At 43.6% G+C, this 72,089-nt stretch overlaps 1 protein-coding gene across 3 annotated transcripts; it reads left to right on the top strand.

Moving 5' to 3' along the window:
* The first annotated feature begins 21,730 nt into the window (after nucleotides 1-21,730).
* Nucleotides 21,731-36,727, top strand: KLF10 (KLF transcription factor 10). Of its 3 annotated transcripts, none has more exons than XM_078686912.1 (4): nucleotides 21,731-21,895; nucleotides 27,290-27,529; nucleotides 27,969-28,866; nucleotides 35,277-36,727. In XM_078686912.1, exons 1-4 carry the CDS (start codon nucleotides 21,860-21,862, stop codon nucleotides 35,531-35,533), a joined length of 1,431 nt encoding a protein of 476 aa, XP_078543038.1. In that variant the 5' UTR covers nucleotides 21,731-21,859; the 3' UTR covers nucleotides 35,534-36,727. The 3 variants fall into 3 exon arrangements, with proteins under 3 accessions (XP_078543038.1, XP_078543040.1, XP_078543041.1); XM_078686914.1 differs by lacking the exon at nucleotides 21,731-21,895 and adding an exon at nucleotides 23,473-23,514; XM_078686915.1 differs by lacking the exon at nucleotides 21,731-21,895 and adding an exon at nucleotides 23,550-24,231.
* The last annotated feature ends 35,362 nt before the right edge of the window (nucleotides 36,728-72,089 follow it).

A 72,089-nucleotide genomic window follows, 5' to 3' on the forward strand; every position in this document is an offset into this window, starting at 1 on the left:
TTTCCCCTTGTAAGTTGTATGTTATTGTACTCATGGACTATTTTTCAAAATGGGTAGAGTATAGGTGGATTTCTCAGCCCACCATCGAGGTAATAACAGGTGTTCTTAAAGAATGTTTTTCTAAAGAAGGGTTACCTGATTGCATTGTTTCTGAAAATGGTGCGCAGTTCACTTTGTATGACATTGAATGTTTTCTTCATGCTAGAGGTATTAAACACATCAAATTGTGTTGTAATCTCCAATTATGAATGGTCTTGTGGAGAGATTTATTAGAGGCATAGTGGAGTCCATTCAAGCTGCACAGGCCAAGCGGGTGGAAGTAGAAAATGTTGTTACTGAGAAGAACTGGGCGTATCATACAGTTCCCCATTCTAAGGCTGATTTTTCTTCTTTTCTATTGTTAAAGGTTAGAATGCCACAGTTGAGTTTTACTCCTTCTTGGATTAAAGAGAAGTTACAGGTGGTAGATCTTGAGGATGTGTATGTTAAGGCTCGTAATCATGTGTTTACCATCGAGTTTCTAAGAGTGGTCACCAATCTTCCAAAATGGATACATCTGTTTCCAAGGGGAAACATCGTTTACAACGCGGTGTTACACCGCACTACCTTTACAACGATCCCATTACAACGCAAGTCATTACTACGACTTGCGCTGGATGGCGCTGTTGCATAAGGAATATTGTAATTTTATATTCCAACACCTTTCCCTACTGTTACGTGGGCTGGTGTTGGAATATAACATTATAATAATCCTCAATCCGCACACAGCAACGCAAGTCGTTGTAACGACTTGCGTTGTAATGGCAGCATTGTAAAGTACAGCGATCTAAAAGATCGCGTTGTACTGACGTACATCGTTTCCAAGTTGGCCCAACCTGAAACTACTGCTCTTCAGGACAGTAGTGGTGTAAATGTATCTGTAGGTAATTTTTTTTAAATCAAACTGACTTTTTGTGTTAAGAAGGAGAATCAAGATTGGCACCAAGTGAGATCTTTCGTTATCTGCAAATATGGCATGCTTTGATGACGGCGTTCCCCAGTGTGTGTAGTTACCGGAGTCGTCCCCTCTGGAGGATCGTCTGTTGGATGGACAGTTGCACACCAAGGCGATCTCTCCACCTATAAGAAACTTAGTAATAATGTGCCTGATTCCTTCAGGAAGCTTAAAGAGAAATGGGAAGGGGACCTAGGGACGATTGAGGAAGAGGATTGGAGGCAGGCGCTAATGTCATCTAGAGAGGCTACCATCACACTTAGATTCCGACTTATTCAACTTCGTATTTTACACCGCACATATTTGACTGGGGTCACTCTTGTGAGGATTGGGTCCAGGCCAGATGATCTCTGTCTGAAGGGCTGCCGGCAGTCGGCTACCTTTTACCATATGATATGGAAATGCCCGCTGGTGCAGAGCCGATGGAACAGAATCACGACACATATGCATTAGCCGCTGGGAAAACCACTTAATTTGACGCCACGATTGGGCCTGCTCAATATATGGGAGGCAACTGATCATACAGAGCAGCAGTTTGTAACGTTAGGTTTCACACTATTTAAGAGGGAAATTGCTAGGGGATAGGGCGGAGCGCGGCATCCTGTAGTGGGTGACTGGCAAAGGGAGTTAGATAGATGCATGATAGCTGAGAAAGAGGTGTTTGTTGATAGGGGGTCCCCGAAGAAGTGGGACAGGAAATGGTCCAAATGGAACTTGTATAGGAGGAGATTTGCATATCGCCTGTAGTGGAATTGGAATTGCGAAGGCACAGGGATGGGGAGCACAATGTGTAAGATGTATGTTTAATTTAAATTGGTCCTTAATATGATGCTAAATGTAACTTGATTGTGAATTGTAAAAAAAAAAAGGGGGGGGAATCAAGTAATTTCAACACAAAAATAGGAGTGCTAGAAAACTAGCAGACAGTCTGATTTGTGACACACACTTGTCAATCCAGGTTTTCTGCTAAGGTCTTTAAAATTGTTGTAAAAGGGAACACTTCTGCCAAACTTAAGAACAATTCTTAGTGGAGTCTTAATAGACTTGCTAAAGTTCATAAGGATGTGTTGCATAAAATGTATGTTCAGGATTCTTATCCTGGTTTTGGCTCACATTTCTCTCTTCAGATGATTTGGCAAAATCACATTCATCCTCAAGTGGGGGCTCCTCTAAACAAAATATCGCCTCTGGAACTCAAGTAATGTCTGATGCCATTGATTCTTTTGCGGATGATTTTGTAACACTAGGTTTCGATGAGTCTGGTGAGGAAGCCAGAGTAGACATTCATGAGTCCATTGCTTATATCCTTACAAACCGAAAGCAATATGGTTTAAAAAGACCACATTTGTAAATACAGAGCAGCGGTATGCATTTTATTTTCCAGTCCGCCCATCAAGCAGGTATTGCAGTACATCCAGAAATGGTGCACTTCCCCACGGGGAAAACAATGCTGTTCTGAGAAAGACAAAAAAACTAAAGTAGCGCTTCACTGGCAAACTCTGTGAAGTGGCACTAATATGTGCACTCTGTTTTGCTGTAGTTATTTTTTTACATTTTGAACCTTTTATTTCTCTCCATGCCAAGGCTGCACTTTGGAAGTGAAAAATGTCACAACAAAGATGACCTTTCCAGCAAAAAAGTTTTAGTTTTTTGGATTCACTTCACAGGGGAACAAATAAAGAAAAAGCAAAGAAAAAGGGAGTAATGGCTACAAGGCCCAGGGAAGGGGGTCCCCACATCCTGACCTTGCAGCTTGCTCTAGTGCTTTGAGGCCCAGGGAAAGGGGGCCCCCTCCCCATGGCCTTCGAAGCAGTAACGCATTTCTTAAAACACTGCCCTAGCACCAGGTGATATGGCTGCTCCCTCCTCCCCTCACCCACCACTTCTTACCTGTATCTGGCTGGTCCTGTAAACAAAGGGACCTTCTGTCACCTAGCAACAAAATGCGGGAATGGCCTGTACTTAACAGAGGTGCTGCCCTGACACTGTGAGCCATAATTGCTGGCCTGGCTGCTGTGCCTTCCCCACTCCATTTGTCTCCCCCCCCACACACCCCTGCACCCCCAGGAATGCCAGCACACGGTCGACTCCAGACATCTCACATGTGTATTGTAATTGTGTGGGGAGGGGCCCTGTTGGAGCAGGTGGGCAATCTGTGAAAGTGTTTTATTTCACAGTGAATCTGGGGGGCCCCCTGCTTCACCTGAGCGCTAGGCCCTGGGCAGCTGCCCATGCCTAGCGCCGGCCCTGGTGAGATAGGTATTCTTGGTGGCAAGGTTAGGCTGATGGTGTCATGTTCAAACCACTGAGGGTGTTGTCAGAGTGACATGAACCAGCCCTTAACATACTGGCTTTTGCTGTTTTCCCATTTTTAGGTCTGACATTACATGCAAAAGTCTGTATGACCTATTGTTACCAATTCCTCATACATAGAGTGGGTTTTGGCTCCACCCAGGAGCACTCGCTCTTACTTTATGTTATTGGTTGTTTGATTTTTTTTGTTAAGCGGGAAGATTAAGTGATTTGCCCAGAACCACAGGATGTTGAGCCGAGGTCGGCACTTTTTCACTCACTCATGTAAACTTTATTCGACAGTTAAGTCATAAAAGCACAAACATTAAAAAACAATCATCATAATTCAATATACAACTCAATCTAAAAACATCCATATTTGATCATTTTATATAAATAATTAAGATATAGTTAAATTCCTTTAATAACTATCGAATGCGTTGTTAAACATTAAAAGTGGGGTTACTTTCATTTTAAAGATCATTACTACCACATTTCAATAATTCATTATATAGGTTAGATTGCATTTCTAGATCTAAGTATCTAACATTACCAAAGAGAGCTCCTTCAACCTTTTTGGCACAGCAAACGTGGGCCTACTATCACAGATAAGCATGTGGTGCTAAAGGATAATTCAAAGGGCTAACTACTAGCTATCCAAAAGCAGCATCTTTGATCGAATAGACCATGCCCAATTCAAAAACTTCGCCATGGATATGGCTATAGGTGGAGTGGGATCAGAACATAAAATTTGCACGGCCTCAACATGTCTTCTAATATCAATTGAGTTACAGATGGGCTTTATCCACTTGCGACGTGGTGCGGCATATAATGGACAGAAGAACAGTTTGTGACTTACTGATTCCTGCTGATCCAAACACCTAAGGCATTTATCATTGGTAGCTCCAGCCCATTTACCAGTAAATAACCTTGATGGCAGGGTACCCACCCTGAGTTGAAAATACAGTTTTCGATCGTAAGGCTTCTCAATAAAATCCCAATACTTCTCTAGGACAGGTCAGGACTTAAAATATAAAAAGCGTCCAGTGAGATGGGTGGAGAGTCCTTTAGAACATGCTGATGAAAGGACCATTTCCCAATATCTTTCCTTCAAGATCTTTTTGAAGGAAAGTCAGCATTAGAAGGATCATCCCATAATTCAATCATACCCAATCTCACTAACAAAGATCTAATCTCCTTCAGCCATTTGATTTTATGGAAGGGGTCTACTTTAATAATATCCATAAGGCCCTGAGCATAGTGTGATAGTTCATCTGTACACCATATTCTTCGCCAGAATAATAAAGGACGAAGCTTGGCCAAATCGTTCACTGATTTTCTGCCTAGATCCAGAAAAAGTGGTCTCAGGGGGGTACTTTGTTGGACACCTGTAACTTTGCGTAGAAATACGTTCTGCGCCAAGGTTAGGTGCTTAAGGTTTTCAAACCCCCACAGTTCGGCACCATATAGGGCCGAGCTCAGTACCTTCATGCTATAAATATCTAGTACAGGACTAATCGGTTTAGTTAGAGAGGATTTAAATTTGTATACAAGAATCCCCGATTGCTGTTGGTGTTTTAAGGCAGCCAGATCAAGTTGGCTTTTCCAGCGCATATCCTTCTGCAAGGTGACACCTAAGTAGGTAAAAGCATTGACCTGTTCCAAAGGAAGTTCATTCATGTACACGCTACCTCTAAAAGTTTTATGTCCATTAGACCACGAAGGAGGCAGAATTCTTCGAACCGTTGTAAAGCCCTCTGGAGGCCGCTCGGTGTTTTGGAGATAATCAAGGTATCGTCCGCAAACATGAGGATTGGAATGCGAATATCTGCCAGCACTGGCGCATCCGTGGGGGCCAGGGAAAGATGATCTGCCACTCCGTTGACGAAGAGCGAAAATAGGGTGGGCGCCGGAACGCATCCCTGTCGCACTCCTCTATCAACGGGAAAGGTTTCCGTTACTTCACCCTGTGACCCACAGCGGACCCAGGCAAAATTGTCCTCATGTAAGCGGACGATCAATAACAGCAGCTCCAGGGCCATCCCCATCTCCCCACGACTCGCCATAATTTGCTACGCGGTACTAAGTCAAAAGCGGACTTCAAATCAATGAACACAGCGTACAGTGCCCCTTTTCCCAAAACCACTGTCCTCCAGTATAGGGTAATGAAGCGAAATACTAGGTCAATCGTGCTTGTTAAGGGACGGAAGCCGGCCTGCAATGGGGTCAAAATATAATATTCCTCCATCCAGGTCTGCACCTTACTCAAAACTAATCTACCCATGATCTTCTGCATTGAGTCATTTAGGCTAATAGGCCTATAGTTGCCTGCAACAGACTTATCTCCTTTTTTATACACCGGGTTAATCTCTGCCCCCTTCCATAAGGGAGGGACAGCAGCTCCATGTGCAATTGCATTAGCCAGATGATCAATATAAAGTCGTCAGGTTTGTTTATCGTTAAGAAAAACATTGGCTGGAATACAGTCTATGCCCGGAGCTCTGATAGAGCGCGCGAGGTCACCCAGCCAATGATTCCGCCGTTTCCGGCTTCAGGGCCCATATACTTTCAATTCACACTACTCATTGACAGGGCGACTTCACGGGCTGCTTCCAATTGTGTGTGTTCCCTACCGTTATTACTCAGAGTACCCGACTTACCATCCACCGATACGGGTACCTATGACCTCAATGGATCAGGGGCCTAGCTGTAAAGGAAAGGCAGCAAATGCAAATTCAAATGACATTCAATACTGTTGTAAATTGACCACGGACAACTGGAAGTTTTTAAAAGCTTTATCTAAAGTTCGTTTTCATCAAGTATCAAACTTACAAGAATAAGGCAATCAATAATCAAGATAATGAAAAGTACATAACTATAGAGAAATAAAGTCAATGTAATCATTTAAATGCTAATATGTGATGCAAAGGAAATGCTATGCATTCAGGGCAACAATTCTTTAGACAATTTAAGTAAGGCCGTTCTAGACCATATCAGAAAATGACAAACTGCAATGCAAAATATGATTTCTAAAAGATAGGATAACATGGGAACATATTAAGAAATATGCAAATGACTTTTCGTTTCAATAGTTGCGGCAAAAGCATGGAAAAATCAACATGTGCAAGGTGTCTCTTTATTAAAGCAAAAGACAGAAAAATAGAAAGGTGCAAGTTTTAAAGAATTTAGAGCAGTATTTACCTAGACTGGTGTGGAAACCAAACCCTGGCCACGGGTCAGTTAAGGACAGGAAACCCTCAAGGAAGGATACCCCTCAAAGGACAGCAGGTGCAGAATGGACACCCAGACAGGACAGGATACCCTCAGATTAGGAATCAGGACAGGACCTCAGGACAGGACAGCAAACCCTCAGGACAGGACCGCTCAGGACAGGACCGCACCCGCAGTTTGGAAGCAACGCCTGCGCTCCACCCTCTCTGCAGCTATCGATCAAGACCCCGATTGGGTCAGCGAACTCCCAGCAAAGTGCTTCGCCAGCACTTTAAGGTTCAGTAAAAACCTTAATCTATGGTCAATTTCGGACAGAATGCTCCGCAGCGCTCTGTATCTTCAGTCACCTATTGAGTACGATGGGTCAGTGACAGGTCAGCTAAACCAGACAAGTCGGACAATTTCCCTAGGTGAACCCAGGGTAGATATACAGTTTTGGGACAGTGTACCACCCCCTAATGTTGCAAAGTGTCAGAATCCCTCAATTTGGATTGGTCCTAAGATAGGATTTGGGTAACACACCAATCATAACACACTATTTGGATGCTTCATTTACATATCTGGGTACCGCCTAGCAAGATTGGGGTTCCCATGAGAAACTGTGCAGAAATACGAGTGACAATTAACATTGTTGCCGAGTTAGGACAACTGGCTCCGTTTTCCTGGGTTTTCAGGTCAGTTCTCAGGAGCATTTTGCCCATCACTGCCAGCTGGCTAAGTTCCATCAGCCAAAGTTGTCAGGTCCCCGGAAAGGCGATCATGCGCAGAAGGGACCTCCAAGATGGCTCTCGGTACAGACAGACCCCCATTCCCCGCGGTACATGAAAAGCAAGCGAAAACAAATTAATACATAGAAATAACATTATGAAAACACATCATTGGGTTTGTACTTTCAACTTATCACTGTAAAATATACTTATGCAGTCTAAATGTTAGCTACATATAAACAGCTACAAGAGCAGTGGCACGAGTAGTACCACGTTACGGGCAAAGCTATGTATTACGCATGCGCATAAATTTCCCTCCAACTCTGCAGACACGTCAGGACACGTGAGTGTGGCTGACGCATGCGCAGTAACTAAATACAAGCAGCGGCCATATTAAAGGACACGGATTAAATGCATTAGAAATACACATAGGCAAGCTTCATAAACTTTTCCCAAACATAAAATAAACGTTAGTAAGACATACATTTATTACCTTGTTACACACAAACGAGGTTCATGAATACAGCAAGTCGCAAAATATGCGAAGCTTTGCTTCATCAATCCCCTCTTTGATGATATTTACTATCATCACAAAATTTAATGAAACCAGATGCCAACTTTCTCTCATACTTTATACAGCTCTATCTCTTCCAGCAATCGTTCCAGCTTTTCCCTTTCAGTCTTGGTAGGATGAGAATTCTTCACCTTTTTATAAATCTGATTATTCACCTCTTCTAATTCGAGCTCATCCACACTTCGTTTCACCCCTCTTGCATTCACTTCATGCTTTCTGGTGCGCTTACGGCATTTACAACAGACAAATATGAAAAATAGGATGAGACCTATAATTCCAATTGGCATCAGTACCTTGAACAATAAGCTTTTACCTAAGCTAGCAAACCAATGACCTACATTTGAGAGACCATCTACCAGTCTCTTCCAGGCACTATCAACCTCGAGTGGTTTGAGTTCCTTTGCCAAATTAGTAATGTTTTTCACATATCTTTTGATCTGTACACTTTTATCCGGAATATAAGTGCAACAATGTTGCGCCTTCAACATCCGGCAGACCCCGCCCTCTTTCGCTAATAAGGTGTCAAGAGCAAGTCTGTTCTGCAAAACCATTGATCTAATCGCAACCATTTCGGTATTGACCAGCAGAAATCCATGAGCTGTCTCAGTAGACAATACATCCACTATAGTGGACAGTTTACAAATTCTGTGAGTGTTCAGAACCACTCCCACTCCAGGTATCAGTGCACTGAAAATACTACCCATAATTTCACCTATACTTTCTCTTTTACTACGCACTAAGCCATTAGTATTTTCACTGCTTCCAGCATTTCCATTCACATGGTATATTTTCGGGAAGACAATGCCAAAATAGCAGCTTCCATACCAGTGATCCGGCAATTTGAAATAAGCCTTGTCCCCACAAATATAATAAATTCCAGGAAACACAGGCTCTGACCCATTTTTGAAACCCCAACCTCCAATTACCTTGTAATTATGTTCGCATTCACTGGAACCAATAAAAATGTTATTATAATAGCTAGTCTTCTCGCGGTGAAGACAGAGCTTGCCTTTCTTTTCAAAATCCAGCAACAGAGCAGGACCCGCCCCACCAGTTGAGGTGCCTTCCATGTTCTCTGCCCACCTTGGTTTTCTCTGACTTTCGTCATTTGCCTTCTTTTGTATTTTAATTCTCCTTTTCTCTGCCATGTTCAGGAACATCTTTTCCTGCTCACGCAAAGAACAAGTCAAGTTATCTCTGTGTGCGTCAGCTATGTCGATATTACCTATAGTCAGAAAGTAGTCTCCCATATATCTTATGGTGTCACTTTTGGTATGTACAGGATTCAAGTTCCCACGTATAGGAAGTTCAGAAAAGATCACGTCATTGTTAGAGTAATAATACTGTAACGGTCCTCTTTTGTAAAATAAACTAGCTAAAATGCTACAGGAAATTCCATATGTCAACGGCAGGTGATGGTATGTCACGCCTTCAGCTACAGAGGTAGGTAGCTTCATGCAGACATAGCAATCTTCAATTTCCATAGTCTCTACATAGTGTATTAACAAATTTGCGAAAACATTTAAGTGTGTCTTGTTCTTAACTCCATGATAATGTAGTCCTCCCTCATCTGATGCTTCTAAGTCTTGTTTTGTTTGTCTCAGTGCTCTCTCATGTCTTGCTACACTCTGTGTTGTCAGCTCCTCACTGTCAGTATTTACAATTTCAGTAGGGACAATGTTAGTATCTTTACTCACAGCAAAGGGAATGAAAATTGTTAGTCCTATCCAAAGTAATATCAGGACAACTACACTACAGACACATACCTTGCAGCATGTTTTGAAACGACTGCAACTAGGGCTACCATTCACGTTTGAATCAGACATTTCGGCTTCAGAAGAAGTTTCTCGACCCCTCTTTGTGTCTTTACACGAGTATCTTACTTTGTGCAAATTCACGGTGGCTCTTCTTCCTCTTCGTCAGAGTACTCAGGGACGGGCTCTCCGTCACTTACGTCAGTTATATCAAGATCTTCAAGTTCTTCCAACACAAGTGTCCATTCAGGTGACTTGTACCTTTTGTTTTGTTTCTTTATTCGATCACTCCTTCGGTTGGAGGTATCTTCTTGTTGCTTAGCTATGCGTGCACTTCTCCTTTCTTCTGCACGTTTTTCTTCCACCGTCTTTATCCTTAGTCTCAATTTCTTTACGAATCTAGGCTCAAGATGCTTTCTTTTCTTAAGTCTTTTGATTGGTACTTGGACTTCGTTTCCTTCCCTTGCCCTTTTGTTCTCATTAGCTGTTTGCAATTCTGTTTCAGTTTCTTCTTCTTCTATCTGACTAATTCCAGGACTCGCATCTATTTCTTCTGCCTGGGTACTAGTCTGGCCTTGTTCAGGTAAATTTTGTTTTTGCTTTTCAAATGTCTCTGTTTCTGTTTCCTGAACACGTTCTCCTAATTCTATCTGATCCTGTTCAAGCACTTCGATCTCTGGACTTTCTTCTGCTTGAACTATTACACTATGTCTAGTCTGTCCCTTCTCGATATCAGGAGTCAGTGGAGGAGTATCAATTTCTTGCTCTGTATTCCTCACTTGTTCAGTATCCTTCACTTGTTCAGTATTGGGCACTGGCTCCGTATCATTCACTTGTTCTGTATCAATCACGTGCTCTGTCCCTGTCTGACCTTCTCCTTCCTCAGTTTTGATGTGAATCTCAAGATTCTGAGGTTCTTCGCCTGTGCCTTGCTTTTCCTGACTAGTCCACTCTCTACCTTCCCAAAGTCTCTCACTTGTTCGAATAGGGTCTTCAGTGAGGTCAATCAATGGAATCCACTCTTCTGGCCATATGCTTGGCAGCTCGTCTTCAGCTACTTCTGGCTCAGCTTCTTGGACCCTTTCAGCAGGCTGGACTCTTGGTAGTTCGTCATCAACTATTCTTGGGCCAACGTCTGCTGATTGTGCAGCTCGACTGGTACTGGGCGGTACGTCGTCAGCTACTTCCGGTCTGGCTCCTGCAGAGTCCTCTGCTGGACGTCCTTCTGCTTCAGGCACCTCGTCTGGTGGTACCTTCTGGGTGTGGCTGGCGTGTACCCAGCGTGGAACTCCTGCACACTTTACTGCTGTGGTGGTTACCAGGATCACCTGACGTTTTTCTCCCCACCTTGGCTCCAGGCAGCTCTTCCGAGTATGCTTCTTTATCTTCACCCAGTCCCCTGGGACCAGTTTGTGGAGAGGAGTCGTTGGATTGAGGATGGCGTCTTCTCCGATCTGGCGAGAGATAGAACGCACTTGGTCACCCAATCTCTTGCAGTATTCAAGCACCAAATCATCAGTAATACTCAACAGTTTGCTTCCTGGCACCCATGCTTGTCTCATCACTCTTCCCATAATGATTTCATGAGGACTTAGGCCTGTCTTGCGATCAGGAACACTTCTGAGTCCCATCAGGACCAGGGGCAGAGCCTTCACCCAGGTCAATTTAGATGCATCACACAGTTTTGCTAGTCTGTTTTTGATAGTTCCATTTATTTGTTCCACTACTCCAGAAGCCTCTGGACGGTAGGCACAGTGAAGCTTTTGGGAAATTCCAAAGGCTTTACAGAGTTCGTCGATCACTGCATTCTGAAAATGTGAGCCTTGATCTGATTCAATAGTGACTGGAACCCCGAACCTAGGTATCAGTTCTTTCAACAAACACTTAGCTACCGTTTTTGCGTCATTTTGGGGAGTAGGGAAAGCTTCCACCCACTTTGAAAATAAACAGACCATGACAAGGACATATCGCTTCCCTTCACAACGGGGCATGGTGATGAAATCAACCTGTATTCTCACAAAGGGACCCCCTGATCTCCCAATTTTCCCCAGTTCCACCACAGTTTTCTTCCCTGGGTTCATCTTTTGACATGACAGGCACCTCTGGCAGAGGGACTCTGCTACTTTCCTGAACTTTTTACTGTACCAAGTCTGTTGGAACACTAGAATCATGGCATCCCTACCAATGTGTGATCCTTCATGTATCAACCTCGCCATGGTGCTAAGTAGGTGTCTAGGCAACACAGGCATACCAGTTGGACCTAAGATAACACCATCCACACGTCTTGGTCTACACCCATCGTCCTTCCACTTCTCTCTTTCTTGCCAAGGTGCCGCCTGCTGCCACTCTTTCACTTCATCCCATGTGGGCACTTCTTCAAACACCTGAAGTTGGCAGCTGGTTCCTGGCCCCCCTCGTTTTGGATTTACGATATACCGATCTCTGGCGCACCATTGGGCCACTCGATCAGCATAATCGTTTCCCAGTGATACTTTGTCCATGCTCTTCTTATGAGCAACACATTTTACCACTGCCAGTTCCTTTGGTAACTGGATTGCCTCTAAAAGGTCCTGAACAACTTTTCCATTTCGAATAGGGGTACCTGATGAAGTCAGGAACTCCCTTTGTAGCCATAATTGGCCAAAGTCATGCACAACCTCATAACAGTACTGACTGTCAGTATACACTGTTATGCGTAAGTTCTTCCCAATTTGGCAAGCTTTTATCATAGCAATCAATTCGGCTACTTGTGCAGACTTAATGTGATATAGATAACCTGCTTCTTCAATTTTGTCTAAGGAGACTACCGCATAGGCAGCACTCAGGCCTCCTTGTTCATGCCTTAGACATGAACCATCTACAAATAATTCTTTGTCATGCTCAGGCAATGGCATTTCTTTTATGTCTGGGCGTGGCTTGGTGTTGAATTCTGTTAGATCAATACAATCATGCTCATCATCCACCCCCCCTTCCATGTCCTTTGGGTCGGGGAGTAAGGTGGCTGGGTTCAGAATACTGCACCTAACAATGTTTACATTTGCAGCACCCACAAGAATCCTCTCGTATTTAGTCAGCCGACTAGGGGTGAGATACTGAGTTTTTGTTCTGGTCAGTAAAATTACCACTCCATGTGGAACATACACAGTTACCGGATGTCCCATGACAATTGACTCACTCTGTTCTAAACTGGCACAGGTAGCAGCTACTGCTTTCAGACAACCTGGTAATCCAGCAGCCACTGGATCCAAGGTGGCAGAGAAATATGCCACAGGCCTTCTGGTTGTGCCATGTTCTTGAGTCAGGACAGACAACGCGCAATTATCGCGAGTGTCACAGAATAGGGCAAATTCTTTAGAATAGTCTGGCATTCCCAACGCAGGAGCTGTACACAGACAATCTCGCAGTTTGGTGAAGGCTGTTAAGCTTTCATCATTCCATTCTACAATATCGGGTGCTCCCCTCTTGGTCATTTTTATCAAGGGCCTAGCCAGGACTGCAAATCCCAGAATCCACTGCCTGCAGTATCCTATCACACCCAGGAACATTCTGATCTCTTTCTGAGTACGGGGTAACTGCATCTTTTGAATTATTCTCACTCTTTCCGATGTCACTTTTCTGACACCTTTTTATATCTGGTGCCCCAGATATTTCACCGATTTTTCACAGAACTGTAACTTGTCAGGGGCCACTTTATGTCCCTTTTCACACAGGTGATTCAGTAGTGCAATGGTGTCAATCACACAATCCTTATGACTTTTAGACGCCACCAAGAGGTCGTCTATGTATTGCACTAGGACAGAGTTCCCAGGTAAGACCAAAGTTTCCAAACATTTTTTCAAGATCTGATTAAAGATAGAGGGGCTCTCTGTATACCCTTGAGGGACCCGGTTCCAGCAATACACGTGACCATTGAAGGCAAATGAGAAAAGAAATTTGCTATCTGGATGCAAGGGAATGGAAAAGAATGCATGACACAGGTCTATCACAGTGAACCACTCCGCATCCCAGGGAATCTGATACAGAATCACTGCTGGGTTCGGGACAATCGGGCAACAGGGAACTACTATCTTGTTGACTTTTCGTAGGTCCTGCACTACTCTGTACTTGCCACTAGGCTTCTTGATGCCCATAATCGGGGAGTTACATTGGCTACTCATTACCTCCTGTATGATGTTTCCTTCTAGCAATTTCTGTATTTCCAGAGTAACACCAGCTTTCACTTCTGCATTCATTCTGTAGGGTTTAGTATTGGGGTATACTGCATTGTCCTTTATTGCTATCTGTATGGGGTCCACATTTTTCATTAACCCTACATCTTTCCCAGTAAAGTCCCACACCTCTGGCTTCACTGCTTCTTGGAGTTCTTTGGGTAAATCCTGCATGGTCATTCGTTTAATTTCTGAGTCAGGGCGGACTAACATTAATTTATAAATGCCGTCTTCATCTGGGGTCTGAATTTCAACACCCTTTGGTGTGCAAAAGATGGTACAGTTCATTTTGCACAGCAAATCACGTCCCAGCAAGTTCACTGGACTGGTGTCGCAAACGACAAATCTATGCATTTCCTTAAAGTTTCCAATTGATATTTCCATGGGCTTGGTAACAGGAGTACTAATCAATTGATTAGATACACCCACTACTTGGATTGCTTCTCCCGAGAGGGGTAGGTTTGGAACGTCCACTGTTCTCACAGTAGAACGGGTAGCGCCAGTGTCCAACAGGAAGGTGACATCATTTCCGTCAACCTTTCCTTCAATGTATGGTCCGGACTGGTCTACCGGCAAGGAGGCGCCAAGCACGCACTCCTCGTCCTCCCCTCTCAGGCCCCGTCAGTACTGGTCATCACAAAGGAAGGTATCATTTAAAAGATACTGCGAAGTTGCTGCATTTCTGTTCTCATTGCTTTCCCAGACTTCTATCTCATCTCCCTCTGCCTGTTTTCCCCTGTATACTTGCTTTGGTGCTCGGGGCACCTGAACTGTTTTTACCTGTGGTTGAGTCTCTCTTGGTCTTTCTTTCTGCGTCTGTGGAGTTAAATCAGGTGTTTTGGGGTTATCATCCGGCAAGTAAGGACACTCGTTACGCCAGTGTCCAATTTCGCCGCACTGATGGCAAGGAAATTTCTTCATAGCCTCTTCCCTGCTCATTTTGGGCCGGGGCTTGCCTCCTCCCCCTCCCCAGAACCTTCGTTCTTAGTATTTTTGACCAGGTTACTCAACTGCTTTTCCTGCTGTTCTGCGAGCTTCACCTGAGCCCACATAACTTTCTCCTTGAGAGCCTTTTTCTTTTCTGCCATTTCGTCCTCGCAGTACTTTGCGTACCGCAGGACCTCGTCTACCTTTTTGGAGTGCCAACAGATTTTGTTATCTTTTATCCACTGGCAAATTTCAGGTCTTAAACCATTTACAAACCTGTAAATAAAGTGCGTCATGTCCTTCATCTCGATGTTATCTATACCACTGTAGGTTTTAAACACCTGCAACAGCCTTTCATAGTAGGAGTGCACTGTCTCTTCCCTTTCCTGCGTTGTTCTATCTATCCTGGTCCAATCAGTTTCCTTTGCTGGCACCTTATTTTTCAAATGCTGAATCACTTGTTCATATTTTTTCATTACTTCAATGGACGGTTCCCCTGTGTTAGAGTCCCTCGGGTACTCCTCACTGGGCCATGCTATGGCAATTTTACACTCGGTCCATAGATCTACCGGGACCACAATGTCGAAAAACCCATCCAGGTCTTTCCACAGGCATTTTTGCACCTTTACGAACCTTTCCACTTGCCGGTACCATTCAACCGGCTTCTCGCGTAGTTTCGGGAAATCGTTAGTAAAGGACACAATATCTTGTCTGGACCATGGAACGTGCACATACCTCCCACCTGGTACTTCACGCATGGGGCATAACGTTTCGGGCTTGTCTACTTCTCTCAAAGGGAACTCAGGGGTTGCTTGTCTGGATCGGGCCTCATCTTTCTTTCGTGCCCACCTCGTTTTCCATCTTTCCACGTCTCCCCATTTTTGCAAAACTGCAAGTAATTCTTTAATCTGCAGCTTCCTCCCTGACACATTCAAGTTCTCTAAATCCTTGTCTGAGAACTCAGCTCGGTATGGTTTCTGCAAAGGCTTCGATCTGGATATATCTATCCCCATACTAGCTGCGGTGTCTGTCAGTTTTTCGTGGAGCACCCTAGCACTCCGGGTAAGACTTTTACACATAAACAGCAACTCTTCTTCAGAATAGGTATTCAATCGGTCCAATCCCACATTTCCTGCCATTAATTCCTCTATTTCTACTCTCAGTTTGTAGAGGTCTAAAGGTTTCGTTTGCGGAACCTGTTTTTCTAAGTCACGACTCCAATTTTCAATTTCTTCCGGAGTTACCAGAGACACACTCCTAGTACCTGTTGCTGATTCTAATTTAATTTCTTTCGCATCAAAAGGGTTATGCCGCTTTGGCACTCCCTTTCCGGTCTGTTTGTTGGGCAGGTCCAAGAACGCAACTTCAGACTCACACTCACTGGACTGATCGTCTATCAGTAGGGGCTCTTGCCTCGGCGGGGCCATTATCGGGTTCATAACTGGAGGGTTCAGACCTCCTTGATTATTCCCGTACAACGGAACTACGGGTCCGATTGTTACCGGAATAGTCAAGGCTTCAGGACTGGTATTTAACTGGGAGATTTTCTGAATTATTTCTGTTCTCTGTCTAGCTAGGACTTCTTGCTCCCTCTCTTCCAGTATTCTTCCTAATGTTCGTTCAGGCACTATCTGTGGGGTCAGTTGAGGCGTAAAACTCGGGGCAGTAGGATGCGTTTCACTCGGTCCCCCACCATAATTTGGTTTCGGGAACAAAGTTCCTGTCCCAAAGGACCTGCGCTCTTCCCCATATGGAGGCTGCAAAAAGGGCACTCCTGAACTTACTGGCTTTTCTTCGTTTTCATAAAGAGGTCTGGGGAAAAAAAGCTTTTCACGGGAATATTTTTCTTCCGGGCTCACGGGCATTCTAGGATATATAATCCTCACTTCGGGGGGTTCGGGCTTCTCAAAATAGGGCAATACCTGGCCCCTCCCCCCCTACATAGGGATCTATCCTCCTCCTTAATAGATGGACGTTGGGCAATTTCTCCTGCACTGGAAGGTCGGGCTCCCTCATTATAAGGGGGCGGACTTCTCGTAAAAATGTCATCCAAAAATTCATCGTCTGACTCCCCAGGGGCTCCCCACTGCTTACTCTTTTCTGTCCTTTTCTCTCCCCCCGAGGGGTTACCTGCTGGCATCATGGGAAACAGACCTTCAACAATCATACTCTGTCTCCACTGCTTCATCCTTTTATCCCTGGTCTCTTGTTTCAGCCTGGGGTACCACTTTGTCAGACCTTTGTCCATTCGGGGTTTCTCTCTTTCGAAAGCCTCAATTTCCCATTCCTCTAGTGCCTCATACTGTGTTAATCTCGGTCTGGGATGTAATTCATTCATTCGGGTTCTCAAATTAAATAAAATTCTGCCATTGAAAGTACCATCTAACGGAAAAGCCAATACTCCGTCATCTTTTGTGTACTTTACCCAATTCTCCAACCACACACAGGTGTTGTACCCTCGGTCAAACATCATGAATGAGGCGGGAGTATTCGGTGGCGGGACAATAACGCCCTCTCTAGACTTAATTGGTTTGTCCGTTTTGAAATAATTCTTTACCCTATTTACAAGGGACATCTTTCTTTTTCCCCCGTACATAATATCGTATCTATTGGCTTTCCACTGATCCCTTTCGAACCCTTGGTTTCTCGGATCCGGTCTAGTCTCTGGACAATACGAGTGCCACATACGATTTCTACGCTTAATTCTGTTTACAAAGGTACCTCCAATCAGGACGCGCCTTGCAATTTCGTGCAACCAATGGGGTGCACGCGTTTAAATAGTTTCGACCAATGGGTGCGCGGCCCCTCCGTGAGACAGTTCTCACTCCTCGGCGCTTCACCCCTCCTTTACAATTCCAGCCCCGCTACCCGCCCGCTGCTTCTACCAATCCCAGCGCAGCACGGGGTGACGTCAGAGACGCTTCGCGGCTGACTCCCTCCCTTCACAAGGTAATGGAAACTTTCTTTCTTTCTAAAGTGCTCAGTGCTTGGTTATTTAACAACGAATACACATTCGCCACAGTGCTCAAGTGTCTAGACAGGATAGCTTTGATGTACTGCAAGTAAACTACTTCCATTTACTTTTCACGCGCTGCGGGTAGATCTCTTCCGCCTACCCTTCACTCTAGCATCGGTGAACCTGTTATTCCCCTAAACTCATCCACTTCTCCGGGATATATCTGAGTCTAAGGTTTCCCAGCGGACCCCTCTGCCTTCACACAAGCTCCGATGAACCTGCTACTCTTCCGATGTGACCCTTACTAGGTTACGCCACTATGGGAATTTTGCCAATGAACCTCGTTACTGACATTTATTCACACATGTATTCAGAAAAACCCTAGTTAGTGCTTCCCGGTTATCCTAACCTGCACCTAACTTTCCTTAAGCCTGTGACCTCAGGACAATGGATTCTATTCACCACTTGCCCTTTCAATTCCCCGGGGAGTTCGGACAACACTGACGGACACGGTTTACAAATGCATGGATTAATACATATAACAATATAAGAACAAGAATAATAACAATACAACAATTCATAAATTCAAAAACAGCGTATCCACAAGATAATGGACAGATCTCTCGGAACAGCCGCTCTTATAGCAGCATTAATGTACTAGCAGCTACCGACCTAGCTAGTCTAACTAGTCCTACCTAACCTTTAGCTAGTCCCTAACCATCCTCTGATCTACCAGATAACTGATAGAGCGCGCGAGGTCACCCAGCCAATGATTCCGCCGTTTCCGGCTTCAGGGCCCATATACTTTCAATTCACACTACTCATTGACAGGGAGACTTCCCGGGCTGCTACCAATTGTGTGTGTTCCCTACTGTTATTACTCAGAGTACCCGACTTACCATCCACCGATACGGGTACCTATGACCTCAATAGATCAGGGGCCTAGCTGTAAAGGAAAGGCAGCAAATGCAAATTCAAATGACATTCAATACTGTTGTAAATTGACCACGGACAACTGGAAGTTTTTAAAAGCTTTATCTAAAGTTCGTTTTCATCAAGTATCAAACTTACAAGAATAAGGCAATCAATAATCAAGATAATGAAAAGTACATAACTATAGAGAAATAAAGTCAATGTAATCATTTAAATGCTAATATGTGATGCAAAGGAAATGCTATGCATTCAGGGCAACAATTCTTTAGACAATTTAAGTAAGGCTGTTCTAGACCATATCAGAAAATGACAAACTGCAATGCAAAATATGATTTCTAAAAGATAGGATAACATGGGAACATATTAAGAAATATGCAAATGACTTTTCGTTTCAATAGTTGCGGCAAAAGCATGGAAAAATCAACATGTGCAAGGTGTCTCTTTATTAAAGCAAAAGACAGAAAAATAGAAAGGTGCAAGTTTTAAAGAATTTAGAGCAGTATTTACCTAGACTGGTGTGGAAACCAAACCCTGGCCACGGGTCAGTTAAGGACAGGAAACCCTCAAGGAAGGATACCCCTCAAAGGACAGCAGGTGCAGAATGGACACCCAGACAGGACAGGATACCCTCAGATTAGGAATCAGGACAGGACCTCAGGACAGGACAGCAAACCCTCAGGACAGGACCGCTCAGGACAGGACCGCACCCGCAGTTTGGAAGCAACGCCTGCGCTCCACCCTCTCTGCAGCTATCGATCAAGACCCCGATTGGGACAGCGAACTCCCAGCAAAGTGCTTCGCCAGCACTTTAAGGTTCAGTAAAAACCTTAATCTATGGTCAATTTCGGACAGAATGCTCCGCAGCGCTCTGTATCTTCAGTCACCTATTGAGTACGATGGGTCAGTGACAGGTCAGCTAAACCAGACAAGTCGGACAATTTCCCTAGGTGAACCCAGGGTAGATATACAGTTTTGGGACAGTGTACCACCCCCTAATGTTGCAAAGTGTCAGAATCCCTCAATTTGGATTGGTCCTAAGATAGGATTTGGGTAACACACCAATCATAACACACTATTTGGATGCTTCATTTACATATCTGGGTACCGCCTAGCAAGATTGGGGTTCCCATGAGAAACTGTGCAGAAATACGAGTGACAATTAACATTGTTGCCGAGTTAGGACAACTGACTCCGTTTTCCTGGGTTTTCAGGTCAGTTCTCAGGAGCATTTTGCCCATCACTGCCAGCTGGCTAAGTTCCATCAGCCAAAGTTGTCAGGTCCCCGGAAAGGCGATCATGCGCAGAAGGGACCTCCAAGATGGCTCTCGGTACAGACAGAGCCCCATTCCCCGCGGTACATGAAAAGCAAGCGAAAACAAATTAATACATAGAAATAACATTATGAAAACACATCATTGGGTTTGTACTTTCAACTTCTCACTGTAAAATATACTTATGCAGTCTAAATGTTAGCTACATATAAACAGCTACAAGAGCAGTGGCACGAGCAGTACCACGTTACGGGCAAAGCTATGTATTACGCATGCGCATAAATTTCCCTCCAACTCTGCAGACACGTCAGGACACGTGAGTGTGGCTGACGCATGCGCAGTAACTAAATACAAGCAGCGGCCATATTAAAGGACACGGATTAAATGCATTAGAAATACACATAGGCAAGCTTCATAAACTTTTCCCAAACATAAAATAAACGTTAGTAAGACATACATTTATTACCTTGTTACACACAAACGAGGTTCATGAATACAGCAAGTCGCAAAATATGCGAAGCTTTGCTTCATCAGCTCTTCCCTCTGTTACTGCATCTAACGCCCTATCAACCTCCTCTGCATAAAATGTATGTGGGAATATTCCATTACTCCCTTCATCGCCACAACTGGCATACGGTGGCTTGAAATAATCAATCCACAGATGCTGGGCTACATTATTCTGAGGGCGGTCTGGACATCCCCCCTATCCCATTTATAAGTATCCCAGAACAGTTTTGGGTTCTTGGCCTCACATGCTTGTTTTAGTTCCTGCCATCTACATTTGTCCCATAGCTTTTTTGCCTCCATCTGAGTTTTCCTATAACAGTCCTGAGCCGCTCTTACGTTACTTGGGTCCCTGTCTCTTAGTGCTAAGCCCAGCTTAACCTGTGCTTGTCGGCAGGTCTCATTATACCAACCTTCGGGTTTCTTGATCTTTATACTCTTGCCTAAGCACTTTTTACACTTAGTATGTTCCAAAATTGGCAGCTCTAGCAGTTGAGCCACATCTCCTCCCGCCATTTCACCTCCAATTGTGTGTTTGTATTTGTTAAGTGCGATAGATAACTATATATCTCAAAAGTACACTGTAGCACAGATTTATTTATTTCATAAATTCATTGTATGCAGAAAGCAATTTGTTTTCAAAACCTCAGCAGATTTTTATTAATGTCCAAGTCAGAATTAAAAATGCAAGCAAGATCGATTAGATTCGCCAGTTTTTGTATAATCGCCTTAATAAATGCCCCCAATGTAGGCAAAATTATGACAGGGGGGGGCAACCCTTCTTGCAAGTCCCTACATGCTAATAACACGACATACAAGCCTGAGTCAGCAACTTTGTGTGGTCAGCACACGAAGAGATGCCTCAGTCACTCCAAATAAGACCTAATTGCGATTGGACTTTCAGTCTTAGTATCTTCCATGCGTTGCAGTGCTCTGGAGCAACAGTGCTGCATCACTCTATGAATAATGCTCCCCTAGCGGGTGTTTACAACGTTAGACTTATTCCCAGCACTGCCGCAGCATCCCACCCGGACTGACTCATTCAAAACGCGGTCAAAAAAACATACATCAGAGTCTTTTCTAGAACAGGCAGACGGTGCACTCCGCGCCCGGCCCCCTCACTACCTCATTGGGGGAGGGGGTGAGGAGACGTGACACTGAGTCACCGGCTCTGCGGGGTCAGCGGCGCTGGCGGGTACTGACTGTAGGGACTTCCCGTCCCACCGCTCCCTGAGCCGCCTATGCAGAGCACGCCCCGGCTACCAGGCCGGCACGCCGGCGAGCAGCAGCTGATCACGCGCCGCACGCCTTCTGATTGGCCCGTGCTAGGCACACCTTTGCCTTGGATTGGCTGCAGCCGGGCCCACGCGCTGCCGAGTGGCCGCTGTATCTGAATGGAGCAGGAGCAGCTGGGCACAAACGATAGAGAGTGAAGCAACAGCTGCCGCCGGAGCTTCAGCAGCAGAGACACCATCACAACAATATCCCCCGTGATCCGCCCTGCAGACATGCTCAACTTCGGCTCTGCGTCTTATCAGCGAGCGGTAAGTGTTTGAGAGGTTCACCATCCCCATCGTCTGCGTTCAGGGGCTGCAAGTGCACACAGAAGAGGGTAGGGGTTGATGGTGGTCTGTGGCTGAACGTATTGATGTGCTTATGCCAGGTCTATGTGTGCCATAATCAAAACCTGCGATTTTGGGGAATAAGCCAATATTGTTTTGCTGTAAATACCTTCACTATTTACGAAGCTCAGAAAGAGGGAGGGCGTTGGGAACAAACGCATTAGAAGTGATCGGACCTGGCAGTTAAAAGCTTGATAAGCTGCTGACCTGGTGGTAAACAAATTATTTAACCACATGCTCTATCTCGTCATTTTAAATGAGGTTAACGTATATCTCAGTGAGCGTCAAGGGAAGAAATGCCCACCGACCTACCGACTTTGGTTTTTGGGACCCCATAGGAAGGCGCCTGCGTTGGCTAGTGATTGTTTCATTGGGAGCCTGTACCTTCCCCTCAGTCCTGTGTACCAGTCCAGTGCAGAGAAACAACCGGCACTGGCCCACAGTGATGGGGCAGGACAGGAGGCTGCACAGCAGCGTCTTCATCCAAGAAAGTGATAGTCCATGGCAGTAAACCATGGGCTTCAAAGGGAGGGGTCGCTCAAAATCGGAGATGTTGAGTCAGAAATTCGGACTTGCCCGGGCAAATCCGAAGTGTCAGAAACAGGGGGGAGGGAGTGGGGCTCCAGCAAGCAGCACACACAGGGGTGGGCGGGCGCAGGACAGGTGCATAACAATGTGGTCCTCCCAGACCCCCCAGGATGTGGGATGGGGCTCCTCCCAGACCCCCAGGATAACAGCAGGATGCGAAGGACTGAGTGTCCGACCAACCACACTGTTCGATACCAAAAAACATCCCCATCCCACACCGGTGTTAAGTAACACGGTTCTCCTTCCCAGTTTCTGCGCGCCTGGAGTTGCTGCAAAGTGTGTAAAAAGACTTTCCTTGTGCCTCGGCTCGGTCCTTTCTGATTAACACATAAGGCGGCTTCGGGTGGGGATAACCTGTTTACGTCGTACCCCGCGCTTCTCATCGCACTCAACCATGAGCGATGATGACTGTTTAAGGCCTGTAGAGGCCTCTATAGTGATCTGTTGTGTTGATGGAGTGACTTGGTATCACCGTGTGGTCCTTCTGTCCCGGGAAATGTTGAAGAGGGCGGTGGCGTTGCGTTGTTGCAGTTGAGCGCTGCGCTCGTGCCACTCCATGCCTCTTCAAATTGCTGCGCGCGCTTCTCTCGCGTCGCCTTTTCTGGCATGGGCGCGTGCATGCGCGCGCGACTTCACTTCAGCTCTTAAAGAGAAAGTAGGTGAAAGGTCGGTCTTGTCTATGACGCTTTGGCGGCAGTTTCCACCCTCCCTTCTGTGCTCTCAGTGCACGTTCCCCAAAGCAGGGATGCAGCAGCTGATCACGCTCCCGTCACATGCCAACCCCCTGTCCGCTAGCCAATCGGCGACCACGCGGTGCGACCTTGGGAACCAATGAGAGGCTGTGGCGATAGCTATTGGTTAAGAAGAGAGGGAGGGGGTTGGGACGCGCCTCCTGCTCCAGAAAGTGAGGGAGTTCGTGTTGCTTGATGACTGTTCGCAGTATCAAATTATCGGTTAGAGGGAGTTCAGGGCGCGGGCGGGGCAGGTCGTTCCCAATATATTTGCGACCTCTGATTCTACGTACTTAAATTGGAAATAAGCGTGGGCAGTTTACATTCATTTTTGGGAGTTACAGCAGCTTTCCAATTTTTTGAATTTTCCCGTTCAGTTGTCCGTGTTGTATAAAATCACCCACGCGGCTCCTTAATTCTTAAGAAACGTTGCTTTCCACACTGTGCCTCGTTGGAAGTATGAGCGTGGAGCACATGCTGACCATTACAAAAAAGTAGTCATGGCCCTGAATGTGTCAAAAATCACACAGGACCACTTTTATTTAGTTTTTATTATATAGAGAACAGTAATATTCAGTAGGCGGATAAGTTACAGAATAAGCACAGCGTGGAGTCACACAATGGGAATGTTCAGCTCGAGTACGGAATGGGAACGAGATATCGGAGAGATCCATGAAGATCAGTTGGGAGGGGGGTAGCATAACAACCAGAGCTGCCGCCTTTGGAACTGGAGTACCGGGTTCGAGTCCCGGCGTCTGCTCAACAACCTGGGCAAATCACTGATCAATGAAGTAGACATTTGTTAAGAGAGATCATAGGGGGTGTTGAAACATAAGTACCAGTCTAAAAAATATCTATCCTGCAGTGGTTGTTTTCGAGCCATTGAAAAGCCTTACTAGAAATCATTGAGATGAGATCACAAAGGTGTCAATGATATAGGTAACAGAAATTAATAGTATATCATCTGAAGATAAAGTTACTCTAAGGATTTTGTTATTTTGTGTAGCTAGTAAGTGTCATTTGAGCATCTTAAATAGGGTAAAGAATGGGGAGGTTTTTGATGAGGATGGATTTACTTACAAAATATGGGACTTCAGAGATTTTTTGATGTTGTACTAGATGTTGCTTGGTGTTATAGCATAGAGCTTTGAAAGCAAGACACTTTGTATATTTTGCGTAAATCAAGAGGTAGACATCTTAAGTGGGGTGGAATTAATTCCGTATATGTCTCCACCCAGTGTTTTTAAAGTAGGTTGAAAAAGGTGTGGGGTTCTGTAAAAAGGAGCATGGCCAAAGAAGAGAAACGAAGAATCCTTTACAGGAGGCGCTGCCTATGTAAATAAAGGTGTGACCTTTAATATATAAACTAGAATCTTGTGCTTAACACAGCGTAACACGTGACCAGTAACCAGTATTTTGGTGTTTAGCAGTTACTGGGCACACGTGTAATCAACAGTTTTGATACTGAAGGAGTTCAAACAAAATAGGTTGACACGTTGTTTTATGTAGATCTTTTCTTCAGATTTTTACGCCAGCCGACACGTGTTTCGTCAAACAGGGCGATACCTGTGACTCATCAGGGCTGCGCGTGGCGTTAATCGATAAAGCAGAGGACCGGTGATAATTCCAACCCGGTCAACGGGTGGTGGTAGGGCCGTAGGTACGGTGGAGTGGATACAGAAAGAGGGCGCAGTCAGGTTCGTCTGCGCGGCGGAGACCTCCGAGTGAGGGGTCCCGGCAGTGCTCGTGAATACGATGTGTCAGAGCTCTGATAAAACAACACAGCGTTCGACACTGTCTGCCACCGCACCCTCGCTGGAAGAACACAGAGAGTCTGCCTCCCCCCGTTCAGATCCGAGGCCACCGAAGTCATCTGCGGCGTACCACAAGGTTCATCACTCAGCCCCACGCTGTTCAACATCTACATGAGCCCCCTCTCCTACGCCGACGACACCCAGCTGATGCTCTCCCTCACCAACGACCCCGCAACCGCCAGAACCAACCTACACGAAGGGATGAAAGACGTAGCCGAGTGGATGATGAACAGCCGCCTGAAACTGAACTCAGATAAGACGGAAGTCCTCATCCTGGGGTCATCACCCTCCGCCTGGGACGACTCCTGGTGGCCCCCTGCCCTGGGCAGCGCACCCAAACCAACGGACCACGCACGCAACCTGGGCTTCATCCTGGACTCCTCTCTCTCGATGACCAGACAAGTCAATGCCGTCTCCTCGTCATGCTTCAACATCCTACGCATGCTACGCAAGATCTTCCGGTGGATCCCCACCGCAACCAGGAAGACGGTCACCCAGGCCCTCGTCACCAGCCGACTGCACTACGGCAACTCCCTCTACGCCTGAGCCACAGCCAAACTCCAGAAAAGACTCCAGCGCATTCAGAACGCCTCAGCACGACTCATCATGGACATCCCCCGACACAGCCACATCGCCGGACACCTGAGAGACCTGCACTGGCTCCCCGTCAACAAGAGAATCACGTTCCGACTCCTCACCCACGCACACAAAGCTCTCCACAACCAAGGCCCCAGATACCTCAACGACCGCCTGACCTTCTACAGTCCCACCCGCCAGCTACGATCGACCAGCCACGCCCTCGCCGCCGTTCCCCGCATCCGAAGAGCCACAACAGGAGGAAGATCCTTCTCCTACCTGGCTGCCAAGACGTGGAACTCCCTCCCCATCCACCTCCGCCTGACCCAAGACCACCTCTCCTTCAGGAAGCAACTCAAGACCTGGCTGTTCGAGCAGTAGAGGACCCCCCCTCCCCCAAGCGCCTTGAGACCCTCCGGGTGAGTAGCGCGCTATACAAATGCTTTGATTGATTGATTGATAAATAGACGTCGAATGATGTTAAGTTTAAAGGCAATTGGACTAAAAAAATATTCAAACCTAATCGATATTGGGCAGCGTTCATTGATTTTATCTACAAAAAAGGAAGAGCTGTCCTCTAGGACGGGCAGGGCTATAACACACAGCGAGGCAATACAGATTATCTTTCTGTAATGGCGTGCTGCAATCTGTTTAGCCTATTTATTATTTGTTAAATAAAAAAAAGCATGACTCGTTGGAGGCTCTGATCCACAATGGCAATTTAACAGTTTAATTGGTCAAATTAAAAAAATGAATTAAAATATGTTTTAGGTAGGCATGAATGTTTACATGGGAGTGCTAGTCAGGCTTTATGAATCCAGTGACGATTTCCATGATGATGATGAGCTAGAAGTAGTTTTGTTCTACGTTCCTTAGTACAATTCATTCGTCTGCCTTGAGCCCAAATGGCGGTACAAGTTGTACTATTTAATTTCAAAAGTTTCTTCCTTTTTTCTTAAAGGCAGACTTGCTGTTCTAATAAAGATTACATTAATTGAACTCTATGTGGGCTTCATAAAACTCGGAATGGCGTGGTAGGGGCCATCCTAAATAGCCCCCCCCCCCCACATCTACTGAGGGTTTTCCTGACGACGGTGGTCAGGAATGACTCTGCTGTGAGGAAAACCACCATCCATGCATCCCTCCATGGCATTTTTGGGAGATATTCCATTATAAACCAGGTCTGAAAAAGTAGGTCAGTCTTCATGAACATACGCATTTTCTACATCTTTGTTAATGCACATATACATGAACAACAAGTGGCTTGGGAGAGGAGGGGCACTGTAACTTGCCTAGCATGTCAAGGTTACTGCGGTGGAAGAGACTCATAATTATAAAGGACCTAAATCACAAAAGTCATTGAACTTAATTCATTAGCATTTGATTAGCTTATTATAATGATATTTAGTAATACCTGCTCGTTTGACATAAGACTGTGGATAAAAAAAGATTAGTGGTTGCTACTGCTTATGCTGTTCTTGCAGCGTTGCATGCACTACTGCATGAAACTGGCACAAATGTGTTTTCTTGCAATTTTCTTTCACTTGTAACATGTAAAACTCATTTTGGTTATGCGTAGACTCATGTTTTGCCTTCTTTCATCACAGATTGAAAACATGGAGATGACTTCAGAGAAGCAAAGTGATAGTATATGCTCGTGGAGCAGTACAGCGGAAAAAAGTGATTTTGAAGCTGTTGAGGCACTCATGTCCATGAGTTACAGCTGGAAATATGATTTCAAGAAGTACATGGAGCCCAGGCCCATTACACCAGCATCTGATGTGTCGGAGGAGATGGAGGATAACCTGCTCCCAAGCGCGACAGAGTTTCATGCTATGCCAGCATTTGTAAGTTTCACCCCTTTATTCTGTAATGTAATGGCTCCTTCTGAGCACCCCAGCATTTTGGGTGGCAATACTGTTCCCGATTAATCCATACACGAGAGGCTGCAGTATTTACTGGGTGCGGTATCACTCACCCATTCCAAGTCCCACAGGTTGCAGTGAGGCATAACCTGGTATTGGCATCGGCATACTGATGTAGGACATGCCTCCTTTCAACCATTTTCCCTTAGACAAATTTAAAAATGTTTTTTGTTATAAAATGTGACCAGTGGAAATTACGCCTGCAATGTATATACCACATTTGCCCCAGAATTGTGTTTTCCGCAGGACTCGGAATGAGACCATAAGCAGTGACTATTGTTGATACATGTGTACTTGTCATGCTCAGTTGTCTAACTCCAGATACCTTTTATCAACATCATTTTCATTTTATATCTTCTAGTGCCTGACTCCTCCCTACAGTCCATCAGATTTTGAGATGTCTCAAGCCGTTCAGCCAGTTATAACAAAGTCCTCTAGCGCACAATGCATTGTTTCCAAGCAGGACAGTGACCAGGCTGTGAAAGAGGTCATAAAAGATCCTGTAGAGGACAAGCAACCCAAAGCTCAAATGACCAGTGTGATCCGCCACACAGCAGATGCACAGCTGTACAGTCAGAGTCCAAATATGACGACTGTAGCTTGTAGGTCAAGCTGCCAAGGCACTTTACCAAACAGAACAATCCAATTTAATGAAGAAATATCAAGGAAAGGTCTACCCTGTGCAACAGTGCCTCCAATGAAATTGGCAAATGAAAACCACCAGGTGTCCTATGAGGGAGAGAAATCAAGGTGGGCGCAACACATAATTTCGGCTCCTCAGGTGCGGCCATGTCATAGCACTACAGCAAGTCAGTTATCAGCACAACCAACTCCAGTGGTTCTCCATTCATCAAATTCCACATCCGGTGTCATCCCAGCCATGCCAGTCATTTGTCAGATGCTTCCATTCTCTGTGAACAGCCCTGTGGTGACTTCTGTTGTTCCTTCTTACAGCCAGTCGAGCCAGCAATCAAGCCTCTGCCAGTCTGTCGTAGTCATGGGCAGTCAAGTCCCGAAAGCAGCCCTTATGTTCGTGATGCCACAGTCGGTCGTACACAATACAAAGCCTCCACTAAACAATCCAAATGGCACTCGATTCTCTCCCATTGCTCCTGCTCCAGGTTGCACAACGTCTGCAGCAAAAATGACGCCTCAGGTTGACTCTTCAAGAATCCGAAGTCATGTTTGCAGCCAGGTCGGTTGTGGAAAGACTTATTTCAAGAGCTCTCATTTAAAAGCTCACATGAGAACGCATACAGGTGAGATGCTCTGTTTAACAATAGACCAGTATTACAAAATAATGTCTGGCGTGTTACTGTTCATCACAACACTATTTGTTTCTGCTGACAATTCCACCCATTTTTTGCCTTTCGTTTCCACTGTGGTTCTTTGAAGTGTATATAGGCTGACAATGAATAGGACCTGAGGAAGATTGGTGTAATATTTTGAAAGATGCAAGGAAACCGTTAATGTGCCAACGTGCATTTTTATTTTTGCTTGATAGCCAATCCTTTCCCACTTATGTTTCCTGCAGTGGGATTACTTTATTCATCACCAACAACTGCATTTACCACATAATTGGAGATTTACTGCCCAATTCAGCAGTAGCCACATAATATGCAAATGTGCGCAACATTAGTCTATTTGAAGATTCCATCATATTAATACAAGTTTTTGACCTTTAACTTTTTTTTAATTCACATGTACTGCGGTGTTTTGTTAAACCGATGAATACAACAATAACACTTAACCACTATTGTAAAAGCATGATAACTGTCCCTTTAAAATAAAAGAGAGTAAGCTATGATAGCAAGGACTATGAAAAACAAATACACGAGGCAGAATAAACACAATTAATAAACTGTTCTAGATTCGAGAGCTTTTTAAACCAAATTAGTCAGAATCAAATACCAAATGTTCCCAGAATATATTACATTCTCTTTAAAAGGGAGTTCAAAATGTCAATGTTTTTCTCTTCACTAGTATTTATTGCAGATAAGACCATTTGTTATGATTCCAGAAGGTACTGCAATCTCCCTTGGCCCTCAAAACATCACAAAGTTGGCTGATCGATATTAACCATATCGGTATAAATTATATTATTTGCTTCTGTGTGCCATATAAGGGATATTTTAGATATTGTAATATGTTTTCTTTGTCTCCTTCTGTTTTCATACCCTAAGCAGTAGTGCAAAACTTCACAGGGACCACATTTTATTAGCCTACATACAAAATATAATCTAGGTTTGATGTTTAACTTAACATTGGCATATATGAAGATTGAGGCCACAGGGAGATAAAGGCTTTTTCTAGGATTGCATAACCTGGTCATTTAAGGACGGTAATAAAGTTCAAAGAATCTTACATCCAAATTCGGCAACCATTCCCGGGACCACATCTCATGCACTGCAGGATTTTTTATTTACATTCATATAATATACACAAACATTGTACTAAGTTTTATAAATTGCTCCAACCAGGAGTTGACGTACTTAGAGTGCTGGGTGGATTGAGGGTAACAGTGAAACATCACTTAAAAAGTTATGCCATATAGAGGCATAATACAAGACAAAATAGAAGCAGTTAGGAAGCAATTAAGTTTGAACAGTTACAAGAGCTCTTATACATCATAATATTCACCCATTCAATACTGCAAATCATTTTAACTGGTATAGAGAAGTCTGTTAACACAACAATTTGCTCCCATAAGAAGTTTAAAAAGCGAGAAATCATATTAATCTATTTTGATCATTTCATTTGTTCAAAAGTGTGGCAAATATTCACTTTCTGGTACCCTTACAGCCTGTTACAATTGAATCCCCCACCAGGGGAATATACAGTGGGTTAGCCTTCAGAGAACGCAAGTCATACTCAAGGTTTCGTCTCAGGGAGTCCCAACTCATGCTGCACACGGGAACTTTGACAGGAATTGAACCAAATACCTGAATCATGAATTCTGCTAAAAGAGCCAAAAGAGAAAAAGAATAACACACAATCCAATTTATAGTTTGAGACCAAGGTACTAGGAACAGTTCATTTGTCTGCATGATGGATATCCAACAAAGTAATATCCCTGTGTTTGTCACACGAGGCTGGCATACTCTGGTTGATTGTCCCCAGAAGCCACATGCACAATCTACCACAAGTTAACATAAGGCAGAGAAAAAAAGAAAGAAACCCATGTACCCTAGATAGCAGTGTAAGATTTCTATCATTTATTTATTACCCACTTTCGAACAGGCCTTCAGAGACAAAAAAAAGTGGTGGTGCGGAGAGAAATGAATCTAAACCACACTCATCACACCAAAGAAGTGAAAATAGGAATCCCCAGGGTAAAGGTATTATCCCTCAGGAAGGGTAGAACACTATCATGGTTACGATAGAACTTTGAAATAATCCTAGGACGAAAAACATGGATTTGTGATAAAGTGTAAGCCTCCATTAGGAAACGCCGTATGTGTCCCCAATTCACCTAAACTCTTTGCCGAAGTAATAAGGATTACTACTTTGACAGACTGTAATTTTCTGAGCTGAGCCTAATAAGATTTCAAAGAGATTCACAGCAAGGGCCATGAACACCGGGGACAGTCCCCAAGCTTTAGCCATCAAACCTGGAACGATCTAGCAAGTCCACAACTCCTCAGGAGTCTAGATTTTTACTGCAAGGCCCAGGAGAAAGCTTTCCTTGATGAACCCGTGAAATCTAAGAGTCCCTCAAACAAGGTCTAAGTTAATTTCTTGAGCACTAAGAGCAAAAATGTAACCAAATACATCAAATACTCCAATATAACGCAAGTGTAGCAGGTTACCAAGATTGTTGGAGGGCAACTGCTCTCTTCCTGAACATCCCAGAGGATGTATGACATTACAACGCAGGCTTTTACCACGCATGCCTTTACAGCGCGGTATTTACAACGAATACCTTTACAAAGCATAGTGCTTTGGGGCGCTGGATAGTGAATAGTTTAATTTACTATTCCAACTCCAGTCCCCGTGGATAGTAGGGAAGGTGTTGGATAGTAAATTAAATCTATTCCCTATCCTAGAGCGCCCCCAGCGCAATGCGTTGTAATGGTTGCGTTGTAAAAGTTGCGTCGTAAAGGCACTGCGTGGTAAAAGTTGCGTTGTAAAGGATGTTTCCCCATCCCAGAGACCAAGCTGTCTCATGACCTACAGATGACTTAGCTTGAACCCTTGTACCTTTGTCTATCTTAACTGATATGAGTAGAACTCATTGCAGAGTTACTGCCACTCAGATTAATTAGAGCAACCATGGTCACTTGAACTATTGGGACTACAAGAATAACTCTCTTCCTCCCTGCAGTTCTCTCTGCAGAGATTGGCATCTGCAAAATTGAGAACAGCATTTAGGGGACGGTGGGATGCAAAGAGCTGAACCTTGGAGCGAGGGAATCTATCTCTGTCTCTCCTCTCCCAGAATAAACTAGGAATGCCGTGATGCTGCTACCTTTCGAAATCTTACATTGAATGCTATCTCAAAAAGCCTGTTCCCACTATAGTCCTAAAACCTTGAATGGAAAATTGAACTTGACTTAAAACTTTCAATTGTTTGCGCTCCTTTATTACTTTAAAATGACCCTATTCATATCTTCCATCTTATTTTTGCCATACCTCTAAGGACATACCATACTGTGAGTGGCATGCCTCTCTGCCTTAATTTATACTATGATATCTGTGCAAAATTCCCACACCTCGTTTCATAGATTGCATTGTTCATATTATTTTTTAAACCACAATACCGAATCTCCTCTAGCCTATCTATTCTTCACTCCAGCCATTTGCATGAACCCACACAGCCCATAGGCCCCTGCACCCCTTACGCTAAGGATCACACCTATCTCCTACTAATTCAATCTACCACAAAGAAACTGGAGTTGATGGATGGAATTATTTCCTTGAGCACAAGATTAATCACATTACTGGCTGACTGAAAATCTGCACAAACATTTCTGGACAAAAAGGAACATTGTGGGAGGCTGGGAACGTTATGATTAGGTATTCTGCTCATCTATTCTCTGCTCCTGGGATATGGCTGCCTCTCAGGGTATGGAGATGAAACGCTGCCCTACTCAGCAGCCTGTGACAGACACCCCTTCCAGAAGTTTGAGTCTGGTTTCCCGTTTAGTGGTTCACATAAGATACAGCTACCATGGGTGTCAAGGAAGTCTAAGGGTGCTTCTCAAATGAGTTCTCTCCATTTCGAAAATGTCACCACCTCCATCACTTGATGTACCTCCTTTTCAAGGTCGCTCATTTACACATCTCACAGGTGTTGGTCATGAGAACCAGCGGGTCTAACCATAGGGTTAAACCGAATTGTCTGAAAAAGTTAATGCTGCCGCTACATTTACTTCATTAATAAGGCTTCGTGTTTTTGCAGATTTTTACACATAAATACACACAGAAATCATTGTGTTTCCTTTCTGTATTTATTTTTTAAGATATAAAAATATAGACAATTGTGTATCTTTTGATTGACTCGCTATGCTGTCATTAATGAATTCCATATCAGTTGCTGTTCGAATTGACAACATGGGGAGTTAAAAGAAAAGGGATGTGATTTCCATAAGTGACTGCATGTATCAATATAAGTCCTTGCTATAATACTAATATTTTCACGTGGGTGCTATTTTTTATTATTCTTGGCTACGTAATAAGCTAAACCTGTCAGACAGCAAAGAGTGCATATTTATCAAATAAATAGGTGCAGAAATATACAAATTACAGCTTCATTTATTCACAAAACAAATATGGATAAATACTGATAAGGATGACCCAAAAATAAATATGGATAAATACAGACGGAAATGTTAAGAAACATAGATACCATAAAAACGGGAGCCTTCTATTAACCACAGGGTAGCACAAATAAGCTGGTTATAATCTAGTGAGACTTATTCTCCCGAGCACAGCATGTGATCAGCCCAAAAATGTAGATGTAACCTTGCAGAAAGAGCAAGGGGCCATCGATCACTGCACTGAGTATGGAGCCATGAAGAAGACAGTTTGGTGGTGGTGCATCCCATATGGCATTTGAGTAATGGTTTCAACGTGGAAACATCTTGAGACTGAAGGAAAACTTTCTCTTAACCATGACTTTAAATTCTCTGTGCACGTTCCTGAGTGTCTCAAGGACAGGGCATGGAAAAGGCAGCCGTCCAGATGTTGTTATTAACTTATCACCCTTACATTTAATCTCCTCACCATGTGCAGCAGAACTACCGTAAACATTGAATGGACAGTCTTAAAGCCAGATAAAAGCAGCTTGAATTGGAATTTTTTCCAGGGAATTGCAAACAAGAAATTTTTTGTTGTGGTGAATAAGCACATGGAAGTAAGCTTACCCTAAATCTGTGATGGCAAGGTACTCTTCAAGTATTATCCTGGGGTTTAGCTTCTGCAGACAATCCATCAGAAAATGGCTTGCTTGCACAAAACGAGTTACCACTTTCAAGCTTACAAAAAGTTGGACGAGTTTGGATGTAGAAGTTTTGGAGCCAGAACATAAATTGAGAACATTTGTACCTAATTATAGCCTTATTCAGTAGAAGATTCTGACCAGATCTTTTCTTTCTTATCTGGACATGGGGTCCATTGTCTCACCGCCAATGCTGAAGCCAGAGGAAGTGTACCTAATTCGATAGAAAAACTATCATGCCCCCGTCTGAAAATAGTCTGTTACATATGTGGGCTAAAGCATAGAAATATCCTGTCTGGTACATCTTATAAGGTCTGCAAGTATGTGGGGCAATGGATACCAAACATCCCTAGTATAAGTGGGGGATTCTGACAGGTAATCCTGAAAGCAAACATTCCTTCATTGGTATGTAAAGAGTCTTCCCTTTCTCTTCATCCTCGAGCATTATTGCTGTATTTTGGGTATGAGTGATACAACAAGTAAAATCTCGAAAATAGGTGCCTCCATGCAGCCTGCTAGAGGCCAAATTAGAAAGAACACTGAATTTCGTACGTTTAGTAACCCGCCTGACAAGTTCTTGTAGTTTAAAGATAAAGGTTATCATCCCTCTTGCTTCTAAAGTATTTTACAGTAACACATATGAGGGAAACCTGGTTTAAGAAAATCTGGATTTTGTAATATTTCTGGATGCTGCTATATTTGCTCTCTACAACAAAAAGAGATTCCATGTAGAAATAATGCACTGTTCCACAATTTTACAAAGTAAAGAATACTTCATTATTAATACAATATTTACACTTTCAAATGTAGCACAAGCCACAGGGTGCTCTATCACACTTTATAACAAGTACAGTAAAAGGAAAATTTCAAATCACGATAAGATCTATTGCAGAGCACTACACAATTAATGTGTACAACAGAATGAGAGAGCAGTAGAAAACCCTGTTCTTTCTTTCTGTTTTAGTTACATCAGCGTTTGTGATCAGATGTATTGGACCCTCAATTTGCTGTGAATTAGTCTTTGCATTAGTGGCATCTATCACAAAAGCAACTATGGTTAAGATCATTTTGATGAGTTGGGAGTACATCATAAATGATTGATCTCCTTACAGTAACCGTATCAACATTAGTTATGTCTAAATTCTTGCTGCAGCTAGAATTAAATAAATGTCTTTACATTTTTACTGGATATATTGTAAGGTCTAACATTGTTTTTACTCTTCATTGTAGGAGAAAAACCTTTTACTTGCAGTTGGGATGACTGTGAGCGGAAGTTTGCCCGTTCTGATGAACTGTCTCGACACCGGCGGACACACACCGGAGAGAAGAAATTTGCTTGTCCAATGTGTGATCGACGGTTCATGAGAAGTGATCATTTGACCAAGCATGCCCGCCGTCACTTATCGGCAAAAAAGTTACCAAACTGGCAAATGGAAGTCAGCAAGTTAAATGATGTGGAAGTAGTGACCGCTACACCTGTTCAGTGAAGTGGAAGAAGCCACAATATACCTCCGCTTCTCATTGGTACTGGTGTATCAATTGTGACGGTAAGCTGGCTTCTACTCCAGAGTTAAAGTTCTTCTGGAGCTGAAACCACAATGGACAGAAGCACAGCTTGTCTGGATTTTGTCATGCGTAAGGGTGTCCTAGAAATACTCTTAACAGTGCACTGACATTAGTTTTGCATATGACCAGGGGCAGGACAAAGAGATTGTAAAGTTACAGAACAAGCTCTGTGGAAAGGTTAGGAAATCGATTTAAGGATATGTTTAATTACATCTACAAGCATAGTACGTAAAGTGAAGCAAGTGTATGGTTTATCCTTTGCTATATTTATTTAATTTTCTCTGCAGATTACCTGACTTGATGTTATGTTAGACAGAAAATGAACGTACTGCATATATGGAAGTAAACATAAGGTCCGAGTGCCGTTTTGTGGAACAGATGATGGCCATTTTACCACCTCAAAGTTATTTGAGCCGGAGTATTATTATTAGTTTTAGGCAATATAAAAATGCATGCCTTTAATGGTGCTGCTAGTTTACAGTTGTTGCAGTACTTGAACTGATAGATCTTTGAAAAGACGGTGCCACCGCAAAGTCCTGATATGTACAAAATACATTTTCAATTTATTGTGCTTTGCAGAAAATGCGTTTATTTGAAAAGTTTCCTCTTTCTTACACTTTGTGTATAATTCACACCAAAAAAGGATCTTAAAATATTGGTTTATTTCCTTTCATTATAAGTGCATTTCAGAGTTTTAACTATCTTGTAAGGGCATTGTTAAAATATAGTTATGCGTTTGTAGCTTCATGTCCGAAAAAAAATATTTAGACCCACTTGTATTGTGTTGCTAGAAATAAAACACAAGAACCTTGAATCACCATGTCTGTTAACTTTAGCCTTTATTTGTGTTGAATTTGTTTAACTTTCAATCTACCTTTGATGGATGAAGTTTCAATTGTTATTCCTATTTAAGCATTTCACAGCCAGTCTTAGAGCTATACGATTTGTACATTTCCTAAAATGTTACATACTTGTCATGCATAAAGCTATGTAACAGCCACTGTTGAGAATTGTCTGACATTGGCTATCTTTTTTGAGTACTATGATATTTTGCACAGTATTTTTATGTTTTTCTTTATACCTTGTTTACAATAAAGAATACTTTTTCTACCATATTTGTGGCTCTAGTGCATTGTTCCATGTATTAAATATTTAATATATAGTGGTATCCTGAAAAAGATTATGCTGGAATTGATAGATACATCATGTATTTTTAACTTAATCTAAAGTTCAACCATATTAAGATTTAGAAAAATATGTTTTTGTTCTCCTTTCCTTCCTTGCCAACAGGTTGGTAATTGGAGTGCAACACGTGCTCAAAGTATTCACAAAGATTAATGCGCATTTACTCTTCATCATGGGATTTTATTAATATTACTAAACACTGAAGATCTCTGGCTGTGCATGCATTCTTGAAATACTTAAACTCTCTTTCTTTACTTTTAATAAGAAGTATATGTATTTCATAATTATGATTGGGTATTTTTATTGCACAAAATGTAGTAATATAAATATTTTCCTGTGGACAGTGAAAATATTTCATGGTTTCCTGTGAGTGCCAACAGCCCCAAACCCAACCTGCACACCTTTGTCATTGTCAGAACTACAAGGATATTACGTTATGGAGGACCAAATTATACAAGTTTAGCACATCAAATAAAATAACTTTATTCTGTCTAGTTGAAACTAGGCCATACAACTACAATGTAATACATTAAAATACAATGATTTCAAGAAATGTTAACTAAAATGATTGCAATTGAAAACAACATAATGCTTTGGCTCCTCTAGATTTCAGCAGTTGTCATAATAAAAATAGTTTGATAATGTTCAAAAGTGCAAATTCAAGGCCCTCCCACACAAATAGACACATTAATCAAACAACAAATGCAAAGAGAGGAGAACAAAAACCTCAAATAAATGTCCACTATATGCTCCTACTAGTTGAAATAGTAAAAAGAAATCCACATCTTGGCACTGCAGATCAAAATAAACCCAGACATATCACTTAGAGTCATCCTCCTATTTCTTCCTGATTTTAATCACAAGTGTGAGGTAAGTGTAAACTGTCTCTATTGTTTCATCTAATGCGAAAGGAAATAAAGTACATACACACTAACCTCAGCAGATGCCAAGGGTGGGAACCAGAGGCTTGGGGCTAAGGGGCAAGCCAGCCTCCACTCTACTATGGATCCACAAAAGAAGACTGCCCCTAGATTTTGTTCCTAAAGGTATCTACAGAGTTAGGGGGAGATGCGTTGCCAATGGGGGCATCTCATAAAAAGTCACGGACTGGCCTCACACACAGCCCGGTGTCATGCTTCATCATCGGCTGTCCTCACCCTTTAAAAACTTGGTTTGATAGAGGGCGGGCATACACCTGGAGACAGGGATGCATTTCTAAATCTAAGTGATGGCCGTGGGGGGAGTGAAAAGGTGTATTAAAAACCATTACCCATGTCCATATCCTAAGTTTATTCAGGGATCAAAGGTATGGTAGTTAAAATAAGTGGTCGGTGATGTGGGACATTAATCTCCCTTCACCGTGTTATAAAGGGTCGAGAAGTTTCTGCTAAAGTGTCCCCGAAGAGTACGCAGCATTCTTCAGGACCAAAGGGGAGGTTATTACCTAGAGGTCCTCTTCCCGGCACCTTCCAAGTACAGGCGGAACAACTGGAGAATAAACTCCTTGAGAGACATTACCCCAAGAAAATGGTCAGAAGAGCGAAAAAGAGGGCAAAGAACAACGACAGGGATGCGCTCCTTGAAACAACACCGAAAGAACAGAGTGACCGCATCGTGTGTGTGACAACATACACACCCGTGTCTAACAAAAACCAAAACATCATCCGGAAAAAATGGTCAATCCTCAATATCGGAAGTGGGAGCCCTCCCTTTTCGCATACAAACGTAGCAGGAACCTTAGGGACAACTTGGTTCACTCTAAAGTTAATCAAGAACCCACTGAAAGTCAAATGACCCTGTGGAGCCAACCTAAACCAGTGGGTCACTACCCATGTGGGAATTATGTGTGCTGCCCTCTTACCACTACCACGAAGGAAGTCGATATTGGCACGGGCAACCCCTGGAAATTAAAAAACTTTAGCAACTGCAAATCGGAGTGTGTGATGTATCTACTGACATGCCCGTGCAACTAACAATATGTCGGCATGACCACCAGGAAAGTGAAGGTGCGTGTGAGTGAACACCGCAGCACAATACGTTGCAGGAAGACAAACACAAGGCTCACAACACATTTTACTGACAAAGGTCATAATGACAAGGACCTTAAATGCGTTGTACTGGAGGTTATGAACAGACAGAGAACCAACACCGCTAGACAGTTACACCTCCGAGAACAATGGTTTGTAGCTTTTTATGAGATGCCCCTATTGGCCACACATCTCCCCCTAACTCTGTAGATACCTTTAGGAACACAATCTAGGGGCAGTCTTCTTTTGTGGATTCAAAGGAAATAAAGTGCCTGTGTTCAATGTCATATGAATTGTGAAGTAAGTGGCTGACAACATGGTAGGACAAATAACTATTTATTAAGACAGACAGCAGTACCCCAACCGCTTCAGGCAAACAGACTGAAGCAAATCGCCGTTCTCTGGAACTCGGAATCTCTGAGTTCCATAAGAGAATGAACAAATTTAAAGTGATGTAAGCATAAGCAATGAAAACGGAAATAAGACATTACTACAAAGTGTTTATTCAAGAGGGCTTTAATAGTGCAGGATCTGGGTTTTGAATAAAAACTACAGAAGAACATTACATGTAAAGTGCTTTGTGGGGAAACCTAATTGCAAAGGCAAAATTCAGGATTACGCTCCTAGTTGTTGCAGTGGGAAAAAGCAACTACCCTATGAAATAGGTTTAAACTAAACCTCAAAATACTAAACTTTTTATAGTGCTGTGCATTAAGTAGCAGAAAGGGCTGGGGACCATCAATAGGGGCCGGCGGTGGGTAGGAAATAACGGATATCAATGTTCTGACTTTTTACTACATTGCAGCCCCATGCAGTGTATAAAATGCAAAAATACATGTCACTCTTTGCCCTTTTGCCATAGGAGGGTAAAGTTGTGGGATCTTCAAACAAATCCGGTCTGGACAGGGTCATCGCTGTATTTCTGACTTCCCTCAGCCGTGGTTTCTCAAGACCGCAGTCCGTAGAAAGGCAGTCCTCAATTATCGATCTGTTTAATGCTTGTGTCTAATTTGTCAAGACTCTGTGCTGTTGTAAGACATTTAGCCTCCATTTTAGCTTTCCTTTCAAACTTAGCATCTTATTCTAATGGTGGTTTGCTCCTGTTTTCCCACAATACAAAGAAGTGCCATGCACACATTTATTCCTGATAGATATTGTTGCCCGGTAGTCTGCACAATTAGTTCCAGAGTCACACAACTAGAATGGGATGCCCTTGTTATATTTTTGTGCTTGTAGGAGATGACTCTTGCGCTACAGACTAACTAAAGACACTGTTGTGTACATCTGGCACAGCACAATATAGAAAGTGTTTTATTAACTAAACATCATCCATGCTGATTTTGGGACACTTCACACCAACGTTATTATGAAGATTGCTGTGAGCTGTGACTATGATGCAGTCTGGCTGGCCCGACCTTTATCCTGAGAAGTAAGATAGCCATGCAAGAGAAGTGTGCGGGCCTTCACACTTCGACAAGTGCATTAGTTAATGAACTGAGGCAAGCTTCCTGGCACACAATACCAAGGTATGGGGTTAGATCATTCCAACAGGTCTGGCTGAAGGGCACTCCCGCTATACTCTCTAGTGTAGAGGTACTAGTAATAGCTTGGAGTAACATTAGAAACATTTAACATGATTGGAATTGTTTGTGTTTTTCCCCATTCTGATAATGCTTATAACAATGATATGTTTCATCTTTCTAATAATCGCAGTTCACATTTCATTTACAAGGATTAGAGCTTTTCAATAAACATTTGAAAAAAACATTATTGTTTCTTTTCTTTGTATCACATTGAGCTTGCAAAAGTGCCAAAAGAAAGGGTTAGATCTGTTTCCACTAATTCCTTGGGAATCGGAGTGGTCATGTTCGAGGTTACCAGTAACATCTATAGCTCTGAAAGGTTAGGGGTTTAGATGTGGTGCTGTGAGCTAGACAAAAACAACCTTTACTGATGATATTAGTAGACTAGGTCTCTATATTGTGAAGTTTTATTGACCTAATACACAGTCCTACTATATTAATAGGAACCGTATAACGGTGCCACAACATAAATGGGAGAGTCTGTATTTTATCCTCCAAGGGAAATAACCCTAACTCCTTATGGCAGATGAAGGTGGCAGTACTTTGAGGCAGTGAAAACAGACAAAGGGTTATCCTATTTTCAATAGTCTGCAATTCAGTTGCATTATGAATTCCCCAGACCCTTGCCCGAATAAATCGTCTCGCTTGTACAATTTGCCTGATAAATTGCCAACTTGAGGCAATTAGCTCTTTTGCCCAGTTTTGCAGCAAAGCAAAAAGAGCATTGATATTCCTGGAAAACTGGCTATTTCTAATTTTCTGCTCCAGGTGCCAGGATCCTTTACTATTGAAGATGAAACCAAGATAACTAAAGTCACTTGTACTTTTAAAAGGCTTGAAATTCAAGCTAAATTTTGACAATACATTTTGAGCTACAGAACATGGAGTTGCAATATATTTTCGTAATGGAGTTAATTATGAACCTGTCCACGCCAAGATCTTTCATAAGGCTCCCAGCAAAAGAGAGAGATTAAGGCACTGGCCCTCCATCCCAAACCCCCTCTTGAACTCGTATTGGTCTCCTCGGTCCATGTCTCAAGGTGTGACAACAGGACACAGCCCAAGACCTTCACCGTTGAGTCCAGTAGAGATCTCAGGCGGTAACAGCCCACGTTTCGTTGGTCTCCCATTTTAGGTTTAGCCTGTCCAGCGTATGCAAAATCTCTTGTATTAAAAAAAAAAGATCTTAAAAGTGGCTTGGAGCCCATTCATTACTTAATTTTACTTACCATTGGCTGGCTTCCACATCACTCTTGCTTCTTTGCTTCCTATTGGTCAGGGCCACCATCTTCCTCCTGGGCTTCAGTCTTCGTCCAGCTGTGGAGTTTAGACCAAGCACGGCTTCTGGTGGGCAGTGTCTATCCTCTGATGCTCCTGCAGGTACACTCCTCCATCCATGCCCTCCTTCCGCTCTCAGTTGATTTTTGAAACCTACCCCCCTCCTCCCACTCTCAGTTTTTAAACCCTCCCTCACCCACCTCCATGTTTATTGACTGTAGCTTCAATTGCAATGTATATGGAAATTAAGCAATGGAGCAGACTGGACTCCTAATTTCAGGGTAAATATTCATGAGCTCAAAATACGAGGTTTCGCCTGCACAGGCTCCAGCTGGTACTTTAAGAAAAACTTTTGGATATGCACTCTTAATCTCGAAAAGTGCATGCATGTAGTTCGTCTCCCGCTTCTTCCTCCCTCCTCCTTCACAACTTCCTAGTGTTGCTCCCAGTGCTCCCGTCTTGTTCCTTCCCATCTCCCATCGCCTGTTGTTTCTTAACCCCCACGCTGGTTTAACATGACTTAAAGAAAACAAAAGCGATATGACGCAGTCAACGCTGTCCACATCATGGCACTTTTTTTAGGTCTCGCCTAGCGACGCATTGCCGTCGATTTATTCTTCCGAAGGAGGTCAGGAAATGTGCATGCGTACGGACAGGAGATGTGCACCCGTTCGGTTACGCGTCACAGCGTTTCAGCACAACTCGCGCATGGCGCGGTTTCGCTTTCCCTCCCCTCGTCGTGGAGACTGGGGGTGGCTCCTCAGTCGTGGGACAGTTCTTATCATCAGACGGTGAGTGCTGAAGTCCTCTTATACCAGTGGTTTAGGGCCTTGCCATAATTCAAGGAATTGAAGCACCCTTTCGTATGTATGCACGCTAATTCGCTGGCTCAGCTCGAGGTCCTGTTAAAATTATTGCTTTCCGCCCGTCGTGGACTTTCCACCGAAAGCCTGTATTTTTATACGCTTGCATGCCATACTACAAGGAATTTAGCACCCTTTCGTATGTATGCATTTTAATTCGCTGGCTCAGCTCGAGGTCTTGTTAAAATTATTGCTTTCCGTCCGTCGTGGACTTTACACCGAAAGCCTGTATTTTTATACGCTTGCATGCCATAATTCAAGGAATTGTAGCACCCTTTCGTATGTATGCACGTTAATTCGCTGGCTCAGCTCGAGGTCTTGTTAAAATTATTGCTTTCCGCCCGTCGTGGACTTTACACCGAAAGCCTGTATTTTTATACGCTTTGGAGACAGTCATGAGAAACAACCTTGCTCACTTATTGATCACCTTATCTGGGACTTCTGAGGCTTGTTCAACAGGCACTGCTCGCAACCCAAAGGCGTATGTGTGCTCTTTCATTCGCTGGCTCAGATCGAAGTATTGTTAGAATTATTGCTTTCCCCCCGTCGTGAACTATACACCGAAAGCCTGTATTTTTATACGCTTTCCAGACAGTCATGAGAAACTACCTCACCCACTTATTGATCACCTTGTCTGGGACTTCTGAGGCGGGTTCAACAGGCACTGCTCGCAACCCGCAGTGCCTTCAACACCCCACACTCCAGTGTTATTTATATAGCATAAGCCATACACAACGGGAAGGCCAGAGGCAGCGGGCTCTCTCCTGGTTCTCTCTCGTTCTCTCTCATGCTGTTCTCCTCTGCTCCTTTTGTCAGAACTAGGCTGGTGTGAGCCAGCTGCTAACCCCATGCTGTTTCACCGCGTAGACTGCAGAGGCCTCCTCCATATCAAGGCTCTCAAATTGGGCGCTTTGGAGTGCAGCAGCAACTTGACCACACACACTAGGCTGAGGCGGTTCTTTTCATTAATTCGTCACCTCTGCTGGTGTCCAGAGTGCTGTAGGGCAGAGGCCCTTGCTGTGCACTCCAGTCCCAGCAGACTGTTTTTGGGGATGCTTTTGCAAGTTATCAATAGTAAAAGGGGGAAACCCAATATACCCTTGTAGGTTTGGGCAATACAATGATCAAGTAAAAGGACCTGCAAGTGATTTTGTTACAAAAATGACTTCTAGTTAGTAATAAGATTCAATCTGAAAGTAACATGAAATACTCGAATAGTTAGCACAATGTGTGTTTGGCTTCTGTGCATAAAGATGTTGCTGTAAATATTTTACCCTATTCGAGTATTTCATGTCTAAATAAGATTGACATTTTCAAAATATCCTAGGTTCCCCGTGTGTTCTTTCTTTTTTGCATTTTTGCTCAGTTGTCCATCGACACTTTGTAGTCATCTCCTGCTGGAGTGTTACTTTCAGATTGAATCTTATTACTAACTAGAAGTCATTTTTGTAACAAAATCCCTTGCAGGTCCTTTTACTTGATCTTTGCAAGTTATCAGCGTGACAGTAAAATTAATTTTTAACCCTGCAGTTGGATCTGTGGTGTTCTTTGTTTTGGAGTGACCATGTTAAAGCACTCGCATTATCGAAGTAATCTGTGGCACAGACGCACTATGTGCTCTCATTCATGGTATATGCACACTGAGTCCATGTACTGCACACGTGCACTTAAGATGAAGCACAAGCCCAAACACATACTCTGGTCCATCACACTAATGCCTCACTCGAGGCTCCCTCTTCCCTGTACTCGATGCTGACCTATAGAACCCCATCCACCGTTCGCCACCACTGCTCCCAACCCTAGATCCCCTATCCCTCAGACAGACTCGAACAAGTATTGGCAAACCCAACAGGTCTACCTTTGTGCCAAAGCATGTGAACACAAGCATTCAAAAAATGCTGTTTGCATGTGTTGTATGCACAAATGTTTGTTACATGAGAGCCAAACCTAATGGCATTGCACATTCTGGGGGAAAATGCTAGGTAAAACACATTGTTATTTACTACGCCATATCTAGAACTCTCAAAATGCAAGACCTATTGCATTGCAAATGCTTGTTTCTTGTTTTATTGTCTGGCCGGTTTTATAACCAGAAGGAGCATTCTTTCAGGTTTTGTACTCTCTAGATTTGTCATTTTCTCACAATATGACTGCAGGGCGGAAGCAGGGACTGATTTTGGCATTCCCGAGCTGGTCCCAGGCCCAGGGCGCCAATCTTAAGAGAGGCGTACAGAGCTGTTTGCATTAAAATCATGCAAGCAGCGGCTCCAGTGATTCAACGCGAAATGTTTTTAATCACTGTTTTTTAACAGCCCATTAACTGTGTTCCTTGTCCTTCCCTCTCACTTTCTGCCGCCATACACTAACACCGCTCCCAACAACTACAGTGGTACCAGTATGGCAGACCTGAGCTGTGAGTTATTTAAGTGAGTTGGGGGAGGTGCAGAGATGGTTCAGAGGCCGGTCACTGCTGTGATGTTACCAGTTTGGAGCTGACCTGTGAATACAAAAGGGGCTGCCTGCTGTTTATTTTATTCATCAGCAGCAGCGAGTTGGCAACTTTCCTTGTGCTCAGGGCACTATCAGAGCAAAGGTGGCAATAGTTGCCAGACAAGTGGTCTGAGCCAGGATTAGCGGTTTACTGTTGCATCAAGAAGTCCAGGCACTCAACAAAAAGATAATTCAATAAATAAAATAGGAAACATTTTAAACTGATGTCCTAGGACCCATCTGTTTGTGTGCGTATTGCACTATTTTGCAGAATGTGCACAATAATGACTCCGTGTTATTGCCTGAACAGCCGGTTCAAGAAGATATGGTTTTGCAAGTGGACAGATTTTAGGAGGCCGCAGATGAGAGTGTAAAACAAAAGTATTCACAAAATAATAAGTTGGATGCGCCTACTTTGGACAGTATAATGCCAATAGACACATCAACAAGGGTACGGTTTGTGTATGATTATTCAAAACAATATATACAACAATCAACCACAGCCATGCCAAAGTATTCCTTAAGACATTGCAGATAATACTGGCACATTAGTCATACACAGTATAAAACAATATGGAAAAATGTGAGGTGGGTCAGAAGGTGCCTCGCGTAAGCAACTATCATAGAGCTGCTGGTAGGTACTCACCAGTGCACTCACTTTATCATCAGCGACACTTTCACGACCAAAAGAATAAGTGACCTAACTCAACTAAATGTGAATATTGAGCTAAGTGTGAAATCTACATAATGGTGCTTCCGGAGTTGGGAGCACACCGCTGACCTCTTCCGCCGTATCGCCCCACTGCATCATGGTCTGTGCAGTTTAAGTATTTGTAAGAACAGTTCAAAGTTCAAATTTCCAAAGTATTTCACCTCAATCGGTGCAAGTAAATACTTGTATTATGATCATCTCTAGACACGAGCCTAGCTCGTGTTTCGGGATTGATTGCCTCATCAGTAGAGATAGTATTCGGGGTTGCAGGACAGGTCGAATTCCCTACATAATGGTGCTAACTACCATTACGCTCCGTCCGGGTGTGGTATGCGTCATGTTTGTCGGTTTTCATTATACGATGAGAACCGGCAAAGGAGTGAAATCGTGAGAAGGCTATGCGGTATTGTATACCGTAATGCAAATGAAAATATGCCCGCATGCTGGTTAACGGTTGGGTGCCATGAATGTAACGATACCTGAGGACTCCACAATGATTAGAATGGAAGGATGAATGTGTGGTTATGACGCCTCATAATTCTTTCTTTAAAAAGTTCAGTGAGAGTAATAAGATCAGAAATTGATGTGCCCATGTTTACTCACAGGTGCAGGCGTGTTCCTGCTGCCTTATGGCTACAAATGGGATAAGCCATTCCTGGCAAACTGCTGGTAGGCGTCCACCTGGCAGCCACCTGGTAATTATGTTCTATATTTAGCTTGATACGAAAAGCGATGATGGTCAACACATAGGGAACTCATGGGAACCCCAATATGCTGTTAAAAAACATTTTAGTCTTTTGCCATTATATTTTTCTTCTCTTTGTTTTTTCAACCACTGCAGGTCCAGTATACTTGAGGTGGAGACATATCCCTGTGCCCTGATGAAATTGCCGCAAAACTGTAAGGCAATGAAATATGTCGGCCGTTCAACTTAAAATGGTCTAAACATACCATGATTTTAATTTGGTGTGAACACTAGACAAAGATTAAATACATATGATAGCTATTCACAACCTATTTTAATGGGGAGTTCAGGTGACAATTTGTTACACATTACGGGGGAGTAATGGTAGTTAGCACCATTATATAGGTTTCACACTTTTCTTAATATTCACATTTAGTTGAGTTAGGTCACTTATTCTTTTGGTCGTGAAAGTGTAGATGATGATAAAGTGAGCAGACTAGTGAGTACCTACCAGCAGCTCTATGGTGGTTGCTTACGTGAGGCACTTTCTGACCCACCTCACAATTTTTCCGTATTGTTTTACACTGTGCATGAATAATGTGCCAGTATTATCTGCAATGTCTTTAGGAATACTTTGGCATGGCTGTGGTTGATTGTTTTATATATTGTTTTCATTAATCATACACATACAGGGGTACAACAGTATAAGCATATCCTTCCTATGAGGTACAGTTGATACCCATGGATTTAAGAATAGAATACTTTTCTGTGTATGAATCAAAATCAGGCCTGTGTGTTGACTAACTGAATGAGTTGAGGGCAGCCTGATTTTGTAGCCCTGTTAGGTCCCTTATCTAATGAATTAACATCAACAAGGGAGCTAAATGTATTTCTGCCCATGGCGTTAGCCTAGCAAAGGATGGTTCGGTACTAAAGTAGCCCACGAAGAGCACCGTAACCATGAAACATCTATCTAAATAAATCTCCCGCCAGCCCACTGTGAGGCTGATTGTCTTTTCCCAAACAGAAGGTGGTGTGTAAAAGAGCTGCAAGGCCCCTGCCAGTCATTGGGTTCCATTGCTGGGCACACGCAGTGACCGGAGGACGTACCAGCGCGTCTGCGTCACTTATCCCAGGGGGTATTCAAACTGATGAAGCAAGGTGCAGAACAATATTTTGTTCAAACTTGCGAAGTTATTCTCTCATAATTATAACAGAATTAATAAGCATGTGGTGAAATTACTAATCAACTTAGTTTAAAAATGCATTCAACAGTACACGCGGGTTAACCAATGCGCTTTATGTTGCAAACGCGAAGAAGAAATAATAATTTAACCATGTCTATTGTCTTTGTCAGAGTTAAATGCGGCTGTTTACCTAATGGCATGTGCTTATTTTGTGTGCTTATGTTATGTCTTTTCTGTGACAAAATGCATAAAAGAGTTCCTGAAGTTCCTTAAGGAATGGTAGATATAATGCTGCTTATTTGTGCTTCAGCTAGGTAACATAATTAACAGGGTTAATTAGCAAAGGGGGTGGGTAACAGAATGGGTTTCAATTCTTTAATTAATTGATGTCTTGTGTTTGTTTGATAATAGTTTCCAAGTGAGGCCTAGAGCTGGTTCAGAAAAATGGTTGCAGACGCTAAGTTTGTCCAGAGTGGAGCCCTGCACATGCGCAGCTGTTTACTGCATCGGCATTGATAATTGAAAAAGCAGTTCTCCGGCTGAGTTGAACGTGCACAGAAAGTAAAGGCTCAAGGACAGGAAATTGTCGTGTCTGCCAAGGCTAGGAAGTTAAAGTTTGAAGCTTGTGGAAAATGTTTCTTTTCTGAGGAAGTCGGAAGATGCTGTAATGAGAGACAATAGGGCTTATGTGAAGCCTGGACATGAGGTGACCTAACGCTGGACTGACATGGCTCAGCCAATGAGAAGTTTGGATTTTCATGAAAGAATGCAAAAGTTGATAGTTTAGCTAGAAAGAAAGGTATAAAACCTGACACTTGGAGCGGAGAAAAAAACTCTCTTCTTTCCGATTCCTGATTGACGTGACATGCTGTCGGACTTTTGGCGCACGTAAGGACAGCAGACGTTAAATGATTTCTCCTTTCTAGGTGGAGTGAGAATCAGATAGGGTAATAGATTTAGGGTATGGAAACTGTTATTTGCTATTAATTCATGATTTTGAGCTCGCATTAAAGATGTCAGATTATTAATTAATTTCCTCACTAAAATGCTGCTTTCTTGATTGCTTATAAAATAAAGATTTTAAAACGCTAATGCCTTTTTCCTTATGAAAATAAAGATAATAAAAATTAGATTTGAAATGACAAGCTGGTCTTGTTTATTCATGATCTAGTTACCATCAGTTGATTCAATCGCCTTAGTGGCCTGATTAATGATTTATAAATGTTTAAAAAACATGGTGAATACAGATAAACTGCAGTTGTATATAATAGTGTAAATAATAAGTAAGTAGTGTTTATTAATCAGACCACATGATTCAGACGCTCAAAAATTGTCTCATTGGTGTTATGGACCTTCATATGTGTTTCATGATTAATGGTGAGTATTGAGGTAATAGGTAGCGTTATTGAGACAGTTTTTCAATAGGGGCGCTGGATCAATTCCATGGTAGCAGAGTTCGGTTACTATGGTAAGTGACATGTTACATGGTAATTACATAGGATCGATGTTTAACATATGTTAAGTTAAGTTTAAGTCTGTTCAGTTGTTATATGTAGTCGAAAGGTTTTTTCCAGCAGTGTGAAAATTCCTAGTTGTGCCGGCAAGAGAAGTGTGACAGGTGAAGTTACACAGTGCATTTGTTCTGTTTCAAAATAGTGGTATCGTCGTATATCACTAGTGTTGTGGATGTACAGCACAAGTTTAGGGATTTTAGGTGTGTAAGGTACAATGTATAGTGAGGATTGTCTATGAAATCGTAGCTTTCGAGTATAGGGACTTGGAGCCTGTTTTAAAACTCACTGTGAAAAGAGTAGTAGAATTTATCTAAGCTTGTGTGAAGGGTAAGGAAGCGTCGTCTATCTTACTGGCGAATGAGGATTTCTTTTGGTGGGTTGGAGTCCTACTAAAGTTTTTATGTATGCATGGTTAGGGATTTTTCTGTATGGATGTGCGTAAATGAATTTGTAATATTCGATCGAGTTAAACTCTGAATTGTCTCTAAGGAGGTGTAAAATATCTCTGTATGTGCATTTAGAGAGAAACTAGTTCGTTATTACCTGCTAGAAGGGTAGAGTAGCCTTACTTTATTGACGAATTTAAATATTCTGTGAAAATAGCGTCGTCTATTTCACGCAAAGAATACTTGAATGACTGGAAAGCTATCACTTTATTTAGTGAAACAAACAAATGGTTTGTTTATTTGTGGAGTTACTAACTGAATTCGATGGTAAGGATTTGTAAATATGGCGTTTTTTAAATTTTTGTAAAGGAGGTGTCAGTTTAAGGAGCAGAGCGAAAGGCAGAGAAGCTGCAGCGGCAGCATACATCACAAGAGTTGCGCTGTGATTGGCTAACATACGTCACAGTGTTCGCGCACAGATTGGTTGACGTGACTATGGCAAGCTTACTGCTGATTGGCTCTTCTTGAAAGCAGTAATTCTATTGGTTGAGCAGGACAGTGACATAGCTTAACCTGATTGGCTTGTTGGTGAGTTTCGCGCACGGATTGGTTGGTGTTGCGGAATAACAACTTCCTTGTTATAAGTTGTTACGATCTTTACCGAAGTAAGGGAAATTGTTTAAAAACATGGATTATTATTTCAAGAAAGAGAAAAAGAAGCTTTCATGGTTTCAGAAATTGAAAAATAAACTTAAACCTTACAAGAATATTGCAACGCGAGGTGGAAGATTAATTCATAAGTACAAAACACCTGCAGCTTATATGTTGGGTGAATATGGTTATCATACTTGTATTTGGACTGAGAATTGGATGGAGTATACTAGAAATGATGGTGTATTAGCATGGCCGGAAGATGGATCTTTTAATATGGCAGTTTTGAAAAACTTAAGAGAAAAAATGATGAAACTTGTACCAAAGCCTAGACCTACTCAATTTGAAGCTCTAGTTGAATGGGAGGATGAAATGTTTGAATTACAACGAGAAAGTAGAGGAGTATCAAGGAGAACAGGACTAGATCTAAATAGAGAAACACATCAGGATAGAATGCGTCGATGGAGAAGTGCAGACATGTGTGATGGTTTGTACCCAGTGAGACTAATTGATGAGGTAACTGGACAAAAGTGTACTCATAAGAAAAATAACATTATTGAAGAAAATGAGTTAGAAGATGCAGTTTTAGAAGAAATTTATACCAGAAAACCGCCACCTTATCGACCAGTTTGTTCATGGATTTCTCCTAGTGCTCCTCCAAGAGAAATTATTGATGAGTCGTCTCCTAAAAAAAATTCGAATTATGGAAAAACACCTGAAAGAGTAGAAACAAGATGTAGTTCAAATTTATCGGGAGAGAATAGAAATTATGCTGAAACCCCAGTCCATAGAAATGAAACACCAGTACATGAAAATCCGGTTCAGAGAAATGTAACTCTAAATAGAAAAAGAACAGAAAGGTATGAGGAATTACCAAGTACCTCAGAAAATATTCGTTCTACGGATGAATTAATACAGCAGTTAACTAAAAGCATGGAAGCAGTAACAGTACCTGTAACGATTGGACCTGTTCTTCCAGTATTTGATCAAAAAGAAATTAGACATTCAGCTTTGACTGTTCCATTAAATTCAGAAATACAGAAGGTGACTGAAACATTTTATTCAGATTTGTCTGAATTACATCGAGAAAATGATGATGCCTGACTTAACTTTTAATCAAAGTTTGACAAGTAAAACTCCATCTGGTGCAGAATCCGATTCTGGAACTCCGGAAAAGAGTCCAAATAAAATAGATTTAACACAAACCCCAGAATGTAAATTACTTGATGTTGCAAAATTGAAAGCAGATATTGAAGAATTAATAATTGGAACAATTGGAACTGACAGTTTGAAGCTATATCAGGATGATGAATTATTGTTTATTTGTAAAAGCATAACTTGGAAAACTAAAAACAAATATGATCAATTAGAGGAAATGGCTGCTGAATTAGAAGTAGATTTGAGTAAGCAAAAGAATATGCAGAAACATTACAGGGTGGATTTCTCTGAAAAAGACATTGAGAATATGAATACTTCAGGAAGAATAATTCATTTTCTTTTTATATATATTTTTATTGCAGGAATCAATTACAGTCACAGATTGGGCACCTTTACGGCGTTCCATAATAGATGCACCGACAATATAACAACATCCATACACGGCCATTCAGCCCACAACCCGGAGGTCGGGCGGCATTTACGTCGAATCATTGGTTAATGGCTCAGCGCTCTGTTAATGTTAAACAGGTGAAAACGAGTAAATCTCTTCTGCTTTTCTAAACAACCCAAATAAAACCCCTTTCCCCTCCCAAACAATCAGACCCCCCCAGAGGATTGAGTTCCAGTCTTCTGTGTCGTAGATCTCCAGTGCTTAACGGAAGCTGATGACGCTCCCTCTCCCTCTATCCACCACCCCCCTCCCACCCCGCCATCGGTAATCTAGTATACGATCAAAGAGCGTGTGGTAAGAGACCATGTCCTTTCCAATGAGAGTGCTCCGCCTGCATGTCTTTACGGGGGCATAGGCAGATCTCCATCAACGCTATCAGAGTCAGTGTGTGTATCGTGGTCGCGCAGGGCCTGCACCAACGTCTCCCAAGCTTGTGCCGCCTCTAGTGCTCGCTCGTCCTGGCGCCGCCTCGCCAGTTGATATCGCAAGGTGCTCTCGCTCCCCGCCCATTTAAGAAGTTCATTGCGCCATTTAGTGCCTGTGGGACCAACCCGCGCCTTCCAATGTCTGGTTATTTCCCGCTTAGCCAGGAGCAACCCCAAGTCAATGAACTTACTAGAAATTTTATTTTTGGGGGTATGCGGGAACCAGTGTAGAATCCCCACCGCAGCGTCAAATTGCAGGGACCTTCCTGTTACCCCGGTCAGTGTGTCTCCTACGAACCTCCAGTAGGAGGTCAGCGCGGAGCAGGACCATAACATGTGAATGAGGTCAGCTCCGAGCGCCCGGCATCTAGGGCAGGCTGCCGTGTCCGAGGCGAAATATTTTTGTATTTTCTCCGGGGTTAAATAGGCCCGATGTAATATATAGAAGTGGACCAGTTGGAACCGAGCATTACGCGTGCCCTTCAAGGCTCGGCGTATCAGCTGGGCCCATGTGGTCTCCGGGATGTCCTTCCCAATGTCTGTTTCCCATCGGGTCCTGAGCACTTCAAAGGGGATAGTCTCTCGTTGGTCATCCTGGAATACAAGCATGTTACCGCTTTGACCGTTCCCGCTGTCATCATGACGTACTGACATGCCGCTGACAACTGCGGCTCCTCAGGACCAGTCTTCCAGTGTGCTTGGAGCGCCCTTGTGACCGCCGCGTGAAGCAAAAAATCGCCCCGGGGGATGTCAAAACGGTCCAGAAGTGCCTGAAAAGGCAGCATCACCCAGTCCTCATAGAGGTCGCCCATGAGCTGTATACCCGCGTCCTCCCAAACTTGCAGCCGCGACCAATCGCCGCCATGCGGTAGGGCAGTGAGCATCCCCAGCGGGATCTCCGGGGCATAAGGACGTGACACCCCCAGCCTGCGGTGTACTCGGTTCCAGCACGATCGCATGGTGCGTTCTTCTTGAGTGAGGTCCCTCAAAACTAGTCTTTGTTGCAACGCAATATAGGACAACACATGCCTGGGTATGCCACAACCCCGTGTCTCCTCCGGGCCACGGAACTCCCGTGCCACCTCCTGAGTGTAAGTCTGCAGTTGGGCAGCCAAGTAGTACGTTTCAAAGTCGGGTACGGCCAACCCCCCTCCACTTTTGGTCTCATCAGGGTCCTAAGTGCTACTCTGCGGCGGCCCGAACCCCAAAGGAATGCCGCGATCAAGGAATCCAGGTACCGAAAGCTAGACGGTGGGATCCAGACCGGGAGTGTCCTGAAGTAGTATAAAAGCCGACGGAGCGCCACCATCTTCAGCAGCACAATCCGTCCCATTACCGAAAGCGGTAGGGTAGCCCAAAAGGACATGCTACCCTTTAACGCCGGATGCATCTGGAGATGTTGCCCTCAAGGGTGTCAGCAGGGCGATGATGAACATGCACCCCCAGATATTTAAAGCAGCTAGGTTCCCATCTGATCGCCCTGGGAGTGTCCGGCTGGGGCTCATCTCTGCGGACCGGGAACAGGCAAGTTGTCGCCCAATTTACTCTGAGGCCTGATACCTCGCCAAAAGCCGTGAGCACTGCATCAGCCCCGGCCAAGGCTGTGTCAGCGTCCTCAAGGAAAAGCAGTAGGTCGTCTGCATATAGGGAAATGTAGTGGTGCCCCGAGAAGGTCAGCAATCCTCTGTAATGGGCCCCCGTGCGGATCGATATCGCCAGAGGCTCCACCGCAAGGGCGAATAGCAACGGGGACAGCGAGCATCCCTGTCTCGTGCCCCGTTCCACTGGGTAACGTTGGGATATCAGTGGACCCGATCGGACTCTAGCCACTGCCGAGGCATATAACACAGAAGTCCATCGCAGGAACCCCTCTCCCAGGCCAAAGCGCTCAAGTACTCTGCGGAGGTAGGCCCACTCTAAGCTGTGAAAGGCCTTATCTAGGTCAATCGAGAGGACCATGGGACTAGGAGCCTCAGCGTGGTCCCCTTCCAGCAGGCGGAACAAACGGCGAATATTCATCGTAGTATTACGCTTGGGAATGAAACCCGCCTGGTCGGCATGCACCAAGGAGCCCATGTGATCCAGCAAACGTGAGGCTAAAATGCTGCTCAAGATCTTATAATCGACTGTAAGCATCGATAGCGGCCTGTAGGACGCGGGGTCACCGCCCTCCCTACCGGGCTTGAGCAAAGGTACCACTAGGGCCTCCCGCATCGAGCCAGGCAGGCGCCCCAGGGTCCTCGCTTTTCTGTAAACCACCAAAAGCCGTGGAGCCAGGAGGTCTGCGTAGGTGGAGTAAAACTCCACCGGGAGTCCGTCTAGGCCTGGTGTCTTATCTTTTTTATGGCGCTACGGATCTCCCCTATCTCCACATCTCTCCCCAAGTCCTTCGCCTGCGGGGACTCCAGGGCGGGGATCGGCAAGTCACGTAGGAAGACGTCAATAGGGGTAGTGTCTAGTGGTAGCCTACTGTGGTATAGTACCTCATAATAACGCCGAAAGCAGCCAAGGATCTCGGGTTGGGTATAAACTTCCACGCCCTCTGCAGTACGCATGGCCACCGTGGGCGAGGTACGCCTCGTAGGGTTGGCGAGCCAAGCTAGAAACGCCCCCGATTTGTCACCCTCGGCAAGTGACCTAGTCAGGTAAGCCTTGTGATCATAGCTTCGCAGCCGCTCAACTTCCACAGCTACCGCCTCTCTCGCTGCCAAGGTCTGTTGTTGGAGCTCCGGGCGGCCGGGGCGGAGGAGTTCCAGGTTACGAAGCTTCCGATCAGCCTTGGTCAGATCTTCCAGGATAACCCGTCGTACCCCCACCTTCTGTGTTATGCAATAGCCCCTAACCACTACTTTAAAGGCGTCCCATTCCGTGGCCCTCTCCTCAGTCGTGCCCTCGTTCGTCTCAAAGTATCCAATGATCTTGTCCTCCAGGTCACTCCGGAACACCAGATCTTCCAGTAACTCGGGGCGTAGTCTCCAGGTCGGCACACAAGGGGAGCCCGGAAGCCACCGAAAATCAGCCAATAGCGGGTTGTGGACGGAGATGGTTCTCGCCAAATACTCAGACCTTACGGCTGAGGAAACCAGGTCCTTCGACCCCAGCAAACCATCCAACCGGACATGCAACTCGTGCATGCCGGAGAAATGGGAGTAGTCTCGGGTGCAGGGGTGCTGGGCCCGCCAAATATCCGTTAGTCCCCATTTAGTCTGCCAATCCATCCTACCCCTGGCCACCCGATGAGTTGGGGAGTCCAGGAGGGGAGGGTGAGACCTATCAAGGTTAACGTCCTCTACTGAGTTAAAATCTCCCCCTAACAAGAGGGGTCCTGACAAGTAAAGGGCCAGGGAACCCGACAGAGCGGCCAGAAAGGCGAGTTGGTCCGTGTTAGGCGCGTAAATGCAGCAGATGTTCAGATCCCTTCCCCCCAGCTTGCCAGCGAGTGCCACGTACCTCCCCTCCGGGTCCACAGTGTATCTAGTAACCTGCAATGGAACCCCAGCTCTCACCCATATCAGCGCGCCTCTAGAATAAGCTGAGTATGTGGTGTTGTATACCTGCCCTCGTCATCTGCGCTGTAATGCTAGTCCCTCACACTTGGTGAGGTGTGTCTCCTGTAGTAGCGCAATCTGTACGCCTCTGCGTACCAGATAAGCGTGGACTTTGTGACGCCTGGACATGGAGTTCAGACCCCGCACATTGCAAGTGATACATTTCAGGGTTGATAGATCAGCCATTGTCCCAAAGTATTTCCTCCAGTCTCCCCCAATTCTGCTCAAACATAGGCAAGCACCTAGTCAATCCCATACCGATGGCGAGTTCCCCCCTCAACAACCAAAGAACAATCCCAAAACATGAACCCCCTCCTCCCCCCCCAGTACAGGTTCCAAATAGTACCATCTAGTTCCCATCCAAACTGTGCCCACAGAAAATCCCCCCCGAACTAGCCTGACGGTAGTCACCGCAGGTGTGCCTTAAGGGCAATGTGGGGGGCGAACGTCGATAGGGGGTCTCCGCACTTCAATGCTACCGAAGTGCGATCGAGCCCTAGGTTACTAGGGCTAAAGAAGGGTGCAACCTCAACCCACCATACAATCAGTTGCTCAACAGTACCCCCCACAAACCCCCTCCCCCTCCACCCGCCTCTTCCCCCCCAACCAGAGCCGGCTCACCCGAAGTCATCATTGTCCATCAAGCAGGCCCTCCGCCGTCTCTGGGGTGATCACTGGGAGCGTCACACTATCAGATTCAGATCCCTCCGTGTCCGAGTGGCCTCCACTCTCACCAGGCTCTGAAAGTTCAGGTACATGTCCACCATGGGAGCCAGAGATAGTAGAGACCATCTCCAGTGCTCCTCGTCGTTCCGCCTCTGCTTCCATCGTCGAGGGTCGAGCAGTCTTGCCCCTGCGATGTCGGACCCTCCTAGACTTCCGCTGTAGGTCGCCCTCCGAAATGGACTGGGAGGAGGCCCCAAAGCCATCCTTGCCAGCTCTGTACAACTCAAGCCAACTGCAGGCGACCTCCGGGGTGTCGAAGAACTTGGTCGTACCGTCCAGGATGATACGGAGCCGTGCTGGAAACAGTAAGGAATACTGGATGCTCTCACTCCGCAGTTCCCTTTTAATCGCCAGAAAGGAGGTCCGTCTCCGTTGTGTCTCGTATGTGTAATCTGGAAAAATGTTCACCCGACTGTTTGCCACCTGGTACGGTCCTTTCTGTCTGGCGGCATTGAGAAGAAAGTCCCTGTCGCGAAAATGAAGTATCCGCGCTACCACCGGACGTGGGGGTCGGCCCTGTTGCGGCAGTCTAGCCGGCACTCTGTGTGCCCGTTCCAGGGTATAGAAGGAGGAAAGCCCTTCTGGCGCCACCACCGTCCTTAGCCAATCTTCCAGATACGCCACCATGTCCTCACCTTCGATTTTTTCCAGTAGGCCCACTACCCGAATGTTATTCCTCCTTGTGGAAAAACAGACGTCCCTACCTCGTCGGAATGGCGGTCTAGCCAGGGGTCCCTTACCCCCACAACGGGACGTACAGCGTCCCTTGGCCATCGGACTTCCACTCTCTCTCTTCGCCCACAGGATCCACCAACCAACGAAGACCCGGAAACGGACAGTCAGGATACCGGAAGTGAAACCCCCGTGGATGACCCGGAAACCAACCCTTCCGGAACCGGAAGCACGTCCACTGCAGTCCGCCGGGAACATAGAAAAGCCGTGGAGACAGACGGAGCTTCGTTCAGCCCAGCAGACTCGTGGCAGGAGACAGCGAACGGCGTGGAACCCCCGACGGAGAGCGGAAAGAACGAGGAGATCGGAGAGAAGACGGAAAGCGGAGAGGAGAACGAGGAAGAGGACCTGTGGTCGGAGGACTGGTGGCGACCTCCGGAGGTGGCTGGAGAGCGGCCGCAACTCGGATGAGAGTTGCGGCGGGGCACGTGAGTACCCTCTATCCTTTCTCCGTGTACCCTAGTGTAATTAGTGTAAATACCTGTAAAAATTGTCTATAGACCCTCACGAGCACCTTGCACCAGCCTTAGAAGTAAGTACAGTATCACGAGCACTGTGAATACTCCCCCGCACTTGCCCCGACACCATCAAGCACTCTATACCCCTCCCCGCTACCTAATTGGTCTGATCCCCTCCTACCCTACCGCCCTCCCTCACGTTCGTTTTCTGGCCCATTCACTCCCCGGTGAAGGTGGAAGTACTCGGTAGTCCTTGCTGGACTGGACTAACCCCTACATTCTCTCTCCCCTATATATCTCCGAGGAGCACCATTCCCCGGCGTTACCCTGACGACAACAGCCCAGCAGAGGACTTCAACCGCGGCGTCTCTACTGCCTCAGAACACCCCCGTCTTGGCACCTCCCTCCGGAACTCTTTCCCGTACCTCTGTTGGAAAAGACTTTGTGTATCTTACCTGCGAATAAATCCTTAACAATAGCCCACTACATTCGGCCTCCCAGCCTGTTATTCCGGTCCGCCCAGCCCACAAGTCCACACTCCTATTGCGCCCTTCCGCATCCTCCGCCCGTGTCTCCAGAGCTTCTATGCGGGACAGAGCGTCCTTCACTGTAGCGTCCAAAGATTTTTGAGCAGGCTCCAGGAGTCCCACCGAGCTCTCCACCTCCTTAACTCTGTCCGAGAGCTTACCATGGTCCGCCCTGAGCAGACCCAGACTCGTCGCGACTTGAGCGATGTCCCGTTGGAGGGCCGATCGTGTATCAGTGATCGCCACCAGGATCTTGTCGAGCTGCTGTTGGAGGTGCGGGTTCCCTGGTCCCTCCGGGTTTAAGCGTTTGACGTTATCAGGGGTCTCCACATCAGAGGCAGTCTGGGCGCCCCCCTTAGCCCCTCTCGGTTTCCCCATGGTGGTCAGGGCCCTCAGCGGGGGGCCTCAGCGAGACCTCAATCGGGGTAAGGGCAAGCGGGATGTTTCCTGTCGACGCGGTATGTTCGTGGGAGATGGTGTTGCTACTCGGCCATCCACTACTTAACGGCGAGTAGGCGTCCGAGGAGGCCAGGCCAACGGTCAATAGTCCAGAGGGCCAAGAGGAGCATCAGTGGCCGGTCCGGCGAGGACTCCTAGGTCAGAGTACAATGGCGTCTTCCGCTGGCGCCACGTGACGCGGATACTCCAGGCGTCTCTTCCACTCTCAGTACGCAGGCCGGGCGGGAGTCAGCGACCCTCGTTTCGGAGGAGGAGGGGTACGGGTCACCGCCAGGCACGAGTGATCCGCTGGGGATAGTGGGTCCCTGAGGCCACCAGCCGGGGGCCCTGCCGGTTGTCCAGCAGCTAGCCCAAGCACCGCTTCACTGCTCACACCGCTCTCCCATGCTCGGGGGGGGGGCTCGAGTCCTCCCCAGCGGCGCAGTTGCAGGATCGCTCACCGCCAAAGCCGGGAACCAACACAGCGGGTGGCCGTGGCGATGCAGGCCTCCGTCCCCTTTCTCCTTCCCTCCGCACGGCTTTGCGGCGGAGAGCGGCGGCGGTCACGTGGGGGCCTCACCCGGTGTAGTCTCGGGCGTCCCCGGTCTCCCGGTCTCCAGGCAGTCAGTTTTTATTAAAGCCCCCCCCAGGGGTGAGAGGAGAGCAACAGCTGTGTCGGGGGCACCGGCCTCCCCGGGGCCATCGGCCGCCTCAGGAGCGCGGAGACGAAGCGGACGCCATCTTGGCCTTCGCTCCGTGCGTTCCGCGGGTGCTCGGTCCCAGCAAGCGGGGCTCCGCTACAGGCCCCCGGCGTCTCCCGCCAGTGTAGGACCCACAGCGGTCGCCGTTGTGGGGGTCGGGGCACTCGTGATGCCCGGAAAACAGGATGAAAGACGGCTCGATCACGGAGCCGAGCGTCTAGGCGACCTCCGCCATCGGCGTTCAAGCCACGCCCCTCATGCAGGTGTCCTTCAGGAAGAATAATTCATATAAAAGACTTAATTGTGGTTCTGAGAAAATGGGGTGATTTAGCTAAATGGAGAGTAAAATGGACATAGAAAAGAGATGAAGACAGAACAAGCTTAGCTTTTCCTGTCAGAGAAAAGAAAGAGGAAGTGGAAGTGGTAAATGAGTTACCTATGAGAGAAATACCAGGAGGTGGGTATGTGCATGTCCCATGGACAAGGCAGGACATTTTAATGTTCACAAATGATTTTCCCCGATTAAGAGAAAAGCCTGTAGAATGGTATCAACAGGTAGACAGATTTGTGAAAGTTTCAAAAGTTTTATGGATTGATCTTGATGGATTCTTTGACATAGTTATCCCATCAGATCTTTGGGCAGAATGTAAAATTACTATAAATTGGCCTAAAGAAGAACACCCTTGACATTTAGTGACAGGTGCTCCTTCACCAGAGGTAATGAGAAAATACGATCAGGTAATTGTGTTTTTGAAAAACAAGATTCCCCCAAAAGAAATAGATTGGGTTAAAATAAATAGAACAACCCAAGAGCCAAAAGAATCAGTACATTCATTCTATGAGAGACTACTGCTGGTATTCAAACAATACAGTGGTTATGATAATTTAAGTGAAGGATATGAGCCATTTTATATATAGATTTGTATATGGCTTAAGACCTGAAATTGGTGAAATGATAAGAACCGGAATAGTTGGTTGGCAATCAAACACAGTAGATGATATCTTGAGAAAGGCAAAATACTGTAGTGATGAAATAAATGCTAAACAAAAGAAGTTAAAAGAAAAAGCTATGTGGGCACAGGTAAAAGTGGCTGAACAACAAATGGCAAATTTGGGAAATAAAAATGTTGACCAGAATCAAGGAAAATGTAAAGGTAATTATAATAAGCCAAAATTGATGGGAAATATAGAAGAGCTAAAACAGAAACTCCCATGTTTTAATTGTGGCGAAATTGGACACTGGAAGCGCGAGTGTAAGAATCCACCCAGAAATTTAAAAAATGCATAATTAAATCCACAGATGCAGAATGAGATAAATCTTCAGCAACAGCGACAGGTAGTGAACCAGCAAAGTCAGATACCACAACCGCCACTTCCAAACTGTGTAAATGTGCAGAGATACAGTGCAGAAACAGGATTCAGCGGAGGTGAACAGGCACACAGACCACCAAGAGTAAATGTGTTGAATGTGTCACAACAATATTGGTTGAAAGAAGATGGTGGGAGTGAATCCGATGACTACTTCTGACGGTGCCTGAGAGAGGAGGAAGAGTGTGTGCTTGGAGTCACTCTAGAGGTAGATCAGTCTGGTCCATTTGTAAATGGTAAAGTGAATGATGTAGAAATTACTTTCCTAGTGGATACAGGTGCTACCCGTTCTACTGTTAGATCAGTGGAAATAGAAAACCTCCCTCTCTCTGGTGAAAAGATTCAAGTAGTAGGTGTAGCTAATCAGCAAATTAAAACAGATCTAACTGAACCAGTTGAAGTTGAAATAGGTAAATTCAAAGACATGCATAAATTCATAGTTTGCAATAGCAGTCCTGTTAATCTTTTAGTTAGGGATATTCTTTGTAAGATGAATTGTAAAATATATTGCTCACCGGATGGTATTGAGCTACAAACTCCAGAAGAAGATGGGCTTTACAAATTAACAATGTCAATGGTTGAGGCGGAAGAAAGTAAACTATTTCCTGTGTTTGATAAGAATAATTTACCTAAAGAATTAAAAGACACAGTGAATGTTAAAATTTGGGATTTTACTGGAGATGAAATGGGTTTGATGAAAAATGTAGACCCAGTAAAAATATCACTAAAACAAGGAGCAGATTATCCAAACATTCCTCAGTATAAAATGAAAGCAGAAGTGATTGAATGAGTTATTCCTGTAATAGATACATTCATAAAACAAGGTGTTCTAAAAGAAATTGAGAGCAGTCCATGTAATTCACCAATTATGGGAATTAAAAAGCCAAACGGTACTTTCAGGATTGTTCAAGACCTGAGAAAGGTTAACAAAATTGTTGTTCCATGTTGCCCAGTTGTACCAAACCCAGCGGTAATTTTATATCAGATTCCGCATGATGCAGAATGGTACACGGTTATATATTTGTGTAATGCATTCTTTACTGTTCCAATGCATCCAGAAAGCCAGCAATTTTTTTCGTTCAGGTTCAAAGAGCGTATTTTAGCATGGTGTCGAATCCCTCAAGGGTACACTGGAAGTCCATCCATTTTTAATCAATTGCTAAAGAGATCCTTGGAGAATCTAGATTTACCTGGAAAATCTACGTTAGTGTAGTATATTGATGATCTCCTTGTGGCTGCAAAAACAAGAGATAATTGTGTAACAGATACCATTACTCTTTTAAATCATCTGGTAGATGAGGGACATAAGGTATCTCCTGTAAAATTACAATTTTGCAAACAAGAAGTAAAATATCTTGGTCACAGAATTGCAAAGGGAGTCAGACAAGTGACAACAGAAAGAATAAAAATGATTCAAGCAATGTAACCTCCAAAACACAGAGACAGGTTATAATGTTTCTGGGAATGGTTGGTTATTCAAGTAAACAACGAGGACTGGCCCACTGTGTTGGAGTGATGGAATCTAGTTAGTATTCCATGTCACCTGTAAATGTAGCTGTGTCAGCTGGGCACAAGCAGTCTTTGTTTAGAAACCCCTCACACACCAACCTGGTTGGTGTCATGCTTCATCATCGGGGTCCAACCAGGCAGCCAAGTGCCGCCTGGTTGTGCTTCAACGCCTGACTACAGCGGAGCGGGTGTCGTGCAATAGTGTGAAGTGGATGAAGGTGAATTTTAAAATGCACCTCTGGGAGTCCTTGCCTGGTAATTTATTTGTGGCGGCCCAGGGTGTCAATTAAAAACTATGTGCTGCAACTATTAGTAAAAAAATTATGATTACTAAGTTGACTTAAAAGCGGTCTACATGTTTCAGTCCCTGTAGAGTCTGGGCGGAACTTTCTTCAGGACCAGGGTGAGTGAGTGGCAAAAGGAAAGGCCACGTGTTTTAATCTCCTACACACGCGCTAAGGTGTGTGGAAAAGAGCCGGTGGAAGGCGCGCCTGTGGGTTACAGGCACCTTCAGGGAAGCGAAAAAATCCTGTGGGAAGAAAGAACAGACAATGCACACCAGTGCGTTAAGGGGATTGCTGTGAGCGTGCGTTCGCTATATTACAACAGGTGTTCTAAGACGTGCATGGTGATTACTGCTATCAAGGAAGACAGGTGACAGTGGGTAGAGCACAGTACGCTGTGAGTGCTAGCATGCCTGTGCTGTGGACTAATAGGGTGGCGCGATGGAGCCTGGTGGGTGTTCATTTTGTTTATCCTAATGGTTGGTTATTGTCATCAATGGATTAGTGGATTATCAGTAATTGCAAAGCCATTGCAGAGACTGACAAAAGCAGACATAAAAGACCCGATGAGCCTAACAGATACTGAGTTACACTCTTTTGAACAGTTAAAAAGAAGTCTGTGTGAAGCTCCAGCATTGGATATGCCTGACTACGAAAAAGAGTTTGAGCTGTATAGCAGTGAAAGAGAAGGATGTGATTTATCAGTTCTGATTCAGAGACATGGAATACTGAGAAAGCCAATAGCATATTTCTCAGCTGTTTTTGACCCAGTTGCAAAAGCATTACCAGGTTGCTTAAAGGCAGTAGCTGCATCCAGTGTAAGTTTGGAACAAAGTGAAGGAATAATAATGGGATTTCCTGTAAAAGTATATGTACCACACTCAGTTGATATTCTCCTCACAAGAAGCAGAACACAACATTTGACAAACAGTAGGCTAACAAAATATGAAAAGGTTATCCTTGGTTCAGACAATGTCTCAATTGCGAGATGTGTGAATTTAAATTCTTCCACATTATTACCTGACACTTCTGAAACAGAAATCAGAGATGAGGCTGTTGATCATGAATGCCTGGATGTATTAGAATATTGCACCAAACCCAGACAGGACATAAAAGATATCCCATTAGCTGAATCAGATTATGTTTTGCTTGTTGATGGTTCATGCTTGAGAACAGATGAAGGTGTTCTGAATGCAGCATATTCGGTTTGTACAGTTGCAGATGTGATTGAAGCATCCTGTCTCAAAGGAATTTGTTCAGCTCAAGTAGCAGAATTGATTGCTTTGATTCGTGCATGTGAATTGGGAAAAGAGCAAAAGATCACCATAGTGACTGATAGTCAGTATGGTTATGGCATAGTCCATGACTATGGCCAGCTCTGGTCTCAAAGAGGTTATTTAACTTCTGCAGGATCACCAATCAGAAAAGCACAGTTGATCAAGAGACTGATCGATGGAATTCAGTTGCCAGAAAAGATTGCAGTTGTAAAGTGCACAGCACATAAAAAAGGAGAGGATTACATAACAAAAGGAAATTCATATACTGATGAAGTGGCAAAATTCTGTGCGAAAAATAATGTGTCAATTAATCGGGAAAAAGCAAATGAACATGTTTTGAACTCACTTATGCTAACATCTGTAGTTGAGACTTGGCAGGGAGTAAAACAGTTGCAAGATGAAGCAGATGATGAAGAGAAAATACATGGCTAAAAGCAGGTTGCAGACAGAGAGAAGAAGATGAGGTTTGGGTTTACAAAGATGACAGAGTAGGATTGCCAGACAGCATGATTTCTGAAAATGGCACGCATGTATCATGGTCCAGGACATATTGGCAGAGATTCAATGATCAGATTATTTAGACAAACATGGTACAATCCAAAATTCAGAATCCCTTTGTCAGAGGTGCCTTACCTGCCAACAGATCAACCCAAACAGAAAAACTGTTGTGAGCATGGGAACCATAGGATGGGAGGGTGGTCCTTTTACCAGATTACAGCTTGACTTCATTGACATGCCACCTCACAACAAACTCAGATATGTTTTGGTGATAGTCTGTTTGTTTTCAAGATGGGTGGAAGCATTTCCAACACGCCGCAATGATTCAATTACTGTGGCAAAATTACTTTTGAGAGAAATCATACCAAGGTATGGATTTCCTGTAACGGTCGAGACAGATCGTGGCACACATTTTGAAAACAGATTGCTACAATTGGTTTATGAAGCTCTAGACATAAAGCAGAAGCTACACTGTGCTTACGGACCAGAAGCATCAGGTGTTGTTGAGCAAGTGAATGGTACAATAAAAAACAGAATAGCAAAAATGTGTTTAGCAACAGGAATGAAGTGGACAGACGCACTTCCACTTGTTTTGATGTCTTTGAGAAGCATTCCAGATAGAAAAACAGGTTTTAGCCCTCATGAGATTTTAATGGGCAGGGGCATGAGGCAAGCATTTGTTCCAGTTGATAAACTGTTGACCATTAATGATAGCATCATAATGGATTACTGTAAAAATCTATCTGACGTGGTGACTTCTGTGTTCCATCAGGTGGGAACTGAAGTAATTACAAAAGAGAAGGAACAAGCTCATGATCTGTTACCTGGAGACTGGGTGAGGACAAAAGTTCATCGAAGAAGAAACTGCCTAGTACCAAGGGGGCAGAAAGCAAGACAGGTGATATTAGTCACAACAAATGCAGTTAAGTGTAGGGGACTGAAGAGATGGATTCATGCTAGCCATACCATACGAGTCCCAACACCTGAAAATCCTGACGAAGTTGAAACAACAGCTGAATCAGATTCAGAAGAAGAACCTGAAAGAAATCCAGATCCTGAAGATCGACAAGAAAGTCGACATCTGGAAAATTCAATTGCGAATGAGGCATTGAATGAAGAAAATGAAGAAGTTGTGATACAAGATTCTGAAGAAAATAGAAATGATGAAGATCTGCTAGATCAAGAAGCAGAAAAAGAGACTGAACAAGAAGTGATTCAAGATCAGGAGGGTATTGAAAAGCAGATTGGAAGCTCTGGAAGCAGGAACGAAAGTTCTGAAACTGGGAAATTGGAGGTAATTGAAGAAGAAGAAGAAGAAGTTCCTAGTACCAGCTATAAGGATGGTGTTCCTAACAGAGTAAAACTGCCGAGTAAAGAAGTTCCTGAATCTGGAAAAGAATCTGACAAAGTAAAACTGATTATCAATGAATCAGCTGATGACACAGAAAGTGAAACAGATGAAAGTGGAGATGAATCAAAGGTGAAAAGATCAAGTAAAAGAGCTTGGAGAGTGTAATATAATTCAGCGGAACCGAAAAAGAAATTATCAAGAAAGGGAGATAATTGGCCAAATGAAAACAAAGACCTAAAGTTTAAATTAGCAAAGGAGCAGGTTAACGAGATCACAAGTCAAAAAGAAGAAGTCTCAAATAAGAAAGTTCAAGCAGGCAAAAGAATAGAAGTGATAAACAGCAGAGCAAAAAGAGTAATAAAGCCAAATCAGAAGTATAAGTCTCCTGAGTGGACTTATATAATCATTCCTCCAGTAGTAGAAGTAAATAATAGTCAAGTTAATCGTGATGATGCAAGTGATAATGATTGATTTCATTTATTAGGTGACACAAGGTTGAAAAAATTGTGTTAGGTGACACAAGGTCGAAGAAATTGTGTTAGCTGGAAAATATATTGATGTATGACATAAGGTCGAAGAAAAGCTGTTAGAAAATAAAATTATTTGTTAAAAAAAAAGAAAAAAGAGGGGAGTATATTCATATATTTAGTATCATATATTCAGTAATTTTTAATTTTTCTTTTTTGTTTGTTCTTGTTTGTAAGTAAAAATGCCTTCTTATAATAATAATTCGAGGTGTTCAATCTTCAGAAGATGCTGCAAATTGTCTTCAATATGTGTAATCTTGATAATTTTAGTTTGGTTAATTTTAGCTGTCATTTTTCCTTTTGGAATAGATAAAGAAATGTATAAAACTAATATGACTAGTAAAGTTGTGGTTAATCATGATGAAATTGATAAGACTAATAGAATCATTATACACAAACCAGAAATTCATCAAGATAGATCTGAAGGAGATTTTTCTAGTAATACCTTTTCAAGACTTTTATCTGAATATGTTAAGGTGATGGATGAAAAAGATTGCTACATCTGTGTAAAATTACCTACTTCTGTGTCTGAAGGTATAACTTATAATATGCTTCCTCTTACTTATGGCATTACTTGTAGTGTAATAGCTAGTTTGTTTTATCAGACTGGACGCTTGGAGTATTACTATTCTGATTTTGATGACATTTTTGCTAATCTAAAAGTTGTAGATAGCTTGAATAAAGTGAAATATGCTAAACAGATGAGGGAATTTTTCCTAGTAACTAATGAACTCACTTATGAGTATGCTTTTAGAAATAATTTAACATGTAAATTGAGAGCAGAAGAAAAGTCGTTCTTAAATTTGGTGGAAGAGAGAAGGGCAATTTACAAGCGAAATGAGATGATGAAACATACTAAGTCTAAATTTTGGCAAATGGAAGATGAAAAACTCAATGGAAGAATTGAGAGTGTTGCAATTAACACCTGTTAGTGGAAAATTCTGTATTAGAAGAGATAATACATTGTTTGATAATTATTTTGTTGGTGCAAGTCAATGTGAAGACACTTATCGTATAACAGGGGGTTGGGAATTCAAAGGGGGCAAAGATCCAATTTTTCCTGGAATATACTTTGTGTGTGGGAACAAAGCTTATTACAATCTCCCTGACCCCTGGTATGGCACATGCTATATAGGTTTAGTTTTTCCCAACATTTTTCATGTAGATAGAAATGCAAAAGGTTCATTTGAAATTAGCAGTCACCTGAATAGATTTAGAAGGGAATGTTTTTCAAAATATTGGGAGACATATTTGGTGCAGTGATACCTATGGTGGGTATAACCCTGAATGCAGTTAAGATCAGAAAAATGTCTACAATCGTTGATAAATTGTCAACTGATACTGCAAATGGTTTTCAATTAGTGAATACAGAGCTTATTGCCATGAGGTCTATGGTAATGCAAAATCGTCTTGCTTTAGACATTTTGCTAGCAAAAGAAGGTGGAGTCTGGGGAATGTTGCATGTCCAGCATTGCTTTACTTATATCCCAGACAAGAGTCAGAATATAGAAATGTACATTAGAAACATAACAGAATTACATAATGATGTTGAATCTTTAGAAGATGATAGTTTTTCAGAACGTTTAAGTAAAAGATTTGCAGCAATTAGACACTGGTTTCAAGAGATTGGTAGTTCAATTATAGGTAAAATAGTTTTCCTTTTTAATAGTCATAGCTATAGTTATACTTTTGTTAAAAATTAGTTGCATGATACACAAGAGAAGAAAACATGTAATGGAAAAGAAAAGAATTTGCAAACTTAGAAAGGAGAAAGAAAAAGAAATAGAATTAGAAGAGTTTCGGAGAACTCAATATGAAAGTTGCAGAAAATTAAATGAATCTAAACTCTGAAATACTAATATTAAGAAAGTCCAAAACATGTTCAAGGGTTGAAAATTCATACATTTTTGGGTATGGTTTGGTGATTTTAAAATCACCAGATGAGGGAGTTGATGAAGCAAGGTGCAGAACAATATTTTGTTCAAACTTGCGAAGTTAATCTCTCATAATTATAACAGAATTAATAAGCATGTGGTGAAATTACTAATCAACTTAGTTTAAAAATGCATTCAACAGTACACGCGGGTTAACCAATGTGCTTTATGTTGCAAACGCGAAGAAGAAATAATAAATTAACCATGTCTATTGTCTTAACTAATGGCATGTGCTTATTTTGTGTGCTTATGTTATGTCTTTTCTGTCAATAAAAAATTCCCCCTTTTTGTTCTAGATGACAACCTAGGTCTTTTTAAATTCGATATGTAAAGTAAAATAGAGGATCATTGGGCTCCCGGAATTATAGCAATGTATAAGTTAGAAATGTTTTGTTCCTTGACATTAGAAAATGAATTGTTGTGTTTTGTACGCATATAGGAACTCTGCATTCAGGCAATACCTGACCGTTTTTGACATTTAGAAGAGCAACCTGAAATGAAAAATCAGCCATCATGTATTAGGAAGACTTTTTACCTTTGTAATGAACCTGGCATTGGTATTCATCTACTGTATCAGATTAGAACAATTCTAAAAACTCGGAATGATGATGTATTTATTCTAATGCATTGTGTATCTACTCTTTTAGGGAGATTATATTGACCCCAGAACTACGACTACGACAGATATCAAATGTAGTCTTGATAAAGGTGGACAGAATTTTGGAAAACCACCGAAACGCGTCGACCCAATCTACAGTATAATTCATGACTCGGATATCCTTGTAGACACACTGTATTATAGTGTGAAAAACTTTGGTGTCAGAAATTGAGTTTGAATATACATTTAGTATTATACAAGTTCAATGTCTTACTGTTTTCTGTCTTCTTGTATCAATTTTGCTGGTCAATATTGAATATCAGATATTTTATTGTCATTTCTTTTTATATGCATGTTAAGTGGTCTTTTGTTGTCCACTTTTTTAATTTTAATTATTGTGCAATCAATAAATTGTGTTTTTATATATACATATCTTGCAATCATTTTCGATATTACCTTATTAGTGGTTTCCTCATTTAATTTTGTCTCAAGGGAACCTCTGTTTCTCTCACATGTCTTTTCTGTGACAAAATGCATAAAAGAGTTCCTGCAGTTCCTTAAGGAATGGTAGATATAATGCTGCTTATTTGTGCTTCAGCTAGGTAACATAATTAACATGGTTAATTAGCAAAGGGGGTGGGTAACAGAATGGGTTTCAATTCTTTAATTAATTGATGTTTTGTGTTTGTTTGATAATAGTTTCCAAGTGAGGCCTAGAGCTGGTTCAGAAAAATGGTTGCAGGTGCTAAGTTTGTCCAGAGTGGAGCCCTGCACATGCGCAGCTGTTTACTGCATCGACATTGATAATTGAAAAAGCAGTTCTCCGGCTGAGTTGAACGTGCACAGAAAGTAAAGGCTCAAGGACAGGAAATTGTCGTGTCTGCCAAGGCTAGGAAGTTAAAGTTTGAAGCTTGTGGAAAATGTTTCTTTTCTGAGGAAGTTGGAAGATGCTGTAATGAGAGACAATAGGGCTTATGTGAAGCCTGGACATGAGGTGACCTAACGGTGGACTGACATGGCTCAGCCAATGAGAAGTTTGGATTTTCATGAAAGAATGCAAAAGTTGATAGTTTAGCTAGAAAGAAAGGTATAAACCTGACACTTGGAGCGGAGAAAAAACGCTCTTGTTTCCGATTCCTGATTGACGTGACATGCTGTCGGACTTTTGGCGCACGTAAGGACAGCAGACTTTAAATGATTTTTCCTTTCTAGGTGGAGTGAGAATCAGATAGGGTAATAGATTTAGGGTATGGAAACTGTTATTTGCTATTAATTCATGATTTTGAGCTCGCATTAAAGATGTCAGATTATTAATTCATTTGCTCACTAAAATGCTGCTTTCTTGATTGCTTATAAAATAAAGATTTTAAAACGCTAATGCCTTTTTCCTTATGAAAATAAAGATAATAAAAATTAGATTTGAAATGACAAGCTGGTCTTGTTTATTCATGATCTAGTTACCATCAGTTGATTCAATCACCTTAGTGGCCTGATTAATGATTTATAAATGTTTAAAAACCATGGTGAATACAGATAAATTGCAGTTGTATATAATAGTGTAAATAATAAGTAAGTAGTGTTTATTAATCAGACCACATGATTCAGACGCTCAAAAATGGTCTCATTGGTGTTATGGGCCTTCATATGTGTTTCATGATTAATGGTGAGTATTGAGGTAATAGGTAGCGTTATTGAGACAGTTTTTCAATAGGAGCGCTGGATCAAAACCCATTGACTGGTAGGGGAGGAATGACACTTCATTTCAAAAGGTGATACACAATGCTCTCCCAACTCGCTGCCTTCATTTTACAATTATCTATTTCAAGAACCAACACTGGCCACATACTCAGTAGATTTTCACGTCACCTGCTTGAAAACGGAGACCTACTTTTAAAAGAAAGCACACAGCGATCTCACAGATCATTAGACACACTTTTCAAGCTTCTCATTTTTCTGCAGCGTCGATTAACTGTAAATAAATATGAAGCTATATTCACTTTTTTCAGCCTGATAGTGCTTGCAAAAATGGAGTCTCTCCTAGTTTACATGTTAATTGGCATTTTCCTTGTAGTTCCATATCTGGTGTTGTCTGTGTCCATAGTGTGGGACATTTGATGCTCTGTTATTAGGTTTTTATTGGAGTATGTACTTGATGCCCCGCCCACTCTCCGTCCATTGCATATTACACCGGAACCTAGGCTTAGGTCAGTGTTCTATTCACTAATGCTGACACACACCCCCGACTGGGACCATAGGCCACAACCCCTGTCGGTTTCCTAAGGGAAAAGTATTCATATACCGTGGAGCAGCTTAACCTTCTAAGAGGGGTATGTATGAGTACGTGTGCTCATTCTATTGTGCTTCACAGCAATGTTAACCACTGCCCCCACTGTTTTGTTAAACGTTGTCCTGTTATTAGATTTCCCACCGTTATACCCTCCCAGACTGTTTGCAAAATGTTTTTACTTAACTGTCGATTCATTTCTAAGCACTCAACAGAAATACGGCTACTTCTGGAAGAAGAGTGCCCTGATGTTCTGTTTTTAACAGAAACATGGCTGAACAGTGAGGCTGATTCTGCCATTGTTCAGACTCTGCCCCCTGGGTTTGGTTTTCAGAGGCTTGACCGGGAATCAGGCAGAGGAGACGGCATAGGTATTATTTATAAAAGCGATTTTCATTGCTGCATCTCTGCAAGCCCCTACCCGACTGCGAGAGTCTTTTCTTTACAATTGGTCTATCCCATGTTTGTGCTCTCTCTGGGATTTTAATCTACCGCCCACCAGGCGCCCTGGGTCAATTTTGTAAGGATCTCCCTGATATGACAGCCAATCTTGCTAGTCCCCTCCCCAATTTTACTTTATTAGGGGACTTTAACCTTTATTTTGATGACATCTTACACCCGGCCACGTGTGAGCTGGTTGATGGTCTGGAGGCATTTCAACTTAATCAAAAAATTGGGGGTCCCACTCACTCTAAAGGCCATTTACTTGACCTCATTTTTTCAAATGTCAAGAATCTTTTGGTCGGGGATCCTATTGTGGTGCGCTGGTCAGACCCTTATCTGATTCCATTCACCTGGATTTTTCAGGCTGCTATCACGCCGGCTGTGAAAACCAGAAGACATGTTCACACTAGGTCCAAACTTCCAACAGAGTCATGGGTGTCAACTCTCGAAAACACCAGACCATTACCTGATTTAAATCCCACCTTTGCTAATCATAAGTTTAATGAGTGGCTCGAATCATCATTAAAACTAAACACACAAGATGATGGACAGAATGTTGCACATTGGCAAAACATTCACCCCCAGTCACAGATCTGGGTTTAATTCATCGGTATTTTGCTCACCACGCCACCCCAGTTCAGACATGACCATATGCAAATCAGTCTTGACCCTGTGCCT

Source organism: Lissotriton helveticus, chromosome 4_1, assembly GCF_964261635.1.
Source record: "Lissotriton helveticus chromosome 4_1, aLisHel1.1, whole genome shotgun sequence".
In the NCBI taxonomy this organism is placed as follows: Eukaryota; Metazoa; Chordata; class Amphibia; order Caudata; family Salamandridae; genus Lissotriton; species Lissotriton helveticus.

Coding starts and splice junctions, on each gene's coding strand:
- KLF10 (XM_078686912.1), top strand. CDS start 21,860: ATGCTCAACTTCGGCTCTGCGTCTTATCAGCGAGCG. Junction 21,896..27,289: donor CTGCGTCTTATCAGCGAGCG/GTAAGTGTTTGA, acceptor CTTTCATCACAG/ATTGAAAACATGGAGATGAC. Junction 28,867..35,276: donor TCACATGAGAACGCATACAG/GTGAGATGCTCT, acceptor TCTTCATTGTAG/GAGAAAAACCTTTTACTTGC.